The sequence below is a fragment of the Notechis scutatus genome, chromosome 1 (genome assembly GCF_049901735.1).
Source record: "Notechis scutatus isolate UNSWTSFEM ecotype Mainland chromosome 1, rNotScu1.2, whole genome shotgun sequence".
NCBI lineage: Eukaryota > Metazoa > Chordata > Lepidosauria > Squamata > Elapidae > Notechis > Notechis scutatus.
Window position 1 is genome coordinate 188,752,108 of NC_142009.1, and position 72,089 is coordinate 188,824,196.

At 38.3% G+C, this 72,089-nt stretch overlaps 1 protein-coding gene and 1 long non-coding RNA gene across 3 annotated transcripts; one reads left to right on the forward strand and one right to left on the reverse strand.

The window, feature by feature from the left end:
* Positions 1 to 7,384: 7,384 nt before the first annotated feature.
* LOC148133139 (uncharacterized) lies at positions 7,385 to 26,064 on the reverse strand. Its single transcript, XR_015746513.1, has 2 exons — positions 25,932 to 26,064; positions 7,385 to 10,919 (listed from the first exon to the last, which is right to left on the reverse strand). It is a non-coding gene; the product is annotated as an uncharacterized LOC148133139 (long non-coding RNA).
* Positions 24,604 to 44,845, forward strand: SP3 (Sp3 transcription factor). 2 transcript variants are annotated; one of them, XM_026677696.2, is made up of 7 exons: positions 24,604 to 25,042; positions 25,464 to 25,621; positions 25,894 to 25,995; positions 35,394 to 36,750; positions 42,138 to 42,330; positions 42,660 to 42,856; positions 43,106 to 44,845. In XM_026677696.2, the coding sequence occupies exons 1-7, from the start codon at positions 25,036 to 25,038 to the stop codon at positions 43,420 to 43,422; spliced, it is 2,331 nt and encodes a 776-aa protein (XP_026533481.1). In that variant the 5' UTR covers positions 24,604 to 25,035; the 3' UTR covers positions 43,423 to 44,845. The 2 variants fall into 2 exon arrangements, with proteins under 2 accessions (XP_026533481.1, XP_026533480.1); XM_026677695.2 differs by lacking the exon at positions 24,604 to 25,042 and having other exon boundaries at positions 25,454 to 25,621.
* Positions 44,846 to 72,089: the final 27,244 nt, after the last annotated feature.

A 72,089-nucleotide genomic window follows, 5' to 3' on the forward strand; every position in this document is an offset into this window, starting at 1 on the left:
AAATAAATAGTGCCACAATATCATAACCATGTTATTATGGGAATGTGCACCATCCCCCGTAAGAAGAAGATAGCACGGATGGGGGTTCTCTCAACCAGATATTACATACTTTTATATTAAATGTGGAACCTTAAAATTACTAATCCAATAATAATTAGAAAGGAAGAAGGAGAAAGAGAAGAAATCTCATTTCAAAAATTGTCTTTGCCAGGAGGAGGAGGAAGAGGGAGAGGGAGAGGAAGGAGAAAGAGAAGGAGAAGAAAAAGGAGAAGGAGGAGGAGGAGAAATCTCATCTCAAAAGCAGTATTAATCAGGAGAGGGAGAGGGAGAGGGAGAGGGAGCCACCTGGGAAATTACGTTATGTTGCCTGCAAGTCTTCTTCCCTATTGCTTTGCTAGGAACGAACACAAATGGCAAATATTCACAAACAGCACATGGAAACAAACCCTTGCTGAAAACATCCTTCCAGTACTAATTATAATTATACAATTATTAATGTTATGTCTTATAATAACTCTTGCAGCACATTAGAGAATAACATATGTTTAACTGTTGTATGCTTTTTAAAAAATTGCTTGTAGAGCTAGTTAGAGCTGAACAAATAGATACATATAAATTATTAAAATGGAGAAAAGATGGAGTAAATGTCTAAATCAGCCTTAATGAGGCTGTCAGGTTGAAGTTGCAATACTTTTTCTCATGCACCCAAGGGATGGTCTTCATGAAATACAGTTAGTGACACAATGCATAATTAAATAATATGAAATCAGTTTTTGGAGAGGTAATTTTAGATTAGAGATTTACAACATACACTATCCAAGCAACTTGTAAGTACTGTAATTCAGCTCAGACATAATATATGAGAGAAAGAGGGTGAAGACAGCCCCTCCTTAATAGTTCACAGAATATACAGTAGATGCAAATAGTAGAATCTTCAGTCTGGCAAGATTTTGTCTATAGGCGTGAAACAATAAAGAACTTAGTTTGGAAGAATTGGCATATATCATTCTTGGTTTTGAGTCTGACTCTACCCTAGATAACATAACTATATGCTTCTCATGTCTGAGATAACCAAGATGGGATTTCTCTGTAAAACTAGGCATAAAATAAATTCTACTCATTTAATAAATAAAAGCTAGAATCGATTCCTGCAAACACTGCTTTCCAAATTTAGGGTTAAGTCAACTGGCAAAACACAGATATTCTTCTCCGTTGTACAATCCTGTATGTTTGAAATTTATTGAACAGATGGAATGGGATCATCGTTGTCATCATCATCATCATCATCATCAATTATTTTCACATGGTAATGAATATTTTTGTCAGGAAAAATCCCAGGCCACACACCCAGTTCTATGTCTCCCGCAGGGGAACTTATTTAAATATGCTTCTGTACTTGAGTATGGGTCTGTTTCTATTTTAAGAAAAGCATGTCCAGGCCATAGGCCTATCTAACATCATCTGGATTCTGTCCAAGTTCCTTTTTCTCTAGTAAACATCACTTCTGCAATTTTCGACAGCAAATTTTAGTTTGGGGTGGGGCTGAATATTATTATTATTATTTGTCTGTCAAGTTTAAACACATTTATGGTATCAATGCCAAATCTCTTGTATAATGTCGCAAAAGAAAAAGGATGGAAACTATTTCTTCCTGTTTCTCAATGTGTCAACTTTATTGGGAATCTTTTGGCTAATGCCACCCCCTTACTATAAAATACAGTAACTGTTGATCCTCCAGCCAAATGTGACAAGAAGTCAGATGAGATAGGACGGGGCTGAAGACATTTCTTGATAACACTGGGTCACATTCTTTGTCCTTCACCTACAGCATTCACTGTTCAGATTGGCACTAGCCCTTCAAAAGTATTGATGGAGGAATTATCATTTCCTGCTTCTGATTTTTATATCTGGAGAGGAATGTGACACATATATTATTCCATGAGATTTCCATACCCACTTTGCTTTTTTTTTTTTTTGCAATAGTGTAAGTGTGGAGTTCTTGATGCCCTCTGAGCTTGGTTGTTTGCTTGCCGTTGTTTCATTACCTGAGTACAGGGGTGGGATTCTACCAGTTCGCACCTATTTACTAGAACCAGTTGTTAACATTCTAAGCAGTTTGGAGAACCGGTTGTTAGAAGAAATTCCTGGCCTAATCCTGTAAGGAAGGCAGGAAGGAAACATTCTGGTGTTGCTTACAGAAACTGCCTCTCCGTTAACCCTTATTACATTCTTGGCAGGACTAGACTTCCTGTCTCAGGAACATCTCTGGAGTTTTCCCCCCCTCCTTTGCTGGTACTTTGCTTGTGTGGAGTGATCATTCAAAGTTACAATGGCACTGAAAAAAGTGACTTATGACCATTTTTCACACTTACGACTGTTGCAGCATCCCCACAGTCATGAGAGGCCAGGCGAGGAGATGCGTGCCTCGATGTGAGTAATGTTGAGTTGGCCACGCCCAGCCAATAACATGACCACCAAGCCATGTCCACCCAGTCACATGACCACCAAGCCACGCCCACCACCTAAGCCACACCCACAGAACCGGTTGTTAAAAAATTTGAATCCCACCCCTGCCTAAGTGGCTAACAACAGCGCTGGATAATGAAACATTGGCAAGCTTAGAGAGCACCAAGGACTCCAGAATTCAATCCTGAGCTATAGATAATCTCTTTTATTGATGGTATAATATGGAATCATCACATTGTACATAAAAGACAAGGTTCTATGGTTTCTGATATTACTAAAAGCTGCTGAGATAAATTGTGATCAAGCTAAAGATGGGTAATGAATGCGCATGTGCAGGGATGCGCAGAGCACAAGGGGGTGCACATGCATGCTCAGAGACACATGGCACATGGGGGGATCAGGCGCACATGCGCAGAGACGCGTGGCGTGTGCAGGGGATCACACATGCATGCACAGGGGCTGTGCCCCCCCCCCCACTTTGCCTTCTGGGTGCTGGCATGCGAGCAATTTTTGTCCCAGAGGCCCAGAAAGGTTAGCCACCACTGCCATAGAAAGAAGAACTCCAAGGCAGACAAGTTCCTCAAAGAACAATTTTATTGGAGATATCATAATGGCACAAGCTGGTGAAAAACGACTCTGAAAGTTCCCACGGTTTTCACCTGATTAAAAATGAAAGTTTCCCCCTTCCACAAACAATTGTCCAATCAAGATGCTGGCTGGTTAACTGGATACAGTGCTCCTCCTCTTACCAGCCGCCTGGCTATGACAACTGGGGAATTCTTGGAATGGAAGTCCACAAATCTTCAAATTGCCAAGGTTGGACTTGATTTGTTATGCAACTAACATTTCAGATTATCAGTCTTTGTTCTGGTAACACAATATTAAAATTGCAAATCTCCAGCAGCTATGATAACCCCCTATATAGTAGCAGGAATTAACATATAATTCAATGCAATTATACACTAGCTGCACATTATTTCATTTTACTGAGATATTAGACAATAACAGTTTTGTGAACGAATAAAAACAATTGTCATTACAGAATTTTCACATAATGTAATCAAGTCAAGTATAAGGCCCACAGAACCAGCAAATAGATGTCAATAAAATCAATATAACATCAGACTCTGAGTTAATAACTGTTTTTAGCTTTCAGCCTTAAGTGCCAAATAAAAGCATTTCTCACTTAAATTCTGTGCCAGATGCTTTCTACACACTGTACCTGTAGAAAGGAGAATCACACTCATTGGTGTTAATACAAGACCTGCTCTGAATAGAGCAATATAAAATAGCTAGTTCCGGCTGTTTCAAAACAGATATTTCTAAAAAAAAACTAACCACCATTTAATTGACTCTATGCTAGGATCTGGGTTAATTTGATTCTAATATTGTATTGATTTTATTGACATCTATTTGCTGGTTCTGTGAACCTTTATACTGACTTGTTTATATTATGACAAAAATTCTGTAATGACAATTGTTGCTTTTATTCATTCATGAAACTGTTATTGTCTAATATCTCAGTAAAATGCCATGATTTGTAGCTAGCATATAATTGGATTGAATTATATGTTAATTCCTGCTATTGTATAGGCATTTCTCATAGCTGATGGAGATTTGCAATTTTAAATTATGTTACCAGAACAAAGATTGATAATCTGAAAAGTTAGTTTCATGACAAATCAAGTCAAATACTTCAAAGTTACTAGTTACTGCACTTCTAAAACAAGTAGCAGAATAGATGGGAAAAAGCATTAAATTGCATATCATCAAGAAATACTTTACTGTATATGATAATTGCTTAACCAGAGATTTAAAAAAATCTACCAATAGTCTAATATTGGTACATTTTCTTATGCCACCTTGCTTTATATTTATGTAAATTTATTTCTGAGCTGTTAAGGAGTTTTAAGGCTTTATAGCTTGATCCCATGATGGATAGATATTTATTTGTTCGTAAAGTTAAAATACAGAAGCTGGTTATGAAGATTGTAATTTAATTTCATTGCTGTGATACCTGGAGATTCTTGTTATAGAGCTGATCATTATAATCATTATCCCAGCAACAAAAGATTAAAAGCAGACTGTATGTATGTATTCGTGTACGCACAATCTCTCTCCAATAGTAATGCGGAGAAGGAAGATGAGTTTATCTTGATTTTACTGATATTTGAAAATGCCTTATTAGTCCATCTTTTGGAGGAATGAAGTAACAAAATTGTAGCATTTGGCTGTTAGTTTGCTGTTGGGTTCCCATTTAGCTTTACTTGTATACAGATAGGACCAACGGTGAGAGAACTCATACAGAGAAGAATATTGTAATTCAATTGATTCTGTTTAAAGATTCTATCAAGGGCGTCAGCAAGGGATTAGTGTATCAAAATATGAAAGATGACAAACGTGGCATTGTGTGCATGTGTTGTGTGTGTGTGTGTGTGTGAGAGAGAGAGAGAGAGGGGGAGGGAGCAAGAGAGAGAAAGGGAAAGGGAGGGGGAAGAGAGATAGAGAGGCAAGAGATGGCACTGCATGTACAAAGACTGTGATATTGCATCCACCATTTTGTATATTTTTTATGGTTACTGTAGAACTCTCTCTGGCCTATATATCCTGTAAGGCTCCAAATCTTCTTCAGGTTAATAGCCAAATATGGCCACTGAGTTACATATTAGGTGCCACACTCCAAAAAGTAGGGGCAAAACAAAGAAAGGATGGGGCCAGAGCAAAAACTAAATTTGATTTGAGGCTATAGGTGTAAAGTGTTGTATGGAATGATGACACCATTCCATCCTCCTCCCAAAGCATGGAGGAATCCAGATGTTGATACCATGTTTCTCCAACAATACGGCCTCCACCAATAGGAAGACCCAGCATGTTTTCTAGGCATAAAATCAAATTAAGCCCCTCCCCCCAAATTTAGGCCTAGTTTAAAACATGCAAAATAGGGGAAAGGGTGGGGGGACTTGCCATTTGGAGTGCCGTTGGAGCTGCTGCCGCCGTTTGGAGCTGCCTCTGCCGTTTGGAGCCGCCGTCGCCATTTGGAGTGCCGTTGGAGCTGCTGCCGCCGTTTGGAGCTGCCTCTGCCGTTTGGAGCCGCCGCCGCCGTTTGAAGCTGCCGCTTCCGCGTTTGGAGCACTGCCGCTGTTTGGAGCACCAGCGCCACTCCAAACCGGCGGCAGCTCACACGCGGCAGCTCCAAACATGGAAGCGGCCGCTGTTTGGAGCTCCGTTTGGAGCGCCGCTCTGTGTTTGGAGCTGCCGCCGTGTTTGGAGTGGCGGTGGTGCTCCAAACAGCGGCGTGCTCAACCGGGCGGCAGCTTCAACGGCTCAGGCAGTCAACGGCGGCTCCAATGGGCAACTCCAGCAGAAATGGGCAGAAGCAACAGCGGCAGGTGCCAAAGGTCTTGGGTCTGCAGCAAAGGTGTTTGGTGGGAGTAGGGAGCTCTCTGCGCTTCGCCATGATCGCCCGTTAGGAGCGGCTGGTGGCAAGGCTGCCCGCGGGGCGCTCTAGATGAGGATGAAAGGGGGAAAATTAAGTTACCCCCGAAAAGACGGCCTAGCCGTTTTTTCGGGGCTCAAAAAAAAAATAAGGCCCGGCCTTATTATGTGAGAAACACGGTATTTATTGCCTATAAAAAAGAAGAAAAAAAGAACAGAGAGCAAAAGGGCCACCTAAGACTCAAGTTTCCTTCAAAACTCTGATCTGAATAAAAAAAATTTTTTTCTCGAGTTTTAAGAGTTGTTATAGGAGGAGGGGCACAGGGAAAAGCACAAAGATGAAAGACAGATTCTGAAGTCAGATCCTTTTTCAGCATCATTGTTGGCAGAATCCCATAGCACAAGGGTATCAAACGCGATTTCATTGAGGGCCACATCAGGGTTGTGTTTGATCTCGGGGGACTGGAGTGGGTGTGGCCAGAGTGGGTGTGGCCAGCTCAAAATCACTAGTGTCAGGGGTGCCTCTGGATGCCCGAGCGCTCTGCCAGTGAAAACAGGCTCCCGAGCTCCATGTTTGGCTACGACGGCCTCCTGCAATTCTATGCCAGCGAAAACTGAGCTCAGGGGGGCCATGGGTGGCCCTTGCAAACTCTGTTTTTGCTTGCAGAGGCACCACAGGCCAGTCCTTAGCTGTTTCTAGGGTGGCCCATGGGCCAGATCTAAGCACCCTGAGGGCCGGATTCGGCCCACGGGCCTTGAGTTTGACACTCCTGCCATAGCAGCTCCATGCAGTTGGAGCATCACACTGGCAGATATTTTTCCTGCTGGATGGTGACTTAACGTAGGGAGGACAGCTAAGTGAGAGACATCAGTAGATCACTTTATTGTACCTATTAGATGCTCTCCATCTAGTATTTGGACTGAGTCACAACAGAGTTCAAGGAGTCAGGATGGATCATAGCAACAAGGGCAGCAAAATTCATGATAAGATAGCTTCTGAGGTTGGGAAATGGTACTTTAGCAAAAGGGATAGCCTCAAAACTAGGGCATTTGAACAGCTCAGATTTATACCATGGCTGGTTTTCTGCTGCCCCTTGATTTTTTTTGTCTCTCATTTAGTTTAAATCTAAAAATCAAACCAAATATATATATATTTGATACTTATAATAGTTGTGAATTTTTCCTTTTAAATAAATAGCAAAATGCAGAGATAATAGTCAGTATCAGGTCTACTTTATGGAAGAATGCTTTTTACCTCTTAATCTTTCCTCATTTCTAACCCAGATTCTCCACCCACATATATCCACTGAAGAGAAAATCACTACTGGTGATAATGGGAACTGCCTGACATAGACGTAGACTTTCATTGTGGTGACATTTGAAAATTAATTTGAATTGTTTGGCTGACTGGTAATTCTTGATAAAGGGAGAACGATTAATAAGGCAAGCAGCAACATCTTACTTCATAGGAAAACAATCATAATTTGTTTCAGTATTTTTATTTAGATTTTTAAAAATTGAATAGCAATTTATACAATCAAAAAAATATTAAGCAAAATATTAAACAAAGAACGTACAATGCTGTGAGGACAAACACAAAAAAGGATATAAATAAATAAAAAGTAAAAGTCACCACAAATTTGAAAAGTCTAAAAGTTGTTCATCATTTCCATATACAAGAAGAATTTACAAGATTACACCTTTTGCAATTTTGCATTTTGGAATTTAATCTGCCCAAGTATGATAAAAATGTGATTCTTGCCTCTGAAAGTTCATTATGCTATGTCTGTCAGTGATTTTTTTTGTAATAAGGGAATTAAGAAAGCATTTATAATTGACAAATCAATAGTTACATTTTCAAGAAATTTAGGAATGTTATGCAATTGCCTTAAGTAAATTGACAGTTTGCTATTTTAAGTGAATTGTTGGATTGTACAAATATGGTGGATACAACAAACCTAACTTGGGAAAGCATTCGAGAGACTGTTTTGTAATTATACTCATTTCACTAAAAATGTTGCTCCAGAAGACCCTTTCCAAACATAATTTGTTTAAAATCCTTCCCCATTTGAAATGCCAGACAAAGTACTGATGAAATGACAAAGACAACTGAAAGCTTTAGTTTCAATTTTAAGAAAACAAGAATAGAAAGATTTTATATCTGTAAGAGGGAGGTTGAGGGGCTTCCAAATATCTATTATAAATAAGCAGAAATATTCAATTCCATTTATAGTGGAGCACCTAATTAAGCAGAGAACTGATACAGATATTATATCAGTAGCTGGCAATCTTTTGAATTATATTTTTCCAGATGAAAAATTTCCCCAGCATATATAAAATTAATACTGTTTTACTAATACAATATTTCAATTTTTTAAAAAACATAGTTTTGATAGGTGGCATTTTCCTCTAGTCTTTCTGATGACTGTTATAAAACTTTAATACAGATCAGATCAATTAATTTTTTTTGAAGAATTATAACTTTTACAGGATTATTTTTATATCAATTTTGGGCCATGAAATAGACTGGGCTATCTGCCAGTTATACTGCTTTTTCTGGCAAGAGCTTAGGTAAAGTCAAGAATTTGCCCCTATATAGGTAGTCCTCAACTTACAACCATTAGTTTAGTGGCTGCTCAAAGTTACAGCACTGAAAAAAGTGACTCATGACTGGTTTTCACACTTTCGACTGTTACAGCATCCCCATGGTCATGTGATCAAAATGAAGGCCTTTGGTAAGTTGCATGTATTTAGAACAGTTGCACTGTCCTGAGGTCATGTGATCACCATTTGTAACCTTCCTAGACTTCTTCTGACAAGCAATGCTAATGGGCGAAGCCAGATTAGCCTCATGCACGGTTCACTTTAGAACTGCACTGATTCACTTAATAACTTAACAATGGAAACTTTGGGCCCAAATATGGTTGTTAAGTTGAGGACTACCTGTACGATTTTTGAGAATTTAACATTATTTGACACAACCAAAAGAAACAAGGTCAAAGATTGATGCAGTATGCTCTTATTACAAATTATGAGTTGTCTTTCCGGTTTAAAAGATGCTTGGAATACTGATTTAGGAAATCCAATAATTGAATTAAAGTGGCAATTGGGGAAATCAGGATTTTTTTTTCCTCTAAGCAAGAGTGGCAATTGAAGGTGTTACATTGGTGGTATTTAGCACCTGCTAGATTATACTACACAATCATTCTTCAAAATGTTGGAGTGGCTGTAAACAATAGGGATAATTTTCCTTATGTGGTGGACATGCAATTTATATATATATTACACACACACACACACAAATTTAGATGAAGCCAGGTGATGCCAACTGGGAAAAGGGTAATTTTAAAATATCCCACCAATCAGTATTTTTCAAAGAATTTTCCAGCAAGAGGTTGTTAGGATAGGCTGCTAGAAATTAGCTTGAATCTCTTTAGTATGGCTTGGGACTTCTTTTTTCAACTCACCTCTATGAAAAATAGCCAATGCTGTGGATCATCCAGCCCTAAAATCCAGAAGTAATATATTTTAACGATTTAGCACCAATCTTTAAATACAAGGGGTAGCTAACCAACTACCTCATCTTGCACTCAGGAACTTAGTAAGAGATTAGCTTAGATATTAAGCTAAATCTCTGCATACAAAAAGATATTTGGGGGAAAAGGGAAATTCAAAAATTGTAGAAAAGGCAACAACTGCACAAACAGAATTCCAAATAAAACTGCCATTAGATTAGCTAGTTACAAACTTACCTGCCTAATAAAATATTGGGTTTCAACATGTGTTCTGAGTTCATTGCAAAGAAGCTGGAAAGAAAAAGACCATAAGGGCTTCCACATTGGATGTTATTAAACAGGCCTTTTTCGTCTTCTCTTCCTTCTCTACCAGATTTGCAGCACTTTGACTAACTTCTAAGTGGCAGAAGAGTTAAGAACGCTGCCACCTAATGACTGGAGAGTTCCACAGCCAGTTTTCCCACCACTTATACCAGGGGTGTCAAACTCAAGGTCCACAGGCTGGATGTGACCTGTGGGATGCTTAGATCTGGCCCTGCAGGGCTGCCCTGAAAACAGCAATGGAGCCTCTGCCAGAAAAAAAATGGAGCTCAGGAGGGCCACGTGAGCCCCCCCAAGCTCTGCTTTTGCTGGCAGAGGACCGCAGGAAGCCATCATGATCGCGGCCCTCCTGAGTTCCATTTTCACTGGCAGAGGGCTAGCAAAACAAACTAAAAAAACAAAACAAAAGAATAAACGTTTCCCTTTTTGCATTTGAGCATGCAAGAAGGGATAGGAAAGAAGAAAGGGAAAGAAAGAAAGAAAGAAAGAAAGAAAGAAAGAAAGAAAGAAAGAAAGAAAGAAAGAAAGAAAGAAAGAAAGGAAGGAAGGAAGAAAGAAAGGAAGGAAGGAAGGAAGGAAGGAAGGAAGGAAGGAAGGAAGGAAGGAAGGAAAAATAAGGAAAGATGGGAAGGAAGAGCGAGGGTGGGTCTGAGGGAAGTCCTGCCTTAGCACTTGGCCACCACACAGGTGCTTCTGACATAAATGAGGTCAAATTGGCCATGCCCTCACTGCCAGCCCTCCCCCACCTGAGGTCAAATACAACCCAAATACAACCCCTCAATGAAATTGAGTTTGACACCTCTGACTTGTACTGTATACAAAGGACAGGATCCTAGAACATTTTTTAAGAAAGAAAGAAAAGAAGAAAAAAAAAACTCCAGAAAATGAATTATCTCTGTTCAAGCCATACAATAGATGCTTTGAAGGTAGTGTTTGTTCTATTAAAATCTAGAGGTTGTTTGCATCAAGCAAAAGCAAAACATAGAGAATGAATGAATGAATGAAACTACAAATGTCAGCAGAATTACCACCCCATAATCTTGATACTGTTCAACTTTACAACACAGAGCTAACAGCAGCTCTTCTTTCTCTCCAAGGTCTTTGTTAGGTTTGCAGCTTGTTCCTGGCCAATGGAAGGACATCCTTGGAAAAAGTTCACCAACCGTATCAAGAATATGTAACCTAGGAAGAAAAAATTGTTACATTTTTTTAAAGGTAGTGGTGGTAGATAAGAGAACAGAATCTCAATATAAAAGATAATGTGTCAATATGTCGCAAATTGTACACATGAAAATAATATTAATGTCCCCCGCCCAGATTCCATCTAAATCCTGAAGTTTGGGTCACTTCCAAAGGTTTTCTTTTATAGTCACTGCACAATATTCTAATGGTAACACCTTCCACCTTGATAACCTCTTGTGCTTTTCTACTAATTCTTCCTGCACTTTTTTCTTAGTGGAAAATCACAATTTAGAATGGAAGTTGGAATTGCAAAGGGCTTTGGATTTAATACCATAGTGCTAGGAGTGCCTTGTCTGGAAGCATTATGAATCAGAAGTGAGCATTTCTGTTTCTTAACTAGGAAGCTGATTCATGGGCAAGTTAAATCCAGTTGAAAGTGCTGTTTGGCAGTTGGGTGGGGGAGAGATGGTAGGGGTGAAATTTCTCTTTTTCACGTAAACTCCCTCTCAGAGACACGAACAAGTCAGCTCAGTTGGCCTGCTAGCTTGTTGAAACATGGAGAATGCTTGTGCCCTTGATGGGTAAAATTCTTGTTTCATCCTAAAGCCACAAGATTGTAAATAACTATACTAAAGAGAACAAGTTTTTTTTCCCTGGAAGATGGAAGTTCCTGTTAATTTTTTGAAATGCTCTCCAAATCCACACAATTCAGAAATTATTTGACAGATTTGGTACATTATAACATCATTTGAAATGTCTGCTAATTATATTTGTGATGAATTACCTGCTGGCTTTCCTATTCTGACTATTTTAGATCCACATAATCATAGGTTCAAGGCTTTTTACTTAAGATGGCATATTTATCATTTATAAAATAGTTTTGTAACATAAATTAGTAACCTAACAAATAGTTATACATTAGTCCAGTAGGAATAAATACTTTAATCCTCTTATTTTGGATTATTCATCATTTTATAAATAGAAATGTTAAAAATAAACACATACATTCACGTTCAGAACTTTAAAATTAAACTCAAAAATAATATGTTGGCTATTTTTAAACTAACATATATATTATCATTTTTCTGTACTATTGTTTATCATTAAAAATCTGAAACATATTATTATTAAGCAAATAAAAATTTGGCTTAAATGCAGATCACAACAGCCAAGTCATCATTGACAGAAGAAACCATTGGAAGAGAATATCTGAGTAGGTAGTCTTCGATCTATGACTGGTTACTTAACAATTCAAAGTTACAATGGAGTTTACTTGTGACCTGCCCAAAGAAATTACAACTGCCGTACCCCCCCAGTCATGTGATTGCATTTTAGGTGCTTGGCAACCAGCTTGCTTTTTAAACTGATTGGAGCATTCCGTGGTCACATGATCACATTTTGTACCCTTTGGATAAGCTGAATTTAGAGTTCTCACCATGTGAATCATTTAACAACCATAATGACTTGCTTACCAATCATTGTAAAAATGGTGGTAAAGCTGAGTCCAGTCATGCGATGATTGGACTTACAACTGCAATAACTTACAACCCAAATTCTGGGGTCAGTTGTGGTCATAAATCAAAGACTATGTGCAGCTCACGACTGAATGGTGGAGTCCTTGGTTGTCTGCTTGCAGACTTTTCATTGTCAACTAGATAACATCTTCAGTGCCAAAAGTATTTTGGGTAATACTGAAGATGTTACCTAGTCTGCTAATGAAATATCTTCAAGCAAACAACCAAGCTCAGATAGGATTCCATAGAAGAGAAAGAATCTGTAACTCAGCTTAGTCATGCCAGGGTAAAAAGTGTGTGCATGCATTTTGTTCTCCCATTTCACTTTTTTAAAACTTTACTTCCCCCAAGGCAACTGGCACCGATGCTAAGGCTATTTCTCATAGCCTTTTCACCCCTGAGGTTGGGGGAAACAGGGTATTTCCTATTAGACTTCAGTCTCCCTCAACTTAATTTTTCTTCCTTGTTTGATTACATTATTGGGGAAGGTCAATTTTTTTCTTGCACCCTCCTCTATCCACAAAGCTTGCAAGCTAAGTGCTTTTTAATGATACAAGAACCCTAACCCTAGCTGAAATTTTCAAACTTTAGGTTATAATTTTTTTAAAAAAACCTCTTTGGATATCCCTGCAGAACATAACATCAAGAATACACCCGGGTGATTCTGAGGCAGTAATTTCTCTGAACCCAGCTCACCTCACAGTGGTGTTGCAGTGCGGAAAATAGAAGGAATATTATGTGTCTTTGCCATCTTGAGTCATTTATAAAAATAATAAAGAAGGGAAATAAATAAATTTAAGAAGTCAAATTAAGTGAAATCTCCATAGGTACAGAGCAACAAGGGAAAAAATCAGATCCAATCTTTTGTAGAAAAATCCACATTACTGAACGCCCTTTTAATACTTTGAGTACAAACCTTTTAACAAATTGGAATGTACAGTATAGTCATTCTTGTTCACGCCCCATTACATTGAAGCCATAATGTTAAACACTATATAATATGCATTACAGAGCACAGAGACATCTGCCTGGGCACATGGAAGCCACACCCTAAACTAGGGTCGAAGTGCATGAAGCAAGAGAGTATTAAAAATAATCTTTGTGGCTAGGACAGAAGCAAAGTCTGATGTGGAACTGAGGTCAAAAATCTATGACTCTAGAACTCTTCCAAATGCTCTTGTCAATCTGTACTTTTTAATATGACAGTAGAAAACGATTAAATACACAAGGGCCATCTTAGTTAAATTTAATGTAATTTTTAATCAGTCCAGTTTTTGCCCTGGATATGCCACTCAAAGATTATCAGCTGAATAAACATTTCCTAATGTATGAGGGCCATATGGTTTGAGGATGACAGAGAGATGTAAAACATTGAATGTATTAAAAAGTGGCCATGTCACCATACAAACTCTAGTGTGGAACCAGCCACTATGACAGATACCATTGATAATGTGCAATTAATTGTTTGAAACTACTATGGAGGGCACTAATGAGATGATATTCGTGACTGCCTGACTTTCTACGTTCACTGGGCAGCTACTATGAAGTCTTAAATTATGAAGTCTTAAATGTCAGACTTGCCTTTGGGTGATAGAGGGTCAAGCCGGATGAAATGTTAAATTGTGTGACAGCAATTAATGTGCTGTTTTAAAGAATTACAAATAGAAGCTACAAGGGTATCCAGAGAAGTGAGACTGCAGTGAATAGGAAGGAAGAATGGAAATGTGTTATTTTCTTATTTAACTTCAGATGGTCCCATTGAAGATATCAGCATAGTGTTCCTGAGTGCTAGTAGAAGGCCCATTTAGTGTAAATGCATGTTTCGGGAGAGCAAATTTTAATGAGACACACAACAGAGGGAAGCATTAATCCTTCTCTCGTCACTTCCTGCAGCTCTTCTGCTATTCCACATCCTTGCCTTTTGCAATGTCTCCTATAGCAGTACAGTCAAAGTCAACAGAAACTGGGGCTGAAAAAATAGTTAATAGTAGATGAAGATCTCTATGGGCTGTATATAAAATAACACATGACTTTCACATGACCAAAATATTTCAACTGCGACTTATGAATTTCTGCCTTCTTTGTTAATATGTACTTTTTATTAAATAATTTTTAAACAATAAAAACAATACAAATTTTAGAAAAAAAGTAAATAAAGTAATAAGCAGGTGAAAAAGATGCAAAGAAAAAGAGAGAAAAGTTATAAAGCAGCAGCTTCCAATCTTCTTAATAGTAGTTATCTTTGTATTTTACCCTCTTTAAGATTACAACATAACTTCCTTCTTTCCATAACCTACCCTTCCCAATCATCAAATCTACGAATCACAAATTCATTTTTTTCTTCTTTCCGCAAAAAATCCATAAGGAGTTTCCAGTAGCTAATAAAGGTAGTCATTGTCCTTTCTCTAATCAGACAAGTGCCATCTCTGCTAATTCTGCCATCTTCACCATTTGAGAGCATGGGCATTTGAGAATCTTCCTGTTGTTATGCACACAATACCCTCACAGCACTTATTATACTATATATAAAAACAATTTCCACAACTCTTTCCTAATTCTCTATCCATTAATCACAGCAAGAAAAATGGTGGTTTCAACTGAATTTTAACCTTAAAAATTCTTAAAAGTTTCATTGTATGATTTTGGAGCCACCATGTTACTTTTGCCTATTGATTCTTCTTGTTGCAGGCCAAACATGCAAATGACAATCACATGACTGCAAAACAAGGTAATAGTCATATATGTAAGGATTTTTTTTAGCTTTGTCTTAACCCTGAACGGTCACTGCATGAGACAGTCAGTAACTAAAGACTACCTCTGCTTAGTTTTAAAGTGTAATGTTATGTTTTGCTGTATTTCTATTTTCCTACATATTACCCAACTGCTTTTAATCTGCTTTGGGCTGCACTCAGGAGTGTTGTGGGCCTCATACCTGACACCTCTGTGCTACAGTGTCAACCCTTTGGAATCCGAGTGATAAAGTTCATGAAACAGGTCTACGCATTATAGAGGCCCAAAATCCAAACTATAATCAATAGCTAAGCAGTCTGAATAATGTGTGAGGATAATGACACAAGGCAATGAAATACTGTAATCATTTCATGTTCAATAGTTACTACTATTACTAAGTTACTACCAGTAGTGGGATTCAATTTTTTTTTACTACCAGTTCTGTGGGCGTGGCAGGGGAAGGATACTGTAAAATCTCCAGTCAGAGGTGGGATTTGCTGGTTCTCCGAACTATTCAAAATTTCCGCTACCAGTTCTCCAGAACTGGGCAGAACCTGCTGAATACCACCTCTGGTTACTACTTAAGATTTACACAGAGGTATTAAGCAGTTAGCAGTTTACTGGGGAAAAAGGATGAAGACTGGGTTACTGAGATTATTCTCACTAAAAGCATAAGGCAAGAGATTTAAAGATGTTAAACCGTTAACCAAGGTTAATATGAAAAGGTTATTATTTGATTTTTTTATTTGATATTTATTATTATTATTTGATAATAATGGCTGCATTTGAGAGACCACCTCTCCTGTTACAGCTACCTGTCCCATTAGGTCCAGCAGGAGGGGCATGTGGCAGGTTGAATCGGCCAAGGAGCTTCATTCAGCAGGATGCAGAAAAAGCCTTTTTTGCCATGGCATCCACCCACTGGACATCATTTCTCTCTCTTCTCCCCAGTTGACCATTAACCCGTAAAACTTGGTTTTCCCATTAGGCCTGAGGATCCTGTGCTAGTGTGGAGACCATTAAAGGCTGTATTGTGTGTAGGATTAAAATACACTTTTTGTTGCTATCATTGTTTTAACTGCTTTAATTGTAATGGTTTTAATTATGTTGTTTTGACATTATGTTTTTTCTCATTGCGTGCACCAGCCAGAGTTACAAGGTAAGATGGGCAGCTCTATAAATTTAATAAATAAATAATAAACAGTACTCCGTGTCCTAGATTGGCTGTAAGACCAGAGGCAACATGGCTGGGGGGCAGGGAGCAGAGGTGGTATTCAGCAGGTTCTGACCAGTTCTGGAGAACCAATAGCGGAAATTTTGAGTAGTTCAGAGAACCGGCAAATCCTACCTCTGACTGGAGATTTTACAGTGTCCTTCCCCTGCCAGGCCCACCAAGCCACACCCACAGAACCGTTAGTAAAATGTTTTGAATCCCACCACTGGCGGGGAGGGTCAGGATGTCGATTGACAACATGCCACATTGACATCCTACAGGCTCTGCACCTTTGGTCTATGTGCATGCTTCTACAAAAGGGATGGAGCTTGTATTGCAGTGGCACAATGCCGCTTTTGTCATTTTGACGAAATTGCCAAAACCTGTGTGCACGCCTCTTTTGGACAAATAGCATGGGGGTGGTTTGTTGAAGTTGATTTAATGGGGGGAAAAACCCTAAGAAAATGATAGAGAAGGATTAATTACTTTCTGGGAAAGAATTATCTGTCCTCATTCACCATCAACATATGGATGTTGGTTCTCCTCTGACTAGCTGGCAACATTTTTCTATTGGGGAATTCAACAAGAGGGAACAAAATGAAGTCTTCACCTTAGGATTTGGGAAGGTGATTATTAAACTGTCAGATAGGAAGAATAAAGAAATGAGGGGTCCTTGGTGCTCTCTGAGCTTGGCTTTTTGCAGACGTTTCATTATCCAAACCAGAGGTGGTATTCAGCAGGTTCTGACCAGTTCTGGAGAACCGGTAGCGGAAATTTTGAGTAGTTCGGAGAACCAGTAGTAACCTTCCCCCAAGAGTGGGGAAGGAATGGAGATTTTGCAGTATCCTTCCCCTGAAGTGGGGTGGGAATGGAGATTTTATAGTATCCTTCCCCTGCCACACCCACCAAGCCACGCCCACAGAAATGGTAGTAAAATACTTTGAATCCCACCACTGATCCAAACTAGGTAACATCATCAGTGCTAGTCTTAGTAATATCACAGCATCAATGATGTTACCTAGTTTGGGTAATGAAATGTCTGCAACAACCAAGCTCAGAGAGCACCACGGACCCCTCATTTCAACCCCGAGTTACAAATATTCTCCTTTATTAGGAGATTCCTGAGCCCAATGAATAACAGGCAGGCTGTTGTCCTTGATTATCCTAAGCAGTGGCCTTTTCTGAAGTGCGGTGAATGGGCAACAGCAGAGGATATGATAAACTCCAAATGTTGGAATTAGCAATTATACCAGCGCCTGTATTTTCATATTCAAAATCCAGAAAAGTATAAAAAGCCTTTGCCTAAATAGGAAGTGGCACAGATTTTACTTGGTGAGTAGTTCTGTACGTCTTGCTCTTTCAGCAATGCCTGCAATTTTACAAGGGTTACCAGAAGGATGGAAGCATTCAGAGCCTGCGTCAGGGAAATTTAAAGTGTCTTGCCTAAGTTTCAATATACTCAGAGGGTTTCTCCTGTGCCTTTCAAGTTGGAACGGAGCCTCTCCTTTCAGCTGCAGGAGAGAATGCATGTGAACTTCCTAGCAATTCCCCTGTTGTTGGGGCGTAGGCATCTGCAACAAATCTGCAGCAGGGTTGTTGCCAGCTCTCTTGCCTCCTCCTATAATTATCTGCATAGCCGATATTACCACAGTGGGGTAAAGTGCAATGCAGAAATTCCAACTGCAGTTAAGTACCTCACAAAAAGGTCTCCAGCAACTGTTTCATACATTAGCTAACATATGATTGATTGGTAATTTGATGAGCTTAAGGGCAATGAGGGATCAGAGACAGCAGCCACAGTATACAATAGTGTATAGTGTTGGCCAGTGATATTTAGAAAAGATACCATCATACAGCAGCCATGCCTTAGGGCGAGTGTATTACAGTAAGTGTATTGTTGGAATAATGGAAATGACAAACAAGATCAGGAAAAAAAAAAGCAAGGAAGATCAGGGGCTGGACAATTAAGCAGAGTACCAAATTAAACTTCCTGGTGTATATATGTGGTTTGTTTAATGGCTTTCCTGATAAGACTGGAACATAACAACAATGGATGGAATTTTCATTATGTTTTGTTCAAAAGATTTCAGAAGAGCTTCTGAGAAATTGCCTAATAGCTAGTATCATGATTTAATGAAGGGAAAAGCATGTTTCAATATCTTTAAGAGTCATACCCTTGCCTGAAAGTGTTAGGCCTGGGATTGCTTTTAGTATTGTTTTTATTTCTTATTGCGTCAACATTTTGTTGACTTGGAAGCAGTCAACCCTTTCAGGTAGACCAGACCAAGAAAGAGGCATAAAACTATTCTGATTCAGATTAGGTATACAGTAGGAACAACATTTTGCGAGTCTGATTGAGCTTTCTTCCCTCCCTCCTTTATATCATGAATTAGCAGGGTGCCCAAAATATTATTGTAGCTGTGCAATGTTTATCTACCCTGGCAAGTCACTCTCTCTCTCCATCAAGGTTATGGGGGGGAGGGAATGTCATGATAAGAGCATTCCAAGAGAATCTGACTTCCCAACAGTCCCTTTTCAGCACATAAAGTTGCCATCAAGTGAGCTGTTCACTGTGATATTTTCAGCCTGATAGCAGTATTGAAAGGAATTGTGCATCCTGAGCCAACCCACTCATACATTGAATGTGTATGTTAACTGTATTAATTTAAATAAGATAAAGATTGATTTGGCCCAGAGAGCAACAGACATTCCCCACAGTAGCTGCCGTGTTCCACATACTTTAAATCAATCTATGAAGTCAATCTGTGACTTCAACGGTGGCAAGTATCAGACTGTTTTCTTTAATGTTGACAATCCAATTGTCATTTCAGTCATTGTCCCTGTTTTAGGAAGTCTGCCAAGTATACTCTTTTAATTTGACGATTAGAAGTATCCCAAATGTTTCACTCCTCATTTTTTCTCAAAATATCTTTTAACTGCAGTGATAATTTATCCCCATAATTAGATGTAATAGGCTAGCAAATGAAGAACACAGGGTTTGCTGGCTCAAATATTTTAGTTCTACATTCTGCTCCCACAACAGTCAACCAAATCCCAATGGGATATCCAACAGCATCCTCCCACTCATTTCCCAGGCAACTGGTATCAAGTTCTCTGCCTCCAATCCTGACAATGAGAGTTCTACCCATTACAACTGGCAGCCACTTCTTTTATTGTCTCTGCTAGAACCAAAGTTGTTTCTGTCCCTTAAAGTAGCATTGTCAGCACCAAATTGCTAACTCCTTTCTGAATTCTACAACAGATCAGAGGAAGGCATGGATTTCAATCCATGGCCCTGAAGGACTGACTGAAATGTGCCCATCTTGTTTAAATCTTTCCAGAAACAAGAGCAAAAGAAATGAGGAAACTGGGTTATAAGAGGATAGCAGACTCGACTAGAAAGACTGAGGGATAAAAGGTGATTAACAGATGAGAAAGTAAAATAATTGTAATTATTATTTTTCAAGTATACAGACAACATGAATGTATCAAACAATTCCATCCAATACACAATATTCTGAATATTTACTAAGTTATTGGATGGAGTATTAAAATTCAAAAGATGTTATGCAGCTACTGTGATGGATTTTATGTAGGTAAAATATAAGAAATCTGGGGAAGCCTCGGCTAATAAAAGGAAGAAGGCATCTGGATTCCTATAAAAGTATGTGGACTGTACTAGAAATTGTATCCTTAATACAAGCATCTAACTTCTAGTCACATTTTTATTTATTTCTATCCCATATTTATTATTTTTATAAGCTACTCAAGGTGGCCAACATACACAATATTCCTTTCTCCTATTTTTCTAACAACCATTTGAGGTGGGTTGAGAAGAAAGAGAATGACTATCTTAGTCACTCAGCTGGCTTTCATGATACAAGAAATGGTAGAAATATGGAAGGAATACTGTGATTCCCCCCCCCCCTTTTGATCATTAAAATGTGGGTGTGTCACACACAAGGCTCTGGACACTCTTATTGCTTCATGGGAAGCTCCTGCGTACTCCACCTATTCCCCCCCCTCCCCATATTCACAGTCAATAGTCTGTTAGGGGAGAGAAGCCAAAAACATTACCCAGATTTCTGGGAAGGAGAATGAAATAGCAATATGCAGAAAACATTAAGTGTTTTGTTTCAAACTGAAAATAATGTGTCTCAGAAGCTCTGCTGAGCTATTCCAGGAAGGCTGCAGTTTGGCAAAATTGAATTGTGGAGCACTCCAGATGTTCATGGTTTCAACTGAAAACAAAAATAATAAAAAAAAAACAAAAAAAACACAAACATCTAGAGGCCTAACTGGGTGAGGACAGCAAGATTGGCATGCCTCTCTTCTACTCTTGCATGGCTTATGTACCAGCCTCCCCAGTGCCTTCCTTTAAGTAAAGACAATGGTGATGGTTAAGGGGAAGCAGGGAAAGGAAACCCTTTATAAAATCAGAAAGGGAACGGGTGAGTTTTACTGCAGGATACCTATATCCTTCGCTTTTTCCTGCTCTCCCTCACTCCCTTTAAAACACTTCTGTCTAGAATACACGTTTTGGCCCAAGCCAAAACCAAACACACATTTCAATGCAAATACAAACCATTCCACAATTAGCTGTTCCATACATGGAACAGTTTGTACATATGACATTTTTCACATCCTAGAATGAAGTCTGTAAAAAGGAAGCAATGATATTCAATAGGATTGCTGGACAGAAGTCTTCTCTTTCCCTCCCATCCTACCTGTTCAGGAACTTTTCCATAGCCATTTCCCCCAACTTTGCATTAAAATTATGAGGAATATATTGGAAATCATGTGTCCGGTGGGAAAAATGCAACCATGCTGTAGTAGCAGCTGTTTTTTTCAGTCTCAATATTATGGATCATAATAAACAGATTTGAAAAAAACCTTTGACTGCTACACCTCAAAGACTATCTATGTTGACATTTAACATGAGCAATATATTGGACTTAGTGTGAAAGTCCTTTTTTTCTATAGCAAAGACAGGGAATTCTATGGTGTGAAAGATCTCAGAGGTTTTGAATGTGTCTCCAATGGGAGCAGACATCTCCTTTTTATTCCATTTTTTTTCTGATTTTGAAGACAGCAGAAATTACTCATTTTATGTTTGTTGACAGATGGGGATAATGACATATGGTCCACGCCTCCTCTTGCTCTCTTTACCTCAAATTTCCAGGAACTGCTTCCAGCTGGACATTATTTTGTTGTTGATAAATCCATTTATATTATCACTATGTAAACTGCATAAATACAAAATTTCTATTTAAAAAGTCTATTGTTTCAATATTTATATTATACAATTTATCAATTTATTTTTTGGAAATAACATTATAACAGAGGACTACTCATATTCTTTTTATTCTTTTTTGGATTATTTAGATTTGTTATTGTACTTATTCTTCACTCTGAATTTTTAAAAGGATGGTGTTTTGCATGTAATGCAACTAAATTTTGTCTTTGCATCACTGTCAAACATTTCTAAATTTATTTTTGGACAAGATATTCATAAAATAAATATACCTTGATATTGTAATGAAGTAACCATTTGAAACACATGAAACTATTCCTGAAAGTTGTAATTATAGTAGATGTTACTTTGAGCAATAAGGAGCAATCCCCATCTTCCTTAGTAATCAGCTTGTTCCATGAAATGCATATTGCAGGATGTGGTATTTATCTAACATATTTGGCAGCTCTAAATGGACAGTATTCCCTCAGCCTCATTTTCTAAAGATGTTTCAAGATTGGCATTTTTAAAAAAGGCAGACATTACTTCATATTGAAGTAATTTATGATGGTAAAAGTAGGAGAGAAGAAAAAAAAATGGGAACATTGAATGAAATACAGTAGAAATGTTAGACAGATCTACATAAACCACAAAGGATTACTAAAACAAAAATGTTACCACACTACAACTCTTGGGGATTATCATTTTCCCTCCCGAGATCAGCCTTCAACCTTGGAAGGGAAATCCATCACTATGTTAGCCTTCCATTTTCTTGATGGCTTCAGTTTTCAAGTCAGAAATTTTCAACTTTGGAAAGATACAATATAAACTGATGGATCATCTTCATCATCCTCAGCCTATTTAGATCTGGCATCTGCATGTGGAGCTCAAGAATGCTAATATACTCAGTAACTTTTCTTTTGGTTTCCCAGGTCCCAATCCTGTGTTTTTACATTAAAAACAAATATTTTAACTACACACAAAGAGGCAAATAGAAATTTTAATTACAAAACAAGAGGAATATAGAAATGGAGAGCTGTACCTGTAGTTTGGAATTGTGTTCATAGCCCACTTCCCCAAATAGCAGCATTAGTAATAAGAGTAAGAAGCATCCTATGGCATGGGTGGGGCATACTGGAAGAGTTAGTAGTTAGTATTCTGATAAATTGATTCTCTCTGAATATGCCCCAAATAGCAATCCTTTTGTGAATGAATGGGCAAGCTACCCCAATCTTTTACAGCCCTAGAAGGTTGGAGGTACCTCATTTCAAACACTGAGAATGTCCTCCAAATATTTCCCTTCACTGCTATTTAGGGAGGGAAACCTTACAATATTTTTTTAATCTGGTAAAATACAAAAAAAAAAAAAAAAGCTCTTTCCAATCTTGTATCTGGATTACCAGTGTGCTCATTAGACTGATTTTCTTAGAGCTGTGGGTTAAACTTGTTTTAAATTTCTTTAGCTAGTATGCTATGTGTGATATCAGATGCAGAATAACAGCAACAGAATTGGAAGGGACCTTGGAGATCTTCCAGCCCAACTAGTTGAGACTGTCAAGAAATTTCCCCTTAATTCCAGGTTGGGTCTCTCCTTGAGATAATACGCATAATGCAACTTTTAAAATTGATCTTTACTTTATATACTGCCTGGGGAACTGAAGTCCTTATATCTCTAAAGTTCCTGAAGTTGAGAACCATTGATTTAGATGATAGTCTATATAAAAGAATGCTAAATATTTATCTAGCTTTGTGATCTTGTTTACAAAACCAAAATAGCAGGAAATTAACACCTCAACAAGTGGGGCTTTCAAGGAACAGGTTTAGAATTAGACTATGACCCACTTAATCCCAAGTAAACACACACCATTCTTCATGGCAGATTGAGATTTCAGGGTTAAGTCCAGATGAAATTCAGTAAGATTCAGTAACTAAAAAAAATGCCTAAAATGGAGGTTATGGTATACTTTTTTAGAGTGGGATTTCTAGCAATGGAAAAACTCAATGTAGATATAAAATTATTAAGCCAAGATTTCACTTTTTAAAAATGAAATTTTTTTCACTTCACTGGAGAATTAACCGCAGAACACTTAGAACCAATGGTTATTTCTTCAGAGTTCACTGAGATGTAATTGCTCCTCAGAGGAACAATTCAGAAGTATTAATCCCAATGGAAGTTCAGTCATTCGGTTTTAAAATGTGGATTAGGCCTTTTGTTTTTGTTTTATCAAGGCAAGTCCTTCTAACTACACTCTTTACTGAAGACACCAACCCTCCGTGACAGATTGTTCTGAAAAATCTGAGAACTGGGGCATTATTTTAAAAAAACAATGGCTAAAAAAAGAAAGAAACCACACACACAAAGGGATAGAAAGGCCAGCTCCGTTAGAGAACACGCGAAGAAAATGCCCCTTGGGGTCTTGAGGCAGATCCGCGGGCCCAACTCGGCCACTCTTGAGATTTTCATGGGGAGGTTTGTGTTCCTGCGCGCTTCTTCCTCCTTATCCTTTCTAGAGCGCAAGGGCTGCGCGGCTTCCACGTTTTCCCTCCGCCCTGAGTCCGCTGTCGCGGGCAGTCATGGGGCACCCGAGAGAGCAAAGTTTCCAATCTCTCCCCGTGGCAACCCATCCTAGCGCTCCCGGCCCTTCCGCAGGGCAAAGGGGGGAATCAGAGGCGGACAGAGCAAGCGCACGCCCTCCGCCTTAACAGGACACTTAACACTGACTCTACGGGTGTCTTTTAGAGGGGAGCGGTCCCGCTTCTGCCTGCCCCGCCGCGAGGTGGCCAAAACACCGGTCTCCTTTCCCCCGCAGCGCGGACGCCTCCGAGAAGGCCGCGCTCATTGTCTCTCACACAAACCCTGGCAAACAGGAAGCCACCTCGGCAAAGGAGGAGGGGGGGGCACCCGCAGCGTAGGAGCGACAGCCCGGTCCAGCCAGTGACGGCGCGGAGCTCGGCGGCCCGCAGCCAATCAGCTGACGGGAGCGTCTTGGGAAGGCGGAAGTTCCGGGCTGGCGGGCAAGGCGGTGGTGGTGGTGGCGGCGGAGTCGGCCGGGCCCCCTCTTCCCTTGCTGCAAGCCCCACCTTTCGGCTTCCTCGCACCGTCAATCAAAATAGGGGAAAACCCCGGAGTGGGCTCCAGGCCGCCGCCGCCACCTCCACCAGCAGCAGCACCGCCGCCGCCCGAGCTCACCATAAGCATGTCCCCGGCAGCAGCCGCGGCCGCCTCGCCTTAGTGGCAGCAGCAGCAGCAGCAGCAGCGGCGGCGGCGCAAGCGGGGCCTGCGCGCGCCGGGGGGGGGGGAGAGAGAGCGCCAGCCAGCCAGCCAGCGCTCGCTCGCTCTCCTTCCTTCCTTCCTGCCTCTCGCTCGCTCCCTCCCCGCCTGCCAAGTCGGCAGAAGGCGCCCCTGGCCGCTGGCTCCTCCACGCCATGACGGGTACGTACGGGCCTCAGCGGCGGCTCCTGCTGCTCTTGCTCCCGGGTCCGGCGGGCGGGCGGGCGTCTGCTTGGGAGTGTGGCTCGAGCGGCACTGAGCAGCAGCAGCAGGAGGAGCAGAGCCAGGGGAGGAGGGAGAAGAGGGGCAGGGGCAGCGGCGGCGGCGGCAGCACGGAGGGAGGAGGAGGAGGAGGAGGAGGGCTGCGCTTGGCGGGCGGGAGGAGGAGAGCAGGGCGGGCTCCTCTGCGCGGGAGGGAGCGCTGGGGCGATGGGGAAGGGAGGGGGCAAGCGCTCCAGTCAGTGACTCTCCTCCCCTCCCCTCCCCCGCCGCCCGACAACCGGCCCACCCCCACACTCCCCGCTTCCCTCCGCCTTTCTCCTCTCTGCCCCCCCGCGCCTTCGCTTCCCCGTTATGCCCGCAGCTCCCGAGAAGCCCGTGAAACAAGAGGAAATGGCTGCCTTGGACGTGGACAGCAGCGGCGGCGGCGGCGGCGGCCCCCACGGCGACTATTTGCAGCAGGGAAACGGGGCCTCGGCAGCCGCTTCGGCCGACGCCTCTGACGAAGCCGGAACTCCCCAGGTAAACGCGGAGCCGGGCGGCTGGCCGACGCCTCCTCCCTCCCCCGCAGCGCCTCTTCCACCCTCCCCCCCCCCCGCCCGCCCGCGTGCTGCCCGGTGACACGTCGCGAGCGCAGGACTCGCAGGCGCCCCCGCCGCGCGCGCTGTCCGGAGGGAGGAGGAGGGGGAGGGAGGCGGTGGCGGCGCAAGAGAAAGAAGAAGGCCGGCGGGCGGGTCGCCCTTCTAACCTCCCCTCCCGCTTCTCTCTGTCCCCGGCCTGCCCGCCGCGTATAGGACACCCAGCCGTCGCCGCTGGCGCTGTTGGCGGCTACCTGCAGCAAGATCGGGCCGCCGTCACCGGAGGAGGACGACGCCGCTTCTCCATCTGCCGGAGCGGTAAGTGCCCGCCCCGCCGCGCTCGCACGGCCTGCCGGAGGGGGTTGAGAGGGAGAGAGAGACGGCGCAGATCGCCCGCCTGCCTGCCCGCCCGCCCGCCCGGGGGAGGGACGGGGAGACACCGCATCGTACTGCCCGCCCGCCCGGGGAGGGACGATCGCAAGGCCGACCTGCCGGAGAGGGGTCCCCAGGCTCCCCTGCCTCTCCAGGAGGAGCCGGTCTCCCTGAGGGAGGAGGGAGGCGGCGCTGGGACTTCCCCCTCGCCTCTCGCCGCGGCGCCTTTTCCCTGCTTCTCGACGGGGGTGGGGAGGCGGGAAGACGGCGGGTTTCTTCCCCCCGCAACAAATGGGAGATAAACGGGGGGTTTGGTCCCTGAAAAAAAAAACACCCGAACAACCCTCTGTTCCCTCCTCCTTCCTGGACTGTCAGCTGTGTCCCCCGGAACCCCACAATCAGACAAAATGAAGGCTGGGCTGAAAGACAGGATGCACTTTAAGCGTGTAAAATGGCTGTTTGGAAAAAAAAAAAAAAAGGAGTCAGTAGTCCCTAGCGGAAGCGAGAGAGCTGCTTTGAAGGCTGTTTTCTGGGTTGGGTCGGGGTGTGCATTGCAGATCGTGGAAGATAAAAGTAATCAGAAGTTGTTTTTTTCCCATCCCCTCCTTAATGCTTGGCCTCTCTTTATGTCCTTTGGGGAGCGGGGTTTCCTTTGAGAGGGCTTTAAGCCCTTGAGATTATTAGGAACATCTGAAAGGCTTGGGGGAGGGGGGAGTTGATGGTTTTGCCAACTTGAATGAGGAAAGGATTACATTCGATGGGTGAAATAACTTCTTGATGGATGGCTTGTTTAGTTCATGTCTCAGGAATTTATCTGTGTAAGAAAAGCAGAAGGGCTGGCTTTTAATGTTGAAATATGGTAGTGAACACTACCCTGATCCTGAATGAAAATTGCACCATTTTTGAGTTTTCTAAACTTCATGTTTCATAGGTTTCAGGGTTTATATTAAAAGGGGTGGGGGACTAATTGTATCTTTTTTCAAAGTTTGCAATCTTGTGTATAGTCTGTACAAGTACTGTGAAATTTGTAGGGACTTTTCAATAAACATACCTAGGAAGTATGATCCCATGACAGTTTGTGACTCTTATACTTCCATGCAGTTGTCATTTAATGCTTAGTTTATACACTTTTCTGTAACTATACTATAAGTTATCAACTTTGCTGTAACTTAAAAACATACTAAAAGCATAGTAACTTCAGGTAGCAAACAAGTATTATCTCTTTAGCACAATAGAAAAGTAATATATGCTTCCAAGTTTATCACTTCTCCACAGCCTCTGTGAGCTAGTGTGAGAGCCTGGAATGAAGCCAGGTGTTACACATGTTCAGACACGTCCTAAATGTGACATAGTGAAAAAAATAACACAGCGTGGTCTCAGACACTCTGAATTGAGGTTTTTTGACATGATTATTGAAATTTTTCAACCTAAATGTGGTCTTGGCCTACAGAATTTGCTATGATTTTTAAAGCAGAAAATTGGGAATTTACTATGTGAATTCAGGACCAAAAGTTGCAAAGAGGTACATGAAAAAAATCAGGAAAAAAAGGTTGCCCTTGGCAAGTTTAAACTATTATCAACTTATTTCTGGTTTTATGTAAATATGTAATGGGAAAAATGGGTTCAAATAAAATAATGGTTGTGATCAGAGGTGGTATTCAGCAGGTTCTGACCAGTTCTGGAGAACCGGTAACGGAAATTTTGGGTAGTTCAGAGATCCGGCAAATACCACCTCTGACTGGAGATTTTACAGTATCCTTCCCCTGCCACACCCACCAAGCCACGCCCACAGAACCAAGTAGTAAAAAAATTGGAATCCCACCACTGATTGTGATTAGTGTTTGTTCCTCCAGTTTCAGTTTGCCCAAAACTCAATAGACAGTAAATGATAGATTCAGGTACTTGACTTATGACTACAACTGGGACTAGAATTTCAGTTGTAAGTCATGACCTTAAGTTAAGGCATCCATAAGATCAGACATAAATTTACAACCACTTTATGGCAGTTGTTAAGCGAATCCCATGATGGTAAGTCACTGCAATTGTAATTTGAGGCATCATGTGGCCAGATTCGAAGCTAGGATCATGGTCGTTTACAGAAACCAGTAAAAAATGTCACAAATTATAGCTGCATTGATCATGGATGCTGTGAATGGCCATAAAGATAAGCTGGTTGCCAAGAATCCAAAATGTGGTCACATGTCCACAGGGATGTGTGTGGTCATTGTGACTCTGGAAATTGGTCATAAGTTCTGGGGAGGTCTATCATAAATTCAAATGACAAAATGTTAATTGAGAACTATCTGTAATGTGCAAATCAAACTAAAAAAATTAAAACTGTCTCTGAGTAGCCAAAATAGGAATTTAGAGAAACAAATACTCAGTCTGCAGCGGACAAGTTTTCAGGTCGGTTTTAAACAGACCTGCTTGAAATCTGATCACGTTCCTAGATTCAGCTCTGGAGTCATGTGCCTAGCTTTCAATGGCAGGTAGTAGCAGCAACCAATATTGTGATTGATCTTGCAACTGTTGTACCTGATCAGATAACAGATAATCAGAGTTGGAAGGGACCTTGTAGGTGATCATAGTGATACATGTCTTTCTTTAGACCCTGCTTTGACTGTTAACTTCCAGTAATTTAGAAAGCTAAGCAGGATTCATCTTAGTGAATGGGAGATCATCTGAGAAATCTAGTGCTGCAGGCTGACTAGGGGTTCAAAATAAGCATCCCAGTGGTACATCACTTCCATATCTCATGGAAAAATTGTGAATGTGACCATGTACGTCTCAGTAAGAGTTGAGACCAATTTGAAGGTGACTTGATTTTTTTTAAAAAATACCTTTTTATTCTATGAGGTGTCCTTTGCAAGGTGTCTGGAAGCATATGTCTTCCTTTCTAAAACAGCTGTGCTGATTACTCATCTACATCTGCTGAGAGTTCTCCTTATACCTCATGCAAATTGTGCCCAGATTGGCCTTTGTGGACATGCTTGGTCCACTGCTGAATTAGTGATTTAAATTCATTGTTTCCAGACAGTTTTGCTGATATATTTTAATGGTGTTATCTCTATTTATCTCTATTTTAAAAAATAATTTGAGTCAGGCTGGAGCGTATGTGGAGCTGTGGTACATGATATTTTTGATAGAAAGGCATCTGGGAATTTAGTAAAAAGGTTGGTATCAATATAATTAATATAATACAATGCACACACATTTACAGCAGCTCACTTTAGATATTTCTTTGTGTAATTTTACCAAGTGTTAGAAAAAATAACAGCACACTTCTTGCATTAATTGCTTGTATTTTTTAGTCAAACTGTTTCTAAATATTTTCCTATAACTACTTTTGCTGCCTTTATTTTTGTTGATTTACATGTGTGTGCATGTTTGTTTGTTGTGTTATAATCTAGCTTTCTGTCATAAGTAATTCATCTATTTAATTAATTCTATTGTTTATTTCCTGTATTGATTTTTTCCCCTCATCTGTGCCATTTTCTCCATCTCTGCTCTTTTTTTTTTACATTTTGAAGTTGGACAGGAAGTTATGCATGCTTTTGGGCCAGGCATCATCCAGAGCTGGATCCAGGAATACTGTAGGGTAGATTAAATTATCCCATCCTACAAATGGAAATTTGATTTCTGATTAATGTTATCAGGAAGGGAAGTACAGTATATGACTTACATGCCATAATCAATGCATTTAAAGTCTTCTTGCATTATGATTTAGAATCGCTTAATAAGAAAGCAAAGTTCATTTGAACTTGATGGGGTTTGCTTCTAATTAAATACATTTAGTTTGGGAGTTAAATCTAATGATATTTATCATACATTTTAATTGTGTGCACTTGTCCCAATTACATAGTGGCAATATATAGCAATTTTAATTATGTGTTCTTACAAAGACATACTGGGTCATTCAAGACTGATTGCTTAAATCTTTACTATGGAATCATGAATCTGATATAAACATACCTCAAAATAAATGACTATCAAAATAATGACTAGTGGCATCTTGTATAAGTTAAGCAACTGATTTAGGTTCTGACGTTACAATTAATAAGTTTATACTTATGCTTAAATATAGCTAAAGCTTTTGGTTTCAAGTAGCTTCTGATAACTTGATCATTCTCAGAGACAAAGAGTTGTTGTAAGATTGTTCAATGTAGCATAGAATCAATTTGTTTAATACATCACCTTATGTTAATAATACTTCTGTAAAATAATCACAAAAAGCATCTTCGCCTATTTTTGCCTTTTTCTTCTGGACAATGTAAGTTGTACACAAATGAATATTTCTTCCTTACGTAGCAGCTAATGTAAGCAAATGAAATTTGTACTGGTGCAGTTCTGAATATATCAAAGTGCATTTTGATATTGATTGGTTGAACAAGAACTAGAGTTAATTACAATTCTTTGATTGCATAGGTAATAGTTAACTAAGTAAAAAATGGAATAATTTTTCCTCCAATTTCTGTGAACCCAAGACTCATTCCCTCATTCATGATAATTTAGAAAAGAAATATTGTGTGAGATAGGGTAGAGTGAAGATATTGCAAAAAAAAAAAAAAAAGTGGCCTTGGGGAGCTATGAAGGAAACAGCAATGTTGTCATTAAAAAATGAAAGCTATAATTTTCAGCCTTTTAGGAAGGCTTTACTTTAAAAATAACCCTCTCAAGAAAGGGATGTTCTGGGAAGATGGATCTTGGATGGCTATTTAAAATTAACATTGGTTTTAAACCCTCACAAGTTACTCTGGTTGCTGACCTCCACTCTGCAATCCTCAACACATAATCTCTTTGGGTGAGCTACTCAGTGTGTGAGTATACTCCTGGTAGCCCACTGATTGGAAAGTTGCGGTAGAGACCTTATATGTGGCAGCTTTCTTGGTTTCCTGCTGCTAATAGTGAAGGAGAACCTATTCCAGGTCTACTGAATCAAGATCACTATAGTGAAATGAACTTCCTTTATCCTTCTAGCTATGCTGCTCAAGACATTGGTGATGGTAACATAGAATCCATATAAATGTGATTGGGATGATTTCTGAATTAGGGAAGGTACACTGAATGGATATAAGGACCTCCTGAAAATGAAGTTAATGACTAATAAAAGGAAGGATATACTTTTGCCATATGCATACACATTCCTCTCTTTTACATATCAACAATATTGCAGATTTGTACATCCATTACCACCTCTAATAGTAAAAACAATAGGCTATATAAAAAAAAAACCCTAGGAAAATATCAAGTTTCAGAATTGTGGCATTTTATTGGACAAAACAAGCATCATAAATTGCTAAGGTGTTCTTTGACTGTGAGTGGCTTAAAATACTAGTTGCTGGCAATAGGAGCTCTGCCATTTTGAGAAAGGAATGAAAAAGTTAAGTCGTGATGCTACTTTAGATCAATAGCTGAAAAAAGTTAGGGTGTTTTAATTGTACACTTGTATATGAAACACATTTTAGAAAACTCAAGCAGCTGCACAGGGAAGAAATTGGAAAAGGGTACCTGCTTTCTTTGGCAGGACAGATCCCACTGACCTAGAAATAGAATGTGTTATAGAATGTGAAATCTGGATTCAGATCTATGTGTGCTGATACTATTAACATATAAATACAGTTTTAGTTTCCTTTCCATTTCTGTGAATGTATTATTAAAGGCAAATATGCATTTCCTTTATATCCTTAGTTATCTATTATATGGTGTGTCAAAATGCATAATTCCATTTATTAGACTGTGACATATTTCCCTCCTTTTTATTTATTTAGCTGCCCAGAGTGATCTTATAATAGGAGAGATGGGTGGCATAAAAATTTAATAACCAAATATTTTGCAAACATATTTTCTCTTGAATGCAAAATTTGAATTGACCATACAGTACATCAGTAATTACCAACTTGAAATAATCAAGGTTACACATACGATTTATTCACATTTCTGCAAGATATCCAAATCGAGGGAAAATGCCAACAAAAATTGAGATGGCGCAGTGCCCATATGTAATAAATTTAAATTATTTTTTGTTTAAAATTGGAATTTCTTGGGTCCTCTCTGTGGGGATCAACTATGTCAGGGGTGTCAAACTCAAGTCCGGGGGGGGCAGATCCGGCCTGCAGGGTGGTTGGATCTGGCCCGCGAGGCCGTCCTGGAAACAGTAAAGGACTGGCCCGTGATGCCTTTTCCATTTTCACTGGCAGAGGGTTGCAGGAGGCTGTCACAGACAAAAACTGAGCTTGGGAACCCATTTTCACTGGCAGAGAGCTCAGGTCACCACTGGCACACACACACCCACACCCAACACCAGTGACGTCAAGCTCGCCACACCCCTCCAGGCCATGTTCACCCTGGTCCCCTGAAGTCAAACAACCCTGGTGCGGCCCTCAATGAAATCGAGTTTGACACCCTGATCTATGTGATGCTGTGCACAAGTGCCACACTGATAACTCCTAGCATATTACATGCTCCTCAAACACTTTGAAAGATGATGGAATGGATTGCATAAAATAAAAAATTAAGAAGGTCTATTCTTGCCAGCAATATTTTGGAACCAATATGAATTTGTATCTCACACTTAAAAGAGTTCTTTCTGTTGTTTTTTATTGCATGAACATAATGAGAAATGTATGGTTGGGGTTTTTTTTTGCTACATTTTTTACTATGTGTTTTTTTAAAATACCCTTTTCACACTCCGAAATGTGAAATCTGAAGTCTCAGGAAACCCCTGGGGAAAAATAGCTAAAGATGTGCAACTTTAGCATTCCAGAAAAGTTGGAAGTAGTTAAAAACATTTTCAGTTAGAAGATCATAAGATTCTTGGAAGATGTGTATCTTAATAGAATCTGACTGAATAGAAATCGTAGAGCTGTACAACTCTGCTCCTGGTTGCCACATGTAAGAGGAAAGCCTTGTGTTACAAGGAGGTGTCTTTCAGGACTTTAAAGGAAAGGAATACTGTCATTTCAGTTTTTGAAACTGTGCCGAGAGCGTGAGAGAGAAAGAGAGAAGCTCTGTTGTTCCTTCTGCTTCTTTGGCTTTGTACATCAAATATTTTAAAAATAACCATGCAGGAAAATTCATGTAAAGGAAAAATATAAGCACATTGTAGTTCAGAAGAAATAGACACATGTAAGGCCAAGAGTAGAAATCATGTGTTATTTCCAAGGTTGGGCACAGATAATCTTTTTGGAGAGTTACTTAAGTGGGGAATGATTAATAGTGTAAACTGTAAAGAAGATGAAATAGAAAAAGAGCTCAACTCTTTTCTATTTTCAAATTTTCTCCAAAACGTTTTTAATAGCTAAATTATAGTGGCTGCATCTTTTATGCCCACCTTGCATTCTTATAAATGCAACAGCTAGTATTTAAAAAGGACCAAAGATGATATTGTATTAGATTTGTTCATATTTCTTCCTTGTGAATTTTTTGAACATCAAAAAAATTAGGCTGTGCGGTAGTATTATCTCAAATTTCATTAATTTATAGAGCTGTGTTTGAAGGAGAAGAAAGCTAAAATGATGTCAGCTCTACAGTTGAGAGTAATAAACTGAAATACCTTGATTTTCTGTGCCCTAATTCAGGCTAACAGTGCCATGGGTATGGGTGGAAAATACTTCTTGCTGCTATTTATGCAATGTAATTTTAGCTTAAAATATAAGTATCTATTACAAAGGTCTTCAAACTTGGCAAGTTTAAGACTTGTGGACTTCAATTCCCAGAATTCCTGAGCTAACATGACTGGAGGATGAATTCTGGGAGTTGAAGTCCACAAGTCTTAAAGCTGTCAAGTTTGAACACCCCTGACTATATAACTATCAGCATAGCTGTGATTCTCCTGTAGGATCCTGAATCATATATTTCTTAACCTCCAAAACAAATCACTTATCATTTTTATATAACCACGTATACCTTCTTTCATTATTCCTCTGACTTAGAAATATTGATGCTTTCAAAATGTGAAATTAATGTAAAGGTCAGCATTTAATCGCTTACAATAAATTTTTGCTAAGGAGCTATACGTGTAAGTGCAATACAGGTAGTCTTCAGCTTACCACCACAATTGAGCCCAAAATTTCTGTTGTTAAGTGAGACATTTATTAAGTGAGCTTTGCCCCCCTTTTACAACCTTTCTTGCCACAATTGTTAAGTGAATTACTGCAATTGATAAATTAGTAACTCAGTTAAGTAAATCTGGCTTCCCCATTGACTTTGCTTGTCAAAAGGTTGCAAAAGGTGATCACATGACCTTGGGACACTGCAACGGTCATAAATATGAACCAATTGCCAAGGGTCTGAATTTTGACCATGTGATTATGGGGATGCTACAAAGTTGTAACTGAAAAATAGTCATAAGTCACTTTTTTAAGTGCTGTTGTAACTTTGAAAGGTTACTACTGTGGCAAGTCAAGGACTACCTGTATGCATGCATAAAGTTGGAATTGAAAGGGTTTTGTAAAGAGGGACATCCAACACAGCAGAGATGTGGCTAAGATACTTTGGGAAAGGCAGTAACCTAATACATTCATCTTGTACGGAATTACTTGATGAGGTCAAACTGTTCAAATCAAAGGTAGTGTCAGAGAAAAGACCTCCCCAGTTTCTTAGTGTAAGCAGTCACAACTTATTAAACTAAGAGATGAATAAATCTTGGCCTCCACTTTGGGGAAAGTTGTTAAACAAATAGGATGTATCTTGCTAATGATAAGTTTCCCTTTTATTTTAATTGAGAAATTATGATTAACAACTTCAGAATCCGAGGATTATCAAACTACCCTCAACTATGTTTTAATGTTTCAGAGTTAATTATGGTTTTCTAGTTTATCTAAAGTAGGAATTAGTATATAATAGACGTCTTTCTAATTATGTTTACTGACACATGTGTAAAAACGAAGAGGCTAACTTGATAGGATTAACTTGTTTGCATCCTGGCATAACAAGTCAAAATCTATTTCTTGTTCTTCAGTTATTCAAATATATGTACATAAATGCACAATTTCTGAAATAGTTCCTTTTCAAGAACCCACTGTTTAAACAAACTCTGTAAACGGAGTTAATCAAAAAGCAAGATAAATAAATAAAATTGCATAAGTTGCTACTTGCTTGTTATAGGTGCTATTCTACAATTAACAGTTCCGAGTCTATTAATGTAAGGAATTAATAATTGTAAAGTGGTTAAAGCAACAACGGAAAAAAGGTTTCTGTGTGTGGAGAACAGCTGTGGTTTTTTTTTAATTTAACTTTATATGGAACTAAGATTGAGCTATTTGGCTTACTATGTACATACAAGTAATGTATTGCTCATCTGTCATTTACACAGACATTTTAATTTGGTTTTTGTTTTTGTTTAGACAGGAGATTTGACCTCTGTACAGTTAGCAGGAACACCAAATAGATGGGAGGTATTGTCTGCCACACCTACAACTATTAAAGATGAAGCCGGCAATATAGTACAGATCCCGGGGGCTGCCACAGTAACTTCAAGTGGACAGTACGTTCTTCCTCTTCAAAGTCTGCAGAATCAGCAGATATTTTCTGTGGCACCTGGTTCAGATTCATCAAATGGTACTGTGTCCAATGTCCAATATCAAGTAATACCCCAGATACAGACAGCTGATGGTCAGCAGGTTCAGCTTGGTTTTGCAGCCTCTTCTGATAATGGTAGTGTGAATCAAGAAACTGGTCAAATTCAGATCATTCCTGCCTCCAATCAAACCATTATTGCCTCTGGAACATCCTCTAGTAACATTCAGAATATTTTATCACAGACTGGCCAAGTCCAAGGGGTGACAATTGGTGGTTCATCTTTTCCTGGGCAAGCACAGGTAGTTGCTAATGTTCCTCTTGGGCTGCCAGGAAACATTGCATTTGTTCCCATCAATAGCGTTGATCTAGATTCTCTGGGACTAAGTGGTTCTCAAACCATGACTGCAGGCATTAATGCCGATGGACACTTGATAAGCACTGCACAGGCAATGGATAGTTCGGACACTTCTGATAGGACTGCAGAACAGGTTTCTCCTGAAATGACGGAAACAACCACCGATACAGACTTATTTGTGCCAACGTCGTCATCCTCACAACAACTGCCTGTAACCATAGACAATACTAGTATATTAGAACAAAATTCAAATAGTTTGCCCTCCACTAGTGGGCAGGTCCACAGTTCAGATCTTCAGGGAAATTACATCCAAACATCTGTCTCGGAGGAGACACAGGCCCAAAATATTCAGGTCTCAACAGCACAGCCTATTGTACAACATATACAGCTTCAAGAATCTCAACAAACGACGAGTCAGGCTCAGATTGTACAAGGTATAGCGCAACAGACAATCCATGGTGTGCAAGCCAGCCAAAGTATATCACAACAGGCTTTGCAGAATCTTCAGCTTCAGTTGAACCCTGGGACTTTTTTAATCCAGGCACAGACAGTGACCCCATCTGGGCAAATAACTTGGCAAACATTTCAAGTCCAAGGAGTACAGAACTTGCAGAACTTGCAGCTTCAAAATGCTCCTGGCCAACAAATAACATTGACACCTGTGCAGACCCTCACTCTTGGTCAAGTTGCAGCAGGTGGGGCCTTGACTTCGACTCCTGTTAGTCTAAGTACTGCTCAGTTGCCAAACCTACAAACAGTTACCATAAATTCCATAGACTCTGGAGGTATTCAACTGCATCCCGGAGAAAATGCTGACAGTCCTGCAGGTATGGTAAAACTAATGCTTTGAATTATGGTAAAAGTAATCATAATTATTGAAGCATACAGAACTTTTCTCTTCATGCAGACTAAAATTCTGATGCTTATTCTTGGTTAAATTAATTTGTGATTTGTCGAGTTGATGTTTTTAAATTTATATTTTCCAAATTTTGGATTCTAAACGATTTTTGATACTAGATTTGGACATTCATGCTCCATTAGCTCATCTCATTTTTTGTAAGCTTAAAGCAAAAGCAAGCGGTTAACAACATAAATTGATTTTAGAACTGAAACACTACAATTGGTTCGAAACAGAAAGTCCAGGTGTGTTTTTCTGTTAACTTCATTTTATGAAACCACTTGACAAATTTATTTTGAAAACGAGGAGTTTCAAAAACAGTGCTCTGGTATATGGGCTTGGTAATTATTTTATGAAAAAAAGAAAGGGGAATATGAATATTTTTTTAATGCACTGTGAGGCGCGAAGAAAGTGGATAGATTTTTTTTTTTCCCCATCTCCCAATAATACAAACTAGTGTCATGAGATGAAGCTCCATGGTGGACAACATGGGCAGGCAATAATAATTGTTAACGTGTAATAGATACTTGAATTGTGCTGTTTGTTTTGACAGCAGATAGCTTTTTAATTTAATTTAATTTTTGTCAATGAAGGCATCATTGGCTGCTAGTTATGGTGGTTATATATTGTATATCCCTAGGATTCTGGAAATACATCATGCAAAATAAAAGTGGAAGCGGACTGTTGGCACTCATAACCTCTTTTTGAGATACATTATTGGCTTCTGTCACAAACAAGATGGTGGACCACTATCTGATTCTGCTGCATCCCCTTTTAAGACGGAATAATCTTTTTTTATCTGGAGGTTTACATGCCACACACTTTTATTATGGACTGACTATGTGTGCACACTTGACCCTGGGAAAGAGGATATATTGGTGAATTGTAGAGAGCACTTTGGAAAAGAGGATGCTATGTCCTAGCTTGGTAGTCTTGCAGGATACTTATGCCAGATCTTAAAGCAGCACCTATACATAGAAGTTGCAATATAAGTTTGAATGGCAACTATTGTACAGGCTATAACCAAATGCAGTGAATCGGCTGTAGGCCAGTTTACTTCCTTAAGGAAGCAATAAACACAAATATGAAAGTGCTTTGGGGAACAGGGAAATGAGAGCTGTGAAATCCATCATAAAATAAGATTAAACATTTTCCCATAGGAATGCATATAAGGATATTTTTTCTTTTCTGAGAAGATTGCATGAAGAAGGATGTTACTATCTTTGGCCATGTTTCCTTAATACATTTTTAGTTGCTTGACTTATGATTGATACTGGTACAAATAAATCATCATACGATAGGAGTCCAGGGGGCAGGAGATAAGAATGTGATTTCTGTCAATATGCATTTTTTGGGGAAGTAATGCAGATTATCCACTTTTTAGTCCTATGGGCCATTATTTGGAAGCCTGAAACTGAAGAATGTGTGGTCTAGAAATAAGATTATTGATTAACCTCATTGACTAAAAAGCTTTCAAAACCACTCTTTTTAAATAACTGAATTATCTAGGTTTTCTAACCATACCAGAGAACCAGTTTGATGTATTACTTAAGGCTAGAAACCAGGAGACTATGAGTTTTACTCCTACCTTTTGCACAAAGCCAGCTGGATGACCTTGGGCTAGTCAGTTTCTCTCAGCCCTAGGAAGAAGGCAGTGGCAAACTGCTTCTGAAAAATCTTGCCAAGAAAACTGTAGGGACTTGTCCAGGCAGTTTCTGAAATTTGGACATGATTGAACAGAAGAAAAAACTTAAAATATTATGTTTTTATTACTTGTAGTAAACTGCCATTCCTTGAACATTTTACACTTACCTAAAAAAATCTGAGTGATATCCAGTTAGGTCATTGCTAAAGGAACAGATATGTCCCCCTTCTCCCTGGTAGCCCTTCTATGTCCAGATCTGTTCTAGAATACTGGTAGCTTATCTGCAACAGATTTAGGACTTACAGGGGGAGAGAAGATGAAAAATACATTTCCTGGTACAGGGGATATTTTTAATCAGTATTGGTAGCTGCTGACATATTTGCATACTATCATTAAAAAAATAATTGAGCTTTTAAAATTATATTCTAGGAGAAATTAAAAGCCAAGAATTCATACAGTATTTGGAATGGTAGCCAGTAATTATTAATTTATAAATGTTTCTTATATTGACATATGACTTATCATTTGTAATGTAACTTTTTCAGGCAGGCTGAATTTTAATGGAATTCTCACTGTTTGAATAAGTTGTCTTCATCCTCCAAAATTTTATCAATCATGTCTGACAGCTGAGGAGACGAAATGAATTTTCACCTGAAATAGTCCTTTAACAAACATGACTTTGCATAATTGTTACATTTTAGATCCATTTTTCTCTTCTGATGATAAATACATCTTTAGTTGTAATGAAAATGTATTTATATATTCAGTCATTTTGTATAAATGCATTCAATTTTAATGAGTCAACATTTACTAGTGAAATAATCTAGGAAAGGACTCAAATTTGTGGGAGATCCATGTATGTTTCTTGCTAGTTGAAATTATAGTACTTTTATAGAGGAACACTTGAAGATATATCTGAATTAGCCAAATGTTCCCAAACATATATTTCAGTAAGAAATTTATTTTTCAGAATTATTCAAAACCATAAAATATTTATATTTTAACATTTTTTGGGAGGGTGTGCTTATGGAACAACTTGTCTTGTGAATCAAGATGCTAAAGTAATTGTTTCTCAGGTGTTGCTTTGTTGGGCTAGCCTCAACACCTCAGTTGTTCTGGATTTTCATGAGATCACAATTCCTGAACATATTACATGCTACTGTGGTAGGAACAGAGAATTGTTAGCATTCTTTTGCACACATGTGAAAGCTTAAATAGTTCTTTGGTTTTACTTTTGAAAAGTAATATTTGGGGCAAATTGAAACCAAATGGATCTGTACCAATATTCAAGATAACAGTTGTATGCCCCCTTAGCTGGGAATAAATTCTGTTGAAGAGAGTAGTACTTGCTTCTAAGTAAAGACCAAACTGGCAGCCAATGCAGCTTGTGAAGCAGCGTTGTAACATGGGCCATTTAAGGGGCTCCAAAGACTGCTCATGCTGCCACACTCTGCTCTAGTTGTGCAGTGCAGTTAATCCAGTAGGGCTGTAGTGACTGAGTGCAGGGAGTGGTGCAGAAACCAAAGTTGTGCAAAGGCTCTCCTAGCCACACCTGCCACCTGCTCTTTGAGCAGAAGACATGGGTCCAGGAGAACCCCATAAGTTGCTAACTGGGCCGGAGAGTGCAACCCCATCTAGAACAAAAGATGTCAAAGACCCAGATCTTGAAACTCCATGTACAGAAAGCCACTCAGGCTTGTTAAGGTCATCATAGCTTATTGTCCTGCATCCAGGTGCCTACAAGTCTCCAAGACCTATGAGAGGATAGCGACAGCATAACTTGGGTCACCAAGAGATGGAGATATAAAGTTGAGTATCATCAGCATATTGATGATACCTCAATCCATTGTGACAGATGATCTCACTCATAAATGGATCAATATTATATTATTTGATTATATATCTTCCTCAACATCAAACTTTAATACCAATGACAAATTATATAATACGTTCTGTGGGAAAATCGCAGTCTGTGTGTGTGTGTGCGCGCGCAAGTGCCTTCACGCTAAATATCTTCTTGAAATATATGTTTGATTCTTGTTTGTATTGAGTATGAAATTTGTCCAGCAAGCACTATAATTTAACTTGTGTTGCTTAAACAAATATCAATGGCAATTAGGTTATCTTTTTTGTTTTTACAAGTTATTCTTGCAACATTTTACAGATTTATAACATTAACCTTCTTCAACAGAAGTTCTTCATAGATACATATGTTGTATTACAGCAACTGAAGGCTATTAAATGTTAGAGTAAATTAAGTGTATTAAATATCCTTTATACCACTGGAGAATATAGAGATGGATATTATTAGACAAAAATAGGCTAATCATAGTGGTTTGAATGCTAAAACAGTACTACAAATGAAATGTAGGTGAATACCTAGAAAGATTTTTTTTAAAAAAAACTTTGTATTTAATTGATATTGGCTCTGTTTCTCTTGAAAGCTTGCCCTTGGCATTTAAGGATTTTTTTTTTCTTCCTTTGGCATACTGGAATGTAATCTTTCCTTCCCCTGGCTTTGCTCTGTCTGGGAAGAATGTTGCTTCCATATATAGGCTTCTTAAGGCTTCCCATTCAGAGTAAATGGAAGAGTTAATGCTCAACACAACATCAGGACTGGCAAAGCATCATGCTGAGCTTTCATATAACTCTTGGAAGATGCGGAGGGAAGGGCAGTTAAACAGTTGCAGACAGATAGAGCTGATCCAAGGACAGGAAGCATATGTTTTTTAACAGGTTTGAAGGTTGACTTGAGCATTGGTGCAGCTATCCCACTTATACATGTAGCTTTGCAAACTCTCCAACAGATGTACTGTTATTGTACTGGTTCACAACTTTCAATTGTTTGTTTTAATTGCTCAATCTTTGCCATTTTTGGATGTGTTTTTAATGTGTCAGTTTATCATTATCATTACCTGATATCAAACATCTGCTTGAGCTGTTTAGACAACTATACATCAATGAAGCTGCCAGCCCAAGAGAATAATTTGTAAGGGTTTGGTATAGGTTTTATTTTTTTAAAGCATTCTTGAAACATCATTTTTATCTTTTAAAATCTTCTCTCTAGTTTCAATAGAATTCTTTTACATATTTCATTGAGAAGCCCTTTTTTGAAAAAAAAATATTATTTTTTTTGCTTTCCAGCTAGAAAAATGGTTGCTTTTGTTTGTAACGTTTTTAATAGCATGCTTAATTGATTTGACACCTGAGGCTAGATGTGGGTTTTTCAGTAGAGATATGCAGTTCTTATAGCTATGAATAAAAGTACATAAATTGTCATCTGGCATTCTGAGATTGGAATGGATTGATTGATAAGATAGGATAAACAGATAACATTGCAAAGCTTAAGACATTTACAGTTTTCAAGAGCCATGGTGGTGCAGTGGTTAGAATGAAGTATTGCAGGCTGACTCTGCCCACTATCAGAAGTTTGATTCTCACCAGCTCAAGGTTGACTCAGCCTTCCGTCCTTCCGAGGTGGATAAAATGAGGACCCAGATTATTGGGGGCAATATGCTGATACTGTAAACCGCTTAGAGAGGGCTGTAAAGTGTAAAGCACTGTGAGGCGGTATATAAGTCTACGTGCTATTGCTATTTCTGCTTTCTGTGTAATGGAACTGACTGTTGATCTGTAATATTCTCTCCTCCTCCCCCCCCCCCCACCTTTAGATATTAGGATTAAAGAAGAGGAGCCCGATCCAGAAGAATGGCAACTTGGTGGTGATTCTACACTGAATACCAATGACCTGACACATTTGCGGGTGCAGGTGGTGGATGAGGAAGGGGACCAGCCGCACCAAGAAGGAAAAAGATTGCGAAGGGTAGCTTGCACTTGCCCCAATTGTAAAGAAGGTGGTGGAAGGTATGCATTCCTTGTCTCATTTTCTAGCAAATGTCTTTAAAATAAATGAGGCAAAACTGAGAGTGATCATTAAATTGAGCACCTGTATCTGTGGGAAAGCTGTGCATCTTGCTCTTTCGGTGCCAATGGGGAAGTGACAGATTGAAGGATGTGGCATTAGATTTTGCGGTGACAGCTCATGCTGCTCCCGAGCTAGTTAATGCCCTTGTTCACTGTACATCTATGCCGAGGTACATGAATGCATTTTCTTACAGTTCAGTGTAATATGCAACATGTTTTGATGATGTCAGTGTTTTGAGTAATGTTTGTTTCGTTGCATGTTTTAACAGGGGCACCAATTTGGGAAAGAAGAAACAACACATCTGTCACATACCAGGATGTGGGAAAGTCTATGGAAAAACATCACATTTGAGAGCTCATCTTCGTTGGCATTCTGGAGAGCGTCCATTTATTTGTACGTGGATGTTTTGCGGAAAAAGATTTACGCGTAGTGATGAGCTACAGCGACACAGGAGAACACATACAGGTGACCAAATCTATTTTTTTAAAAAACTTATTTCTTTTGGCATATGGGGTGGGAAATTAAAGCAGCAGTTGGTCGTTAAAAACCTCATGTAACCATCGCTATTGATTTCTAAACATCTATAGCAGTGCTTATAAATCATATGTGCTTTTCTATTGAAAGAAAAGGAAGAGTTGTCAAGAGTTTCAAATTTCAGCCGTGTTAAGATTTGCGTTGGTGTGAAAGAAAAAACTTTTTTTATATGTTGACCAGGTGAAAAGAAATTCGTCTGTCCAGAATGTTCCAAGCGCTTCATGAGAAGTGATCATCTTGCCAAACACATCAAAACCCATCAGAATAAAAAAGCTATTCATGCTAGCAGTACAGTGCTTGCATCGGTCGAAGCAACACAGGAGGATACTTTGATTACTGCAGGCGGAACAACGCTTATCCTTGCTAATATTCAACAAGGTTCTGTTTCAGGGATAGGAACTGTTAATACATCTGGCACCAGCAATCAAGATATTCTTACCAACGCTGAAATACCTTTACAGCTTGTTACCGTTTCCGGAAATGAGACAATGGAATAAATATACACAAAATACCTATTAATTGTGGTTATTTTTATACAGTAGTGAGAAGAATATTGTTCCTAAGTTCTTAGATATCTTTTTATTGATGTGCAAAAATTTTTGGATTGACAGTAACTTGGTTATACATGACACTGAAATGCCTTACTTTGTATGATATTCCATAGTATATTAAAATGGTAAAATTGCATGAGTTTTGTAGGTACTTTTGGAATCTAGAAGAGATTAAATTTTACCAACTTGTATAAAAAGAAATTTAACAATGGAAATGGTAGTCTAATCAAATGCATCAATCCTTTGTGGTTTAGTGTAAAAATGAGAACATGTTGGTATTTATCTATTGTAAGATAAAAGTTGATTGGTGAAAAGAAATCATGTTATGATAAAAGAAATTTTGTAATTTTCTTGACTGGAATTTTTATTATGCATAACTGACAAATCAAGTTTCCAAGCAAATGTTTCATTGTATAGGCTTTACTTAGCTCATCAAGTTGTCATTTTGAAGCTAATTATTTTAATTAGGTTAACTATGTACAATATTTTAAGCATTACTCTTGTAAGATTTTGAAAATTACATTTTAACATGGAGCTCTAGGGATAGTCACCTTTTAAATCCTGTTGAAAAGCCATGTTTAAAGTTTAATTTTGCCAAAATAATGTCTTGTTAATAATATTCTTTAAGTAACTAATTTGGGCAATATAACTGATGTTTAAAATTATTCAAGGCTTAAATAAAAATAAATTGCTGCATTTTGGGTGATGAAACAAAAATAAAGATACCCTTTTCTTGAATATTGGAGGACCAAAAATTAAGGGTATCCATGTCAATTGCAATTTTTATCTAACTTTGTCTCCAAATACATCTGTCTGCCAGGGCCTTAAAAGCCATCATGTAAATTTTCAGTAAAAAAAAAAAAAGACACATAAGCACTCAGACACAGACACGCATATACAAATGCAAATAATAGAAAATCATTTCCATAGGGACAATAGTCCATATTAATATTAGTGATAGTGGAATAAGGGTTTTACAACGCTTTTTTCTGCCAAGCTTTGGTTAGTTGAGCTGCATTTAAATATCCACATCTTTCCTTTATGCTTCCCTTAAATTGTATGTATCCAGTACATTTAACTGATAAACATATATGTTTTTTATTAAGCTGATTTTTTTATTTTTTAATTACTGTTTATATTTTCAACTATAAAATATGTACACTCTTAATTTGCATAGCCAAGTCTGTAAGTGCTCTACCGTTTTACAAAAAAAAAAGTACAATAATTGCAACAGTTCACTATTTACAAACATTTGGAAAATCTGTTCATTTGTTCAAACCACCTCAAATTTAAAGGCTACCTTATTGTACGTCTAAAGTGTATTATAACAGTGTGGTAGTTAATAAAACACTATTTTTTTTCCTTTTGACTTGGGATTTCTGGTTTTTTTGGCCTTTTAATTGTTTAAAAATGACTCATTGAAAATTCATGGAGGCAGATAGCATTCCTTTTTACCATTTCTCTGCACAGGAAACCTCAGATGCTTCATTGTTGACCAATAGACCAGTATAATTCTTCCTTCATGTTCATTTCAATCACGTGCAGTTCTCAAAGACACTCATTTTTTCAATTTATTTTGATGGATCTCATTGGATATATCGCCTTTGATTTGGATTTGTTTACACACAATTTTGACATTGGGGCCTACACTTTGAAAGAAACTCAACACTCCTCCCATGAGATCACTGGGGTATTAGAGAATGCAGGGAGGCTGGTGGTCCAGCGGGCATTCTTTTGGAAATACCACACCATGTGACTCCATTTAGAGCAATACCTAAATAAAAATGGCAAACTTTGCTGAAGTCTTTACTGGCAGACTTTGGCGCCTGTGAAGATGCCAGCAGACTTGCTTCGTCATGCTGGAGCTGTTCAAGCTAGGTTTGGTATTTTTTATGGTTGCTTGGAATGAATGGTGCAGTGTTTTACTTCTTTATCATCATAAAACAATGGAGCAAAGATACATAACTGCTTGTTTGCTAATTTATGGTAGTGCCAGAACTGCAAGCAAGTCCATTGGAAGGATCTCCTATAGGAGGGGTCCCCAAACTTGGCAAACAGCTGGCTGGAGAATTCTGGAAGTTGAAGTCCACAAGTCTTAAGTTGCCAAGTTTGGAGACCTCTGTCCTATAGCATGAGGTATATCATCTTGCATTACATCCAATTCCTAAATTCTACCTGGTCCTTGTGGTATTACTCTTAAATTTTGTATTATTCGTGTCCTCTTGTAATCCTAACATAAGTCCTGCAACAAATTTTTGATGTGCCTTGATTATTTGCCCACGTTTTCTCAGCAAATACCCAATTCACTCCTATAGAGACCTTGTAATTGACCTAATTCTCTAAATGAGAATAATCTCATTTTAATAAGCATCTGGATAAAATTAAAAAGGGCCTATAGTGATTCTCAATTATCCAGGTCACGGTTGTCCCAAAGGTGCTTTTCCAAAAGGCAATTGGACTTTGTTTTGTTTTTTCCTTGAAAACATTTTGCTTCCCATCCAAGAAGCCCCCCCCCCCCAAGAAACTTCAGTTGTCTTTTGGACAAGCACCTTTGGGACAACCATGACCTGGATAATTGAGAATAGCTATAAACGCCTATATGGGATGTATTTTCAAGAAATCACCTTGATATACCAATTGGATTAGTTGATTTAGCTGTTTGCCGTGAGACATCATGCATCACCTCTAATTTAGTTTTATCTATTGTATGAAATTGGTTTATATTCTGAGCTTTTTCTCCATACAAGCAGGATTGTGCAGTGATGTGCATGAGGGACTAGAGAGATCCCACCATCTACATCTTTTCAATGATAGTTTGTGATTCAGCAGTTATATTTCAGAGATTTTGAGGTAACGGTTGCTGCCTCTCCATTTCACTATAATGTTTAGAGGACAGCCTGCCTTTAGTGTTGATTGTAGGCCAACAAACACTTGTGCTTTGATAATGTGGGACAGCATCCACCCAAAAAGGTAGCTGAGGGGAGACACAAAGTATATGCTTATGAGTTGAGCAGTTTCCCCCTCTGTATTAAATTTGAAAGAGTTTTCCATATAGGCAATGGGCCTCTTGGTACTTAATCTAAAGTTTCTTTCTGAGCTCCATGCTGGACAGCCTCATATAATGTTCTAATAAGATTTGAAATCCAAACCAGTAGGAAATATTGGTGGAAGATAAGTTCTTATCTTCATATTATACTTACAAGGTTCTATGAGCAGCTTGTTTGCCTATGTGAGAAACTGGATGTTAACAGCTTATCTGGCAAACCTCAATTTATGCTTTTAGCAAGCAAATGGGTTATAATCAGTGGTATAAGAAGATAGTTCTCAACATACGACCACAATTGGGGCCAGAATTTTGGTTGCAAAGCACGGCAGCTGTTATGTGAGTTGTGCTCAATTTTACAACCTTATTTTTGCCATGGTTGTCATGTGAATCACACGGTTGGTATCCCACCAAATCTTCATCAATGGTTTGGACAAGGGGATAGATGGGGAACTCATCAAATTTGCAGACTACACCAAGCTGGCAGGAATAGTCAACAATCCAGAAGATAAGCTTGAGATACAGAAGGATCTTGACAGATTTGAACATTGGGCACTATCTAACAAAATGAAATTAAATGGTGAAAAAAAATAAGGTTCTACATTTAGGCAAGAAAAACAGGTACAGTATAGGTGGTATCTCACTCAACAGTAGTAACTGAGAGGGATCTTGGAGTCCTAGTGGACAGCTTTAAATATGAGCCAGCAGTGTGCTGCAGCTGCCAAAAAAAGCCAATACAGTTCCAGGCTGAATAAACAGAGAGATAGAATCAAGATCACATGAAGTGTTAACACCACTTTATAATGCTTTGGTAAGGCCACACTTGGAATACTGCATTCAGTTTTGGTCACCATGATGTAAAAAAGATGTGGAGACTCTAGAAAGAGTGCAGAGAAGAGCAACAAAGATGATTAGGGGACTGGAGGCTAAAACATAAAACAACGGTTGCTGGAACTGGGTATGTCTAGTCTTATGAAAAGAAGGACTAGGGGTGACATGATAGCAGTCTTCCAATATCTCAGGGGCTGCCACAAAGAAGAGGGAGTCAAAGCACCCAAGGGCAGGACAAGAACCAATGGGTGGAAACTAATTAAGGAGAAAAGCAACCTAGAAATAAGGAGAAATTTCCTGACAATTAGAACAATTAATCAGTGGAATGGCTTGCCTTCAGAAGTTGTGGGTGCTCCAACAGTGGAAGTTTTTAAAAAGAGAGTGGACAACCATTTGTCTGAAATGATGTAGGGCTTCCTGCTGAGCAGGGGGCTGGACTATAAGATCTCCAAAGTCCCTTCCAACTCTGTTATTCTGTTATTATTCTGTTAATGATGCTTCCCTAACACCTGGACCCTGGCCAATCAGACATGGAGAGCAAAAGGGAACGGAAGGCTTGCAATATGATTTTTGCTTTGCTGAATAGTGGGAACGTTTTTCAAATGGGATAATCTTTCCTAATTTCTACATAATGAAAGTAGAAGGATGGTGATTAATCCATCATACTACTGTTTTCCATTTTTCTTCCCAAAACATAAGAGCGAAATTGCTGAGGTGCTATGATTAATAATTACCCACACTGTGAAAATGGTGAAATTTACCATATATTTTTGTATCAATTTTATATAGTAATGTGCCATAAATACACAATTATTTAACAGCATGGGACAGCAGCAAAGAATAGCTTTCCTCCTGCATTTTTGTGTGTGTTTAGCTCGTTTGATATCTTCTTGAGTTACTAAAATGGCCTTTAAAAATTAAGGTTAATTAAGTTTAATGTTTTAATTACTCATACTATTATGTACTTAACTTACTTGAACAGAGTGCATTACAATATTGCATAGGATTACTTAAAGTTTAAAAGCTCCAGGTAGTCAGTTAATAACATGCGATGAGGTAGCTGACTTTTCTTCTTTTTATTTTGTAGTATATTTGAAACATGCCCGCCCCCCTTCTAAAAACAGCAAGGCCTGAATTTTTATGCATATAAAACCCAACAGAAATTTATATGATAATGACTCCTTCAGGAAGAGAAAGAGAGAAAAGGCACCTCAAAAGCTCCAGATGGAATCTTCATTGTCATAACTATCCTTTAAACTCCACAATGTAGTGTCTGTGTACTCGTGAGTGAACAGCTTCAAAATGGCAACCTAGCCAATAAATCAAAAACTTGGCTCCTTTTTATGAATATGATGCCTGTTTTTAAAAATGGGGAGGCTAGCCCTTTGATCATTTGGTCATTCCTACCCTTTTTATACTATTGATCCCCCCCCCCCACCCAGGGATGCCTCTGGCTCTGTCAATAGTATTTCAATAATATTTACTGTGATTTAGCATTGTTTATACAGCTGGAAAACTACCTTGGGAGAACACTTAGCCTGACATATAGCAGATAAATAAATGAAATTGGTAAATATTATAATGTACTTAGCAATGTACTAGAGATTGTAGCTTTTCTACCACATCTGAAAAGGCTTGCCTGTCAAGCAATCATTGTGACTTGGTTTACATGCTATGTTGAATTCTAATGAGGTGCACTTGGTTTTCACTCAGAGTATTGTGGGAACCTAGTTAATTATGGTTCAGTAAATCTAGTTAAGCAAATCATGAATGGGCATACTTTGGCTATAGGCTAGTCTTGGAATTTTGATTAACATTGAATTATTCACATCAAAATCTAAAAAGAAAAGCTCAGTAGCACTTCCACTGTGCATGCATTTTCTACGAATCTGATTTCACTCTAATTCTGGGTGTTGGGAAAAACATTCATATCAACCAGGAACAAATTTCTATGGTGTCCGTGGACTATTATTGATGCTCTATGAATATTTGATTTTGAACAGCTGTAAAATGACTTGGGCAGAGACCATTTTAAAAGTAGCAATTGTATTTATATGGTCAAAGCCACAACTTGTAAATTATAAAGGAGGATACATACACTGGTGTGTGTATGTGTATGTTAAAATATATATAAAATTTTAATGAACGTTTTAAACACAGGAGTAAAAATTAATGCAAAGTAAAATAGAGTAGGAAGGAAAAAGAAAAATAGAAGGGAAAGCTAAAGGTCAAAAAGAAAAGAAAAAAATTTGGAAGAAAAAATATATATATAAAGAATTGATTTCCATTCTTTATAGCAGTAATAAGTACAATTATAAATTTATGACTTTCTTGTTTCTATAATCTCTCTTACATAATCATCAAAACCATACATCAAATGTTCACTTTTTCCTATTTTATGCAAAAAATCCATAAAGGGTTTCCTGTCCAAATATACTGTCATTTCTCTAATCAAATGGTTATCTCAGCAGCTTCTATCATCTTCACCAACTATTCCTCCATTGTAGGTATTGCCAACTTGTTCCAACTTTGTGTATACCATAATCTTATTTTCCCAACTGTTTATTCATCAATCCCAAAAGAAAAAAAGTTTGGTTTCAGTCTTATATATTAATCTTTAAAATCCTCAGATACTTTGTATGTATCTGGACCCAAAATTTTCTAGTTTTTTTGCATGTCTACCATCATGAAAATCCTTCTGGTTATTCACATTTCCAGCATAGATTTGAGGTACTTTTATAAATTCTAGGTATTTTTTTTTCTGGTGATATATACCAATGGTACTTTATTTTGGGGGAAAATATATTTAAGATTATAACCTGTGTAAAATTCCATCTTTTCAATCACATATTATTCCATTGTTCCATCTATATATTATAACCAGAATTTTATCATACATTGATCATGCTTTTCTGAGAGTTCCAGAAATGTCCCCAGAGAGAATATCTTACCCTCAATGTAATATTAGAATGAAAGGACTGAAAAATCAGCAGGCGTTATTAAGCTGTTGAAGATCCCTTTGATTTTCTTCATAACCTTCATGTTCTTGAAATTACTGTGTCAAACTCACGTCATCATCGCATCATCACATGATGTATCGTAACTTTTTCCCCCTTCGCTAAACCGGTGTGGGCGTGGCCAGCGTGTGACGCATCCAGCCCATGGACCGCAAGTTTGACATCCCTGCAGTAGACCAAAAGAACTTCTAAAGTCAACCTGAAGTAGGAAAAGGAAAGGCTGGAAGTAAAACACAGTTTAATTGTGCCCCTTTTTTATTTATCTGCTTTAAAGGCCTTTTTAATATATTAATATTAGCTCTATTCTGTTTTCAAAAGAACTGCTTTTCTCCTCTAAATTTTGCAGAGTGATGTTTCACAGTTTTACATTTTTAGTAAACATCTGAATTCTAAGTCATTGTAGCTACCTTTTGGGCTGACTAAATAGATAAAGATGTGTATGACTGCAAACTAATTTTCATCTGGAATCTGTCATCCAGCTGCTGACTTAAAATAGTTCATAAATTCTGAATGATTTTTTTCCCCTGACAGCAGCTGTCAGTAGTATTTTTGTTCCTATCAATGCAAAGTGCTTAACACAATATGGCTGCCATGAACTGTCTGGTATACACTTATAGGAATTTCCTGCAGGATCATGTGTTGGCTTAATAGCCAAATTTAAAACCTCAGTTTGACTTAAGTGACATGAATGTCTCATTAGTAATATCACAGTTGCCCCAAATCCCAAACAGGGAATTGAAGGAATGTGGGTTTTTTTGTTCTCCACCATACACATCCCGGCTTTATATTTCCTGAAAGTATTTGAATGGTCAAGTTCAAAAGGCCTCTCTATTATATTCATAAATAATAAGACAATACTTAGAAAATAGGCAGAACACAGTCCAAAGCAAATAAAAGCTAACAAGAGGCCTTAGGAAACTAAGCTAACATTCTTTCTGTGGTAATTGATCCACTTACTGTAATTGCTATGTGTTTTTGGGGTGGAGAAAAGGTGGTGTTAAATAGATGGGATGGTGGGATTATTTTGCTTTTTAAAGAAATGTTTCCAAAAGTTTGACCTTACTGTGATGATTTTCTGCCTTGTAATAGCATGACTCTGATGCTACCTGGAAGATCTCTTTGAATGCTCCTGCTTCCTGGATCTTATATGGAAAAAGAGAATGACTCCTTGATGCTATTCTATTGATAAATGTTTCCTTCTTCCACTAGCCATTCCATTGTGTTGGCCCAGCAGAAGGCAACAACTTGTCTGAAACTCAGACATGAAAATCTTGTCTGCTTGAATATTGTTTTAGTAAAGGATCTTGAGGAGCAGGTCTTGGTTCCATTAAACCAGCCCCTTCACTTTCAGTGGACAAAAGTTTTGGCTGGCTTTCCTGAATAGAAGTCAGCATTAGCTCTGGCTAAGATAAGTGCAAGGCCTGGTATGTTTGCAAATAGGAGGTCTGCTAATATACGGCCATGACAGGAGCTAAGAGATTATAATTAAGCAGCATGTTAATGGCTGGAGACAATTTGTCTTCCAAAGATATCAGATTGGAAGAATGATCAGAAATGGCAGAGTCAGACAGACTTGTGCTTCTCAGAAGCTCTGAGCAGACAGCCAATAAGTGGAGAGTGAGCCCTTGACTGCTGAAATATCTCAGGAGCATGGAAACATTTATAAAGAAGTTTTATTACTAGTATAGTTTATGTTTCTGGTGCTTTCACTGTGACTGATAACTGTTGAAAACTACATTGTTATAGATCAACAATGGCTCATCGGATGTATTCATCATATGCTATGTTAGAGACAGAGGTGGTAGTCAGCAGGTTCTGACCAATTCTGGAGAACCGGTAGCAGAAATTTTGAGTAGTTCGGAGAACCAGCAAATACCACCTCTGACTGGCCCCACCCCCATCTATTCTCTGTCTCCCGAGTCCCAGCTGATCGGCTGGGTCTTCTTTTGTTGCCCTGCACAGGAGAACGGAGCTGGAAAGCAGGTTAGTGGGGTGGGGAGTGAATGGGGATTTTGCAGTATCCTTCCCCTGCCACGCCCACCAAGCCACACCACACCCACCAAGCCACGTCCACAGTACGTGGACTGTGTAGTAAAAGTACGTGGACTTGTAGTAGTAAAATTTTTTGAATCCCATCACTGGTTAGAGACATACATGGACATCTCAGAAGTAGGGTGTGTATACATCACTAATAGGAAAAGTTATCACACTCATTTGTTTTAAAACTCCTTATAAATAAAATGTGCTGGAAATAATTTATACAAAAAGGAGGTTTACTTTTTTAAGTAGAAACAATCCCATCATCTAAAGTAGAAATTCTTACTAAGATTAACTTTATTGATTAGCCTATAGTTCATATCAAAATACAAAGTTCAGACATGTATTACCAATAAAATCCTATAAAAACAATTTAAAATAAGAATAGGGTAAAATACAATAATTATGGGATAAATTACAAGAATTTAATACATAAAATATGTAAAATAGAATAAAATAACATAAAATTATATTTCTGCATCACAACACAGTATCAACAGTAGAGACCTTCAAAGGTTCTACTATATCATATGACCTAAAATGGACACCTAACATCAAAAACATCATCAAAAAAGCACAACAAAGAATGTTCTTTCTGCACCAACTCAGAAAGCTTAAACTGCCTAAGGAGCTGCTGATACAGTTCTACAGAGGAATGATTGAGTCTGTCATCTGCACTTCTGTAACTGTCTGGTTTGGTTCTGCAACCCAACAAGACAGACATAGACTCCAGAGGATAATTAGGACTGCAGAAAAAACAATTACTACCCACCTGCCTTCAATCGAGGACCTGTATACTGCACGAGTCAAAAAGAGGGCTGTGAAAATATTTACAGACCCCTCACATCCCGGACATAAACTGTTTCAACTCCTACCCTCAAAACGACACTATAGAGCACTGCACACCAGAACTAGACACAAGAACAGTTTTTCCCCGAAAGCCATCACTCTGCTAAACAAATAATTCCAACACTGTTCAACTATTTACAAAGTGTACACTACTATTACTGTTCATCTTCTCCTCACTCCTTATCACCCATCCCCTCCCACTTGTGATTGTAGGACTGTAACTTTGTTGCTTGTATCCTTACAATTTATATTGACTGTTTCCTAGTATGATTTGATTGTAGATTGTACCCTATGACTATCATTAAGTGTTGTACGTTATGATTCTTGATTCTTAACCAATGTACGTTTTCTTTATGTATACTGAGAGTATTTACACCAAGACAAATGTGTGTCCAATCACACTTGGCCAATATTCTATTCTATTCTATTCTATTCTATTCTATTCTATTCTGTTCTACAATCTACCCTATAATCAGGCCCACATATGCTGATCTCAGTCAGACCATTTTAGTCAGAAACTGCTGTATTAATTGTCATTTTCAAATTCTGGCCACACATGAGGTATGTTGTTTAATATGGGCCTCCCACTGGGCCATACATTTAATGTATGTATCAAGGTACTTATCCCTCCCCCCCCCCCTTATACAGACAGCAATCAAATAATATATGTCAGGTCTCTTCAGCTCCTCAAATACAAGTACAGCATTATATGGCAGTGGTGGCTAACCTTTTTGAGCCAAAAATTGTGTGCGTGCTGGTGATCGTGCCAGCACCCAGAAGGCAATGCATGCTCCCCCATGCCCCCTGCAAATGCGTGTGCAATCCCCCCACCCCCCTTACCTGCACTGCGCCTCACAGCTGATTTTCGACTGGTTTGAGGCCTTTTTCAGCCTCCAGAGGCTTGAAAAAAGCATCTGCAAGCTGAATAGGCCCGTTTCGTCACTTCCGGTATTAACAGGAAATGACGAAACAGACCTATTTGACCTGCAGAGGCTTTTTTTTCAAGCCTCTGGAAGGCCAAAAAAGGCCTCAAACCAGCTGGAAATCAGCTGTGAGGCACGCACATGCGCAGTGAGGTAAGTGCCTGTGGCTCACATGCCAGCACAAATGGCTCTGCGTGCAACCTGTGGCATGCGTGCCATAGGTTCGCCATCATGGTTATATGGGATAGAATGAAATCTCCCATACCTCTATTAATTGTAGATAAATTCTTACTAAATTCCTTATTGAGAAATATTTCTATTGTGAATGAAGTACTTGCTCTTCAGTTGTTTTGCTTGCTGGGTACTAGAGAGTGTTCTCCCCCTGCCACATAGTGTTCTGAGGCAACTCTTTTTGGGCTCACAATGGATGTTTACTGTTGAACCTCAGAATATGTAAGCGTTGGTATTCTTGCGCTATATGATGGTTCCTAGGCTGCCATCTTCCTATCTGTTGATAATGTCTACAAATGGCAATTTGTTTAGCCTTTCCTTCCTCCACTGTAAAGATGGAGTTCAGTAGGGTATGAAAGTCTTCCAGCTCATATCTTCTGAGGTTCACCTTAGGTACCTGCTCTCCAGTTGTTCTGTTTGCTAGGTACTACAGTGTATTCTCACCCTGATGTACTGAGGTGGTCCTCGATTTACCGCGAGAAATGAGCCCAAAATTTCTGTTGCTAAGTGAGACATTTGTTAAGTGAATTTTACTCCATTTTATGACCTTTCTTGCCACATTTGTTAAATAAAGTTGCTAATTTAGTAAGATGGTTATTAAGTGAACCTGGCTTCCCCATTGACTTTGCTTGACAGAAGGTCACTAGAGGTGATCACATGACCCCAGGACACTGCAATTGTCATAAACATGAGTCAGTAGCCAAGTGCCTGAATTTTGATCATGTGACCATGGAAATGCCGCAATAGTCGTAAGTGTGAAAAACAGCCATAAGTCATTTTTATTAGTGCCATTGTAACTTTGAACAGCCACTAAATGAACTGTTGTAAGTTGATGCATTTAGAACACTTACTGAATGGATTCTAAGGCTGATCATTCTTGGCTGATTCTAAGGCTGATCATTCTCATATTAGAGGCTTTTCCTTCTATTAATTTGGAAGAAAAGAATGGTTACAGAATTATCCCGATCTGGCTATAAACTTGAAAAGTTCCCATGTTGGTTACTTGACCAAATTCTTGTTTATATCATCCAGGTAACATCAAATCTTTCATTATGCTTCCGACTGTTGAATTTATTTGAAGTTGCCTTATGTGGGTTTTGCTTTTCTGCATTTTAACACATAGTATGACACAGGCTAACATTGAAGCTTCTTAAATTATTTTGAGGTGTCAGTGGTATAAAGAAGAGCTCATTATAAAGAATGCTGATAGAGCTGCCTCATCTTTGAACCATCTTGCCAATACTTGCTGTATGTGCAGATATATACCATCAGCCAGCAAATATTTTGCTGAATAGTTAAAATGTGGTTTGTTTGATTAAGTGGCTCAGCAAATTTAATACATATATGAAAAGAGGAAAAAAGACAAGGTAAGGAGGAAGTTGTTTTGCATACAGTTTTCTTTTTTGGTATCATTATTTAGTTTATTTTTATTTATTTATTTATTTATTTATTTTGTCAAGCAATTATAACAGGTATAAGTATAAACATAGTTATGGATACATGAAATGGATGCATATAAGAAAAATAAAAAGAAACAATAGGACAGGGACGGTAGGCACGCGCTTATGCACGCCCCCTACAGACCTCTTAGGAAAGGGGTGAGGTCAATAGTAGACAGTCTAAGGTTAAAGTTTTTGGGGTTTGGGGAAGAAACCACAGAGTCAGGTTGACTATTCCAGACATTGACCACTGTTGCTGAAGTCGTATTTCCTGCAATCAAGTTTGGTGCGATTAACCTTGAGTTTGTATCTATTGTTTGCTCTTGTGTTGTTATGGTTGAAGCTGAAGTATTCATTGACAGGTAAGTCATTGCAATGTATGATTTTATATGATTTTAGATCGGACTGAAGGCGGCATAGTTCTAGGTTTTCTAGGTCTAGAATTTCAAGTCTGGTGGCATAAGGTATTCTACAACAAGTAGAGGAGTGGAGAACTCTTATGAAATATTTCTGGACTTTCTCAACTGTGTTAATATCAGATACGTAAGGTGGGTTCCAGACTGATGAGCTGTATTCGAGTATTGGTCTAGCAAATGTTTTGTATGCTCTCGTTAGTAGTGTGATATTACCAGAGAAAAAGCTACGTAGGATTAGGTTAACAACTCTTAATGCCTTTTTGGCTATGTAGTTACAGTGGTTATTTAGTAGTTATTTAGTTGTGTAACTCTACAAAGATTCTTTTTTTTTTCATGCAGGTTTTCATGTATTTATCACAAACCCCAAACCCAATAATCACTATCTGAAATAAGCTGTATTAAATGTCACTAATAATATTCTGGAAGAAAATCTGTGACTCATGTCCAAATTGTATTTGTGCAGTTTGCAGTCTTAGAGTTTGAAATAGACTGAAAATAAACAAAGCTACACACAATCAGGCACCATATAAATATAACATGTAGAACAATCCAGCGCACATATTCTGGAGAGGGAGAGAAATTTCCAGAACAAGCTTGAAATAATAAATCTTTGGTCCTGGTGAACAATTCAGATTGGATCTTGCAAAATAAACAAACTCTGTCCAATACGATACAGAAATAGGATTAGATTTTCTAGAAGACACCAAGATAGTTGTTAGTTCCCCATTTTTGAAAAGATGAAATCCAGCAGTTTAAGTCCTCTTTACAAGGACTCTTCATATACATGTGTATTTACACACACGCTGACACACATACCCATATTCATATGTTTAATATATGTTCATATATATCTCCTGGTTTCTTGCCTGGTGTCCTAACTACTACACCAAATTGGCTCTCTTTGCTTATATTACCCTTTTTCTGTGAACTCTGTAAACTTTCTGTAAACTTCTTAAAACTTATTTTAAAAAACGCAAAACAAAACACCACTAATCTATAGAAGCCATCCCTTAAAGGTGGGAACAGATGCTTGTTGGTTCAACATGTTGCTTAGCAAATAACAAGAGGGAAAATCCCATGTACACTGCCTTGAAGGCTGAGGGGGAAAGCAGGATATACAATGGAATAAATAATAAAGCAACTCAATTGGTTATTTGTAGCCTAGCCTTATACAGATGCCTCAAAGCATACCAAGATCCTATGACAGGCGTATACAGTGTGTGATTCATTGCTCTGAAGTCTTCTATGGGGGCCTGAACCCTATTGGTGTGAGCCAGACCCATTGTCCATTTATTTTTGTCTATCTAGACAGACACGCCTAGAAAAATGTTTCCCGATCATAGTTCTCGAGTTTTATGCATTTAAAACACTCCAACCACGTGCTCCAAAATTTCTCTCTTGTTGAGCAGAATTAATGTATCATACATTCTCTATGTCAAAGGTCATCAATCTATGGCTATGGGGTACATAACCCTCACTCCCCTCCCCACTTACTGAGCCAACTGAGATAAAGTCTCCCAAAGAGATAGCAAATTACTGTTTGGAGAGGGGCTCCGCCACAGAAACCCATTATGCATCTGTAACTTATTTTTAAGACAAAACAAGAACAAAGCAGCGGAGCTCTGATTGCAAAACAAAAAGATTCCTCCACTTTCAAACTGGGTTGCAAAAGCAGAAAAGAAGCTGGGCTAGAGTTAGGCTTTATACCAATTCAATAGAAAGCAGAAGCTTGCATTTGCCTTAAATTAAGAATAACAGAATTAATTTTCAAACAAAATTGACCTGATATCCTTTTTTGCCGATCTCATTCTTTTTTTCAATGTTCAAGGTATTTATTTCTATCAAGGGCCTTAATAATGCCACGTTGTTACCGAGAAGAACACAGTTCCTCCAATATTATATGTCTCATTAACCCCCCCCCTCTTTCCTGTGCCATCTGTCTAACCTGGACCCATTCCAAGATATCACTGCTTCCCCAATGGAATTGTTATCCTGCTACCGGAGTTTGCAATCTTATAATTGACAGGGATGGGAAAACATACTTTACATGTCTCAGTTAGCAAGTTATATGTTTTTTTGATTAAAGCATTTAAGCATTTAAAAATGGACACTTGCCATTTGACATTGAGGGTTGATTCTGGCTAGTATTTAATTATACCCTCTTTGGTGGTCCAAGTTGCAGAATCAGCCCAAGGAGTCCAAAATGAAATAAATGCCTTACTGTATTCTTGATCATCTATCTATTCTGCTAACGAAAAGATTGTAATGTTTCATTAGTTGTAGCAAAAGTTCTGTGGCATGAATCTGATTCATGGGGGGAGGGGGGAGTTTTAAGGAAGGGAATGGGAATATTTACTTCTGGAAATCTTCCCAATCCCATCCCCACTGGTGACTCCTCCCTAAAAATGAACAACAGTGCTTTGGTCATTTTTGAAACCCCAGAATACATATGACCTCTGACCCTTCAGAAAGGTGGGAAGTTGAGTTGCAACCTCCCAAATAGCAATAGCACTTAGACTTGTATACTGCTTCATAGTGCTTTATAGCACTCTCTATGCGGTTGACAGAGGCAGCATATTGCTCCCAACAATCTGAGTCTCCATTTTACTGACCTCAGAAGGATGGAAGGCTGAGTCAACCTTGAGACAATCAGGATTGAACTGCTAGCAGTTGGCAGAATTAGCCTGCAATACTGCATTCTAACCACAGCACCACCATGGCTCACGTGTTGCCCTTTCCTTGTCCACCCAACTTTTGACGTGCTTTTCCAACTCTATTCTTCATTTGATTTGCTATTCAGAAAGAGATCCTACTAACTTTTAAATATATTTGCATGCTTATTTCTCTTTTTTAAATGTTAGTGTAACCGCTATAAACTGTGATCTGCAGAATGTTAAAAAACAAAACACCCAACAAGGAATTCTGCTGATGTATGGAAATAAAGAGTTCCTTACTGAATCTATTTTTAACTTGAAAGAGATTTTATATCAACTGTTGACTTTCTCAAATTAGGGGGGGAAGAGTTTGATGTATCTTGAAGGAAAAATTCTATCTAATTACACAAAATATATTCAACCGATTAGCAATTTTGAAAACTGGCTGGGAACATTACTAAACCATGTGTTTCAAAAGCCCACAGACTTGAAGGCAATTTCACAAAAAAATTATATTTATGAATTAGAATTGCAAGTAAATTAAATTCCAGATGAACGTTACTCTCATTCAAATAAAAAGGACAAATTAATCATTATCAACTTATTGCCACTGGTTTCAGTGTATGTGTGTGCGTGCATGTTTACGCACACAAACGCACATATTTTGTACTTTAAATGTTCACATATCTCATCTGTTTGATAGTTTCAATGTGCATCTGACAAGGAACTTTGGAACAAGCTTTTGAAAATTTCAGAATGTGTTATCTTTTGAATAACTCTTACTTGCTGAGTTATTGCTATCCTAAAAACAAAAATGAAAAAAAACAACCAAGTTTGTGAGACAAAACTTTATTTGCAGATACTATGTTGGTTTTCTTTAGCATGAGACACTCAATTATGTTTAATTATTTTATTTTAAATACTATCCACCAATTACCCAAACTCTTCATTAAGCTGTAATGTTTCTCTAATGTTCATTAAAAAAAAACCTTGGAACTTCATTACACCTTGGAGATAGTTGGCTCTCTTAGAAATAAATTACACCTTTTAAAAATTTGAAGCCCTTAATGGATATTGTCTGAGTTGGATAACTTCATTTGCTTGTTTAATCTATTAGGCATACAACTTATCTCTAGTTACCTATGTTTTTCAGATTCTGGGGAAAAAAATCTTCAACTCAGGGCCTCACAACTGCACAATGAAAGCAAATGCAGAGAATGCATCGAACTTTTCTGCAATTATCTTCTTTTAACCTAGTTTAATGCCAACTGTGCCATAATGTTATCCAACTTCCCATCTGATTTCAAATTAGTCTCAAGTGTTGTTGTTTTTTCCAACAAATTTTATTAGTTTCACAAAAACAATACATAAACAATCAAGGCATAATAACATACAAAATCCTTTCCAAAAGAACCAATAGAACGTACAAAATATTCCAAATTGTAATATTGATATTTACGTTATCTATTCAACTTCATATCTTAGCCCAACTTCTCCTTTTCATTCTGTTATCCAAACCATATTTCTTGCTAATTAAAATTTTATTGCCTTTCATAAACAATATCCAGACATACAAGACATAAAACATAAAAAACAAAAAATAGACCTAAAACATCTTTTCTGAAGGCTGTTTGATCCCGGGCTAAAAACTCTTCACACAGACACAAATTCAAAAATCATATTTTCTTTATATATCATTCCATATCTTATTACCATTTTCAACTTTCTATATAGCTTCTTCTCTCTTTTATCTTTCTTAATTTTGTTTTATTTATCTTATCTCAATTCAATTCATAATACTTATCATTCTTTGTCTGCTCTGTTTCCATCTATCCATTCATCTTTTCTCTTTTAATAAACTTCTCCTATACACTGACTGGAGTGACGCCTTTGACTCATTCCCCTAGCTTAAAGTTACTTAATATAACACTTAATTTATATTGGGATTCTGTTTAGTACATTCTAAAGTTACACAATAAACTTTAACCACTATCCATGTCTATTCATAAATGTTAATACTCATTTATATCTTAAGCATTTAACTCTAAATACACATATAAAAACACAATCTTATGTACCTTCCAGAATCCCTTTTTCAGTTAGAATTACCCATTGTCTCTAAATAGGCTTTGCTTCTTTAAGTCTTGCTTCCCCCCATTAAAGCTTCTCATCCCCTCCTTTCTCTCTTGCTTATTCTTCTCCTTGCCCTTTTTACCCCTTTGTCTCTTCTCCTCCCTTTTCTTACTCCCTTTCTGTTGTTTTCTAACCTTGTATCCACCTTTCATCTCCTTATTCTCTTTTTTGGTTGTTTTTTCAAGCCTTAAAATCCCCTTTTTCTTTTCCTCTTTCTCCTCCTCCCCAAAAGGAACCCATTGTTCATCAAAGATGGCTTCTTCTTCTTCTTTGTTCTGCTGCGTAGTCAACTTTTCATAAATGCATACCGCCATTTCCAAAAATTGAAATAGAGTGCCCAAAGTATCTTCTTCTTTATATTTTTGATATTCAATTTTTAGTTCATCCACAAGCAATGCCATCATGAAGAGCAAAAACTTTTTCCAAAACAACCACCCAAGTATTTTTAATCAAAAATAGTTGCAAAGAATTCCAAAGTTACCAAAGTTCTTTCTTCTCTTTCTCTTTCTGGGGTTACTGTTCAATCAAAGAGATCCAATTACAATGTATCTTTCTTTAAAGTTCTAGGCAATCTCCTCCTTTTCCAACTTCTGCTCCAATTTTTTTTTCTTTCTTCCTCTCCCTTCCCCCTTACATCAACAATTTTTTTTAAATATTCAGAAATCCATACCTCCAATAAGGGTTTTCCGATTTCTTAAATTATTAAGTCCAATGTCCAGGAAGCCTTTATCCCTTGGCTTTAACTTTCAAAATAATTTACCTTGGGTGCTCAAATAAATTTTCCAAATCTTCATCTGCTGTTTCCATGGGGTGGGAGAGTTAAGAAAAGAAAAGTTTTTGCTTTTTTCCCCTTGACAGCTTTAAACTCCACCGCTTTCCGTTCTTCTCAGGGATACAAAGTATCTTCTAGCAGTTCAAGCAAATCTGTTTCAAAGTGTTTAAAGGTTGTTGATTGACCCAGCTCAGACAGCACTTTCACTTTTCAAGCTTCCTCCAGCACAATCTTACCCGGCTGCCGGCTTCTTCATGGCGGCCATTGCTGACCGCCGCTCCACCACCTGGGGAAAAAGGGGTTTTTCCAGACGAGGAGGGGGTCTGCGACACCCCCAACCCCCTGCCTGGCTTCCCTCTCTCTTCGGCTGCCTCTACAAGGCAGCCATATCCCCCTGACCCATCTGGATCGGGGGCACCTAGGCGGCAAGCGCAGCAGGAATCACGGACAATTGCAAATTCCTGCTGCCACCGAAGCTGCGCGAAACCGGAACCATAGTCTCAAGTGTTTTTATCGATTGGTTATCCATCTCTTTTTGCCTGTTTGTTTTTCTTCTGCTAAGATTTATGTTCCTTTATTTCATTTTGATTTTTGTCTCTTGAAACCTCTCTCTATATTGCTTGCAAATAATCCTGACATCATGTTCCAGTTTCCTTTTTATATTCCTTTCTTTTGAGGAACATACTATTTCAGTATTAGAATATGAGGCCTTTAGTCTTTTAAAAGATTTTTCTATTTATATGTATGGTAAATGTAGCAGCATTCCTACTCTTTTTTAATATTATCTTTAAATTAAACTGATTCTGCAGTTAGGAAGCAGAACTAAGATTAATAGCAATAGCACTTAGACTTATATATTGATTCACAGCGCTTTACAGCCCTCTCTAAGTGGTTTATAGAGTTAGCATATTGCCCCAAATAATCTGGTTCCTAATTTTAACCACCTTGGAAGGATGGAAGGTTGAGTCAGCCTTGACCCGGTGAGAATTTAACTGTCGAACTGCTGGTAGCCAGCAGTCAGCAGAATTAGCCTGCAATGCTGCATTCTAACCACTGTGCCACCAGGGCTCTAATAGGTATAGGGTGGTAGCATTTGACTTGGTTATGATACATATGAAAATGATTGTAATGGTTTATGAGAATGGCCTTGGGAGACCAGCAAAGAAATGCAGTCAAAAGAACAATCAGATTAGCTTTTAACTTAGATGGCACAGAAATGTAGAGGGCCAAGCAGCTCAGAAACGACTCTCCCTATTTTCTTGGGCTATAAAAGGGATGGGAGCAGAAATGTACTTTCAGATTGCAAGGTTCTGTTGATGTAATATTACAATAGAACAGAATGAGTTCACTTGGCCGTGTTTCCTGCGTGGTCACAAATAGCTTCAAATAGAGATTGATTGCAAAGTGAATATGAGCCAACAGCATGACATGGCGGCAAAAACAGTAAATGTAATTCCAAGAGAACAATGAAACCTTAATTTAATAGATTTAATAGATCTAATAGATCCTGTATCTAAATACCATTTAATGGACCTTACATGCAATAAACCCAATTTCTGTCAGAAGCTCCATTGGATCTGAAATAATGCAGATGAGATAGTTAGGCTTACTTTACTTTAACATTATTTGTTTTATATCCTTTGAGACAATTTACATTATTTGAATAATAGGAATAGCGTTTAGACTTATATACCACCTCATAGTGCTTTACAGCACTCTCTAAGTATGATGCCATTATGCAATAATGCAGATGATATAAGGTAACAAAAATGTAATGGTCAAGTGGGAGCAACTGAATTTCCATCCCATGATTGAGCTGTTACATTGAAATTTCACTGTATGGTTTCCAATTCATGGAAAACCATTGTTCCACCTGATTCTGCTTTGTTCAGCCTTTACCTTGTGTCTGGTCACACTTAAAGAATCCTGACTGTCTGGATGAAGTTCAGAAAAAGGTGAGGAAATCATTCCAGGGAATTAGAACAGAAGAATGATGCTTTCGTCTTTTGAATGGCTGTTTTTTAACCTTCTTTTTGATTATGTAATTCTTTATCTTAATTTTTTATGTTGTATGTTGAAAACTATCTAGAGTCATAACAGATAGGGGCAACCGAGAAATGATCCAAATCAATCAATTATAAGAAGAGAGACACTGAAGGAGCAGCAAACGTTTAGCTTTTAGAATAGATGACTGAAAATGGGCTCTTGGATATAAATAACATTTTGTAAACTATAAGAGCTCCTTGGGAATACTCATTTTACATATGAGAATAGTTTGAAACTGGATGATTTGCCCATGATCATTCAGTGAGTTCATCGCTCCACTAGATTTAAGACTACTCTGTCATATCTAAATTCAACATTCTGTCCTGTCGATTGTATCCAGCTATGGGGTCCATATTTTTGACTTTTTCAAACAAAATCAGAAGGAAATAGAGCCTGCACTTTTGAGTTATGAAGAAGAGATTTGGAGTGTTAAAAGGGGGGAAATAACCTGAAACCACGAAGCCTTCTACTCTTCAAGAGTTGCATAGGCTTGAACTGCACAAATCCCATTACGGTCAATGGGGGTTATTTCAGTCACTGTATGATCTGTATGGCTGGATCTTTTGCAAAATCTTTTAAAATATAAAGTCAAGTGACAATTTGCAATCTTTATAGTGGAGGAAACCAAATATAAAGTATCAGAGAACAGCATTATCTGAGAAAATTAGGAAAATACCTTACAAAATGGAAACGTTGATAGAAAAGAGAGATGGGAGGGAGAAAGGAGATGGTTGAATTGATGAGTTAGGTAAGAATCGGCGGCAAAATTCATAGGGTTTCAGAAAATACAATTTCATCAAAAGCTGAAGGAAAATGAAAAGGCCAACAGCAGGTGTAATTGTGGTGAAGAATAGTTTCCTACTGAGTCAGGAGAGATTTACCATCAGCTCTGTGAGAAAACATCCAAGCAAATACAATAAACATAGAAATAAATGTATCATGAAATCAAGAAGGCAGGACAAAGAGACTTGACATATGTACTGGAGAAGAAGCAGAGCAATGGGGAGAAAGTAGGAAAAGAGAAGTGAGAAAATTACATCTTCATAGTGCCCTACAGAAAAAGGGAAAGAAGACAAATAAGAGAATCAGGATATTTAAAATGTATCATAAAGGTTATATTTTGGTCCGATTGCAGCAAACAACAAAACTGTATTAGAAATAGGTTGTCAGAAGTGTGAAATCCCTGGTTCTTCTTTGTTGTGGCCTCTGTGCATCATACATACAGGTTCTGCAGCTGTGCCGATGCCTTCATGGGCATCGGTTACAGCTGAGGTTTGATAAAATAGCAGGAAGTTTTTTTCATATATCAAGAAGCATGACTCGCACAAATCCATATTGGTCTTTTCTGATCTCTGAAGCAACTGCTCTATAAGATTTAGCTTGTACATCAGAGGTGGTATTCAGCAGGTTCTGACCAGTTGTGAAGAACTGGTAGCAGAAATTTTGAATAGTTCGGAGAACCAGCAAATACCACCTCTGACTGGCCCTGCCCACATCTCTTCTCTTCCTCCCAAGTCCCAGCTGATCGGCTGGGTCTTCTTTGGTTGCCCTGCACAGGAGAACGGAGCTGGAAAGCAGGTTAGTGGGGTGGGGAGGTAATGGGGATTTTGCGGTAACCTTTCCCTCCATGCCCACCAAGCCACACCCACCCACGGTAGTAATTTTTTTTTATTCCCACCACTGTTGTACATATAGGGCAGAGGTCTCCAAACTTGGCAACTTTAAGACTTGTGGACTTCAACTCCCTACTGGCTGGAGAATTCTGGGATTTGAAGTCCACAAGTCTTAAAGTTGCCAAGTTTGGAGACCTCTGCCTTATATCATTTCAGACAAATAGTTGTCCAATTTCTTCTTAGAAACCTCCAGTGTTGGAGCATCTACAACTTCAAGAGGAAAGCTATTCCAATGATTAATTGTTCTATCAGTTAATTTCTTTTTAGTTTTCCTTGATTAGTTTTCATCCTTTGCTTTTTGTCCTGTTTTCAGCTGCTTTGGATAATAGGTTGACCCCCTCTTCTTTGTGGTGGCCCCTTAGATATTGGAACACTGCTGTATAGGTTACAACCACAATTGAGCTCAGAATTTATGTTGCTATGTGAGAAATTTGTTAAGTGAATTTTGTCCCATTTTATGACTTTTCTTGCCACATTTGTTAAGCGAATAACTGCAGTTGTTAAATTAGTAACACGGTTGCTAAGTGAAACTGGCTTCCCCATTGACTTCGCTTGTCAGAAGGTTGCCAAAGGAGCTGGGGACACCATAACTGTCAGAAATACGAACTAGTTGTCAAATAACTGAATGCAAATCATGTGACCATGGGGATGTGCAGTGGTTACAAGTGTGAACAATAGTCATGTCACTTTGTTTTAGTGCAGTTGTAACTTTGAAGCATCACAGGGGGAGGGCAGAGCTGGCGTTGCGACGATATGGCACGCAATCTCAGACTTCTGAGATCACTGCAGATATCTTTGCTCCTGGACAGTCCAAACGGATCAAAACCGTCCTGAAGAGATGGTGAATGTAAGAGCGCATCCTGTCGATCCCAGGGATACTGCAAAGTCCCTGGTAGATCCAGGAGAAGCTCCTTTTGCCAGCGGCAAAGAGGCAGCCATTAAAGCTGCTGAAGTTGGGACAGCTCCAAAACGGAAGAGAACGGAAGGAGAAAATGTGCCAGTTTGGTGAGAATTTTTTCTTTACTTTAAGATTTGAAAGGACACCCTAAGGAAAAGAAAGAATGTGTAAAATTTTAGACAGAAGTGATTGAGCGGCGATCTTTAAACAGGACGTCAAAGTAATATTTTTTTTCCTCTTTGCTGGATTTTTTATATATGATTTTATATTTTGAAACTGGACTGGTTTTTTTTCCTACCTATTTTTTCTCTCCTTTTTGACTTTATAATATTTTAGGCTAGAGACTCCCTTCTAGTCATCTTTTTAAATATCTTTTTCCCTTTTTAATTAATTTTTATTATATCTTGTTTGGAAAAGGAGGGGGAAAGTGAAAGCAGAAGAAACTTTGTAACACTGCCAACTAGAGGCTTGGAAATATTCTATCTCTTTTTTTCTCTCTTGACCAGACAAAGCTGAGAAAGATCGGAGACTTTTTTTCAAGGACTTTGAGCCTGTTTGATAAGATAGAGGGAAGAGCATGGGAGAGTATTATTGCAGGTGCTCTTCTGGGTTTCTATCAGTATCTGAAGTCTGGTGTTGAAGTTTACAGAAAAAAAAGACGATAAGACTCTAGAGAAGAGAGTTATAAATTTTAACAAAAGCCTTGGATAACCAAATAAGGTGCAGTGTGCTCTTTCTACTTTTTTTAAGCTGGGCTATTTCTTACTTTAACAAACCCCCTCCTTACCAGTTTACTTTTTGTAATAGCTATTTGGATTTTTGGCCTTTTGGAACTTGTTTTTGTCTTTCTTTTTGTTTTTGAAGTCTAATTTTTACATTTGCATTTTATTTTAAAGGAAAAGTATTAATGTTATTAAAGTATTAATTATTATTAACATTAAAGTATTAATGTTTTCCTTCTTTTTTTTCTTTTAAGGGAGTAGTCTCTTTTCTTTTTTCTCTTTCCCTCCCCTGGTTTTTTTTTTATTTACCTTCATATTGATTTTTTTTTTTTTTGTGGCTTCCTTTTTTTTTGTACATCTTTTTATACCTGAGACTTTTTAATTGGATTACGGTATTGAAGAACTTCTTTTTTTCTTCTTTAGTTTTTTATTTTCTATTTTTCCACCTCCTTCAGGATTTAACAATTTTTTTCCTTTTTCTGTTTATGGTCTTTTCTTCCTTTTTTGAGTTTTTACTGCTATCTAACCAATCAATTGGATTAAGGTATACAAGAACCTGAAGAAACTTTTTTTTATTATTATTAATATTATTTGGCTTCTTTCCCCCCCACTATTTTTACTTGGAATTACAATTGGTTATTTCACCAGTGGATTAAGGTCCAGAAGAACCTGAAGATTTTGAATTGTCTGAAATGAGTAGGAAACTAACAGCGGCTGGCCCTTCAACTTCTACTTCTTCCTCTTCACCATCTGGAGGACAACGCTAAATACAGATGATGTTACAGTAAGAAAAAGAACAGTAAAAGGTGACACTGCAGATGATTATGCAAGGAATTCAAAATATACAAACAAGAACAGAGAATATTGAAAAGAGAACAGAGAACATTGAACAAAGAACAGGAAAAACTGATGAAAAGGTGGAGAACATTCAACAAACGATGATGAAGTATGATGAGAGATTCCAGAAAATTGAAGAAGAAGATAAACAAAGAGCTAAGAAGATTGGAGATATTGATAGCAGATTAACTGTGGTTGAACAAGATAAAAGTGGGATGCTGAGATGGGAGATGGACAGATCAGAATTTTATCTCAGATTCCAAAACATAGAGGAAGAAAAGGGACAAAACCTAGCTGAGATAATGATAGAAATTTTGGCTGAAACTTTGGAAATAACCAAAGAGAAGATGATGGATGGAATAGATGAGGTTTATTGAGTCTTCACAAGATATGCAATGAGAAATAGCTTACCAAGAGAAGTTCACATCAGATTTACAAAGAAAGCCATTAAAACGCAAATATTGCAAGTGGCAAGAGAGAAAACATTGAAATATAAAGACAAGGAGATTGTGGTCCTGAAACAAGTACCCAGAAGAGTGAGAGAGATGAGAAGAGAATACCGATTTCTGACTAAAATTCTGCTTAAAAAAGAGGTGAATTATAGATGGCTGATTCCAGAAGGTTTAATGTTCACATGGCAAGAACAGAGACATAGAACTGATTCAATTGAGAAAGCTGAATTATTTTATACAGAATATTTTGGAGGGAAAGAGGAGGAGACAGAAAAAGAAATGTCACTAATTGAATTCCAAGAGGATTGCCTAATAGTGACTGAAAAAGAAGGTGCAGTAGGTGGAAAGGTGGAAGTTAAAGAACAACGTGAACCAAGATCTACGAGAGGTGCTAAACCTAACTACAAAATATAACCATGGAAGAGAAAAAACTGATTACAATTAATATAAATGGACTTAACTCAGCTGTTAAAAGAAGGAAAACTTTCCATAAATTAGAGAAATTAAAATTTGACATAATCTGCCTACAAGAAGTACATATTAAAAAGCAACATGAACAACTGTTGATACAGCCAAAATTAGGGAAAATATTTAGTTCTTTGACACAAAGCAAGAAAAGAGGCGTGGTTTTATATATTAAAGATATTATCCCAGCGAAATTGATTTATACTGATGACGATGGAAGATTATTAATGGTGGAAACAATGGACAATAATATGAAAACACTCCTGATTGCAATCTATGCCCCGAATGACAATCAAGAAGAATTTTATAGAAAATTACATATAAAAATAATTGAACTGGACTATGCTAATATAGTTATGATGGGAGACTTTAATGGAATTGTAGACAATAAATTGAACTATACAGCACAGAAAACAACAAAGCAAAACAGAAAGACTCTCCCTTTTTTAAAATAATAGATGAAATAAATTTAAAAGATACATGGGGAGAAAGAAATGCTAAGACTAAACAATACACCTTCTATTCAAACAGACATTTATCATGGTCCAGAATAGACATGATATGGATGTCAACAGAATTGTTAGCTAATATCCAAGAAATAAATATTGCAACAAGTACTTGGGCAGATCACAATCCAATGACGATTAAATAGAAAGGATAAAGAAGAAGATCTAGATGGATGTTAAATAATACTATACTACAAGAAAAAGACTTCACACAGAGGATGGAGAAAGAACTGCCTTTTTTCTTTAGAGAAATTAAAAAAGAAGACACATCAATGCAGAACGTATGGGATACAATGAAGGCATATGCTAGAGGCTTGATAATAGATTATACAAGGAAAAGAAATACCACGAAAAGACTAGCCTCTAAGACATTAGAGGACGAGTATAAAGGACTTGAAAAAGAGTTACAGAAAATGCCACAGAAAAAGGACATTAAGTTAAAAATGGATATAATTAAACATAAAATGGGACTAATGGAAAAAGAAGAACTAGCACAGAAAATCAGAGGTGCGAAACAGAACTATTTTGAAGATGCAAAAAACCAGGTAGATGGTTGGCATATAAACTGAGAAATGAGAAAGAATCAAGGAAAATATTGCAATTAATAAATGATCAAGGCCAAGTTTGTTATGGAAATAAACAGAAAAAGGAAATTATACGAGACTACTATGGGAAACTATACACACAAGAGAATATTGACGAGGAAAGTGTTAAACAGTACTTACAGAATGCTAACCTACCCCAGATACCTAAAGAGATTGAAATAATGTTAGAAAGTAATATAACGATGATGGAGTTAACTGAAGCACTTAAAAAGCAAAACAATGGAAAGGCACCAGGCCTCGGTGGACTACCAGCAGAATTCTACAAAACACTACAAGAATCGTTGAACCTTCCATTGATAGAAGTTATGAATGAAGTTATGTTAAAGAAGAAGATACCTAAACCATGGTCAGAAGCTTATATTACACTTGTCCCAAAAGAGGAGGCCGACCCATTACAAATCAAGAACTATAGACCTATTTCCTTACTAAATGCAGATTACAAAATTTTTGCTTCAATATTGGCAGAAAGACTTAAAAAATACCTAAATAATTTTATCCACCCTGATCAAAATGGATTTCTGCCAAAGAGACAAATCAAAGACAATATGAAAGTAATCTTGGACACTTTGGAATACTACGAGGCACACCCTGAAAAACAAATGGCTTTGATATTTTTAGATGCACAGAAGGCATTTGATAATGTGAATTTGCGATTCATGTTATTACAGCTGGAACAGATGGGCTTTGGTAAAAAATTTATCCAAGCAATAGAAGCTATATATCATAACCAAACGGCAAAGGTTTGAGAGGGAGAACTGACAGACTCTACTGATATAAGAAAAAGAACAAGACAATGGTGCCCACTGTCACATTTGTTGTTTGTGTTAACCTTGGAAGTGTTAAACAGAAATATTAGAGAAGAAAAGGATATAAAAGGGATGAAAATTAAAAAGGAAGAATTTAAGTTGCAAGCATTCACAGATGATCTGGTTTTCATTTTAGAAGACCCACTAGAAACAGCATTAAAATTGATAGAAAAGATAGAGGTATATGGGAAGGTAGCTGGTTTGAAAATAAATAAAGACAAAACAAAGATTTTGACAAAGAATATGTTATCAAGACAAAAGGAAGAACTGGCAGATCTATTGAAAATTCAGGTCACGAATAAGATTAAGTACTTGGGGATATATTTGACAGCAAGATGTTGTACACTAAAAGAGAATACCGTATATACTCGAGTATAAGTCGACCCGAATATAAGCCGAGGCACCTAATTTTACACAAAAAAACTGGGAAAACTTATTGACTCGAGTATAAGCCGAGGGTGGGAAATGCAGCAGCTACTGGTAAATTTCAAAAATAAAAATAATTAATTTGGGAAACGATCTCACTATCATGAAAGGTTTAATTGATTCACTAACCCAAAAGAAGAAGATGATGATGACAGCGGGAGGCAGGAGTCACTCTCTTCCCCTCCCTCGGAGGCCCCTGAGTCAGGAGTCACTACCGCCGGCGCGGCTCCAGTCCCGCCGCCTCGGGAAGGGAAAGGCAAAGCGCTTTTGCCTTTCCCTTCCCGGCTGGGCTGTTGGGAGTCGCTGCCGCCGGAGGCCGCGACTCCACACCATTTTTTTTTCAGAGGGAATCTGACTCGAGTATAAGCCGAGGGGGATTTTTTCAGCACAAAAAATGGGCTGAAAAACTAGGCTTATACTCGAGTATATACAGTAACTATATTAAACTTAAGCAGCAGATAGTGCTAGATTTGGCGAAATGGGAAAATTTACAACTGTCATTAATAGGGAGAATATCAACAATCAAGATGAATATATTACCCAGAATTTTATATTGGTTCCAAACAATTCCAGTTAGGCTTGGAAAAGATTATTTTGAAGATTTAAATAAAATTGTGTTGAAATATATATGGCAAAGTAAGAAAGTGAGAATAAAATTAAAACTTTTGCAAGATGCTAGAATAAGAGGAGGATTTGGTTTGCCTAATTGGGAGTTGTATTACCAAGCTGCAAATTTGATGTGGGTTAAGGAATGGATAACATTAAGAAATGCTATATTGTTGACATTAGAAGGACATGATCTGTTGTTGGGGTGGCATGCTTTTTTATGCCA

Excerpts from the sequence above, each read along its gene's own strand:
- SP3 (XM_026677695.2), top strand. The coding sequence starts at position 25,454 with ATGCCCGCAGCTCCCGAGAAGCCCGTGAAACAAGAGGAAATGGCTGCC. Across the intron at positions 42,331-42,659 it reads TGTAAAGAAGGTGGTGGAAG|GGGCACCAATTTGGGAAAGA; the intron begins GTATGCATTCCT and ends ATGTTTTAACAG. Across the intron at positions 42,857-43,105 it reads ACACAGGAGAACACATACAG|GTGAAAAGAAATTCGTCTGT; the intron begins GTGACCAAATCT and ends TATGTTGACCAG.